This window comes from Cynocephalus volans, chromosome 12 (genome assembly GCF_027409185.1).
Source record: "Cynocephalus volans isolate mCynVol1 chromosome 12, mCynVol1.pri, whole genome shotgun sequence".
Taxonomy (NCBI): Eukaryota; Metazoa; Chordata; class Mammalia; order Dermoptera; family Cynocephalidae; genus Cynocephalus; species Cynocephalus volans.
Genome location: NC_084471.1, coordinates 19,104,872 through 19,176,960, shown reverse-complemented (window position 1 = coordinate 19,176,960; position 72,089 = coordinate 19,104,872). Strand labels below are relative to the sequence as shown.

General features: G+C 40.0%; 1 protein-coding gene across 1 annotated transcript; it reads left to right on the top strand.

Annotated features, from left to right (window-relative positions):
- The first annotated feature begins 33,433 nt into the window (after positions 1–33,433).
- Positions 33,434–65,005, top strand: C12H12orf75 (chromosome 12 C12orf75 homolog). The gene is made up of 6 exons (XM_063115634.1): positions 33,434–33,521; positions 33,812–33,836; positions 55,003–55,038; positions 55,807–55,886; positions 56,688–56,725; positions 64,659–65,005. The coding sequence occupies exons 1-5, from the start codon at positions 33,434–33,436 to the stop codon at positions 56,690–56,692; spliced, it is 234 nt and encodes a 77-aa protein (XP_062971704.1). The 3' UTR covers positions 56,693–56,725; positions 64,659–65,005.
- Positions 65,006–72,089: the final 7,084 nt, after the last annotated feature.

Genomic DNA, 72,089 nt, shown 5'->3' with positions numbered 1-72,089 from the left:
TTTAATTTATCAGTGTACAGTAGAGTTGATTTTTCTGTCGCTTTACCAATTCCTCCTTTTCCTCTCTCCCTCTCCCCCTTCTGCCCATCAACATCATATCTGTTTACTTGCTTTTTTAAGAAGTTCCCGCATTATTTCTGATGTAACCTAGTCCATGAACTAGAATTTAGATACTATTGACTTTGTTCATGTGGCAAAACATGTTTTGCATATGTCATTTCCATGTTCAGCTGAAACTTTTCCTCACTGAGAATTAGAAACTATGTTTTCCTTCCTTTTGTCTAATAAGAATGAGAATTTCAATATACGATTGTCTCCAAAGAGATTTTTTTTTTAGAGATATGAAAAAATTCTAGTACATACATGCCCTTGTACACACAAGGAAGAAAAGTTTCCTTGGCAACTGGTGGCAGGTATGGAAGATAATAGATGGAATTTATCATAAGAATAAGGCAACACTGTAATGAAAGAATGTCAGAAGGAAGCATTCTAAACATGATTCTTCCAGGTCTCCATGCAGAGCCCAGAATAAACACTTAATGTTCATAGAGAAATAGAGAAATAATGGCAAAGTAGTTAAAATTAAATACCACCTGCCCCCTTTTAAAGCTAACAGTATGCTTTTCTATCAAAATTATCTGTACTTTGAACTTGGGTCCTGGTGAATTGCCTTGACTCTTTTTTCCTGTTAAGGGATAAAGACTTCATTTTTGAAAAGATCTATGTAAAGCTGTGGGTGGAGGTTTTCAATAGTCTTCTAGAAAATAATTACAAATCAATAAGCCTGCCAAGGAGCTTCTCTGGACCTCCCCTACTTTAGCAGCTTGTCATCCACCAGCAGCGAAATGTGTTTTTCTACAGCATGAATATTGGCCAGTCAAAAGAAGACTTGCCAAAAATGCTAATTAAAGTAATATAAGTTAGAGTCTATTTTCTCCCTTAGGAAGATTATGAATAGTATGGGGGAGGGGGCTTGAGGATATTAAATTCATTAAATTCCTTAGTTTAGAGGAAAGGATCTGCCTGTCCAACCTGAACATCTCCCTAGCATGTGACAAGTAGCAGAAATGATGAGTTCCTGAGGCATGAAGACCAAGCTCTATTTTAACCGCAATATATTTTCAAAATTTAAATAAATAAATGAATAAATAAATAAATAAAACTGGACCTCCTTTTATATGTAATTTTTTTTGTTTTGTTTTTGCCATCTATATGCAGGAAAATCTAGAATAGAAGCTGAGTTCAGTCCTCCCTTGGTATCCAGGGAGCATTGGTTTCAGAACCCCTGTGGATACCAAAATCTGTGGATGCTCAAGTCTCTGATATAAAATGGCTTAGTATTTGTGTATAATCCATGCATATCCTCCTATATACTTTAAATCATTGCTAGATTATTTATAATACATAATACAATGCAAATGATATGTAAATAATTACTATACTATATTGTTTTTTATTTGTATTATTTTTTCCCATCGTTACACTTTATTTTTTCCCAAATATTTTTGATCTACAGTTGGTTGAATCTGTGGATGTGGAACCCATGGATACAAAGGGCCAACTGCAAATTCAAAGAACATTCTCAGAAATTCCAGTTTGGTTTTTATCAGCCAAAGAACTATCCCATTTTGGAAACTACTACTTTAAGAAGGCAAACTGCACGAGAATGCATATTATGATTATGATAACTATGGAAGAACTGGATATTTTAGTTTGTACGTCTACGTTGGTTTCTGAAAAAGCATTAATTAACATATTTATTAGTCACTACCTAGATCAGTTACATTTTTCAGGTTAAAGTTAGAAACCAACTTAGGTTAACTTAAGAAAGATAGGATATAACATTTTGAAAGGACACTGCATGGCTTTACAGAATCAAATGAGGTCTCTGGAAAGAAGTAACCAGGAAAGTTCTGGAGGTTCTGTGAACAAGCCTTTTTGGGCACTGCCATCAGGATGACTCAGCCTCACCACTTCTCACCATTTTGTCACTCTGCTCAAGATTCAGATTCTTGGGAGAGAGTTGGATTGGCCTTGCTTGGACCAGAGCACACCCCTCGACTAGTCCTTCTGCTTGGTGAACTCGTGTCTCAAAGTCCCACTAGAACCAGAATGGGAGATGGCAGTTACCCGAAGGAGAGTTGGGTTCCTATGACAAGAAGAGGGAGAAGAAATACTGGGCAGACAAAAACCAGAGCAGTCCACTACCGCTACTTAGTGTATCAGTTAGGATGATTTCAGCTCTAAGTAGCAATACTGTGAACAGTAGAGATTTTGCTTGTTTCACCACCTTACAAGAAGTCCAACTGTTGGTGGTCGCAGAAGATGCTCAACAAATACTCATGATGAGTAGACTGAGAAAGATCATGGACAGACAGGAGGTGGTCCATAAACCGGGGAAGTGAGAACAGCCAGAGAGAGCAGTTGGGATAGGAATCAAGCAGAATTTATTTCTGTAATTGGGGGCAAACTCACTTTCTTAAAGCAAGAGAAGAGGTAAAAACTTTTGCTCCATGTGGGAGAGGAAAGTGGTAAAATTGCAATGTCTATTTTGGTATCTGGGAACAGACTCTATGGCATGGATAGATGGTTATGTACTTGCAGAAATGTGGTATGGGGTTGATAATGCCCATCTCAGTTTTTTATGATCATAGCCACATTATGTGACTACCCCAGCAGCCCAACCCTAGTGACATGGCAAATAAGACAGAAGAAAGTTTTCTGATTTTAAGTGCATAGCAATTTAAAGTTAGACTGGGAAGGGAGAGGAGGAAATATTAGGAAATATCATATAGTTGTCATAGCAATGTACTTGGTAGGTCATTGCTGATCAGCAGATGGGCTTGAGGAGAATATCTGTATCACCTGGTGGGGAGCAGGGGTGTGTGCTAATTTAAGATGCAGATTCCTAGGTCCATGTCACTCTTGCTGAACCTGAATCTCTGAGGCTGAGGCCCAGGAATCTGCACTTTTAATAAAAACCTCATCTAATTCTGATGTTTGTTAAAAGCTGAGATCTACTGACTGATGTCCACCAGACCAGTGTTGCTGTGTTGCACAACATTCTCGTCATACCCCATATGCTTCGGGGGTGACATTTGTATAGAATGCGATATGACTGATGCCCCCTGGAGCTGTGTAATATGGAGGTATTGCCCGGCCTTATTCTGCTTTTGCTGCCTTAGGCCTTCTGCTAGTAGGTGGTGTTTGTTCCCAGTGACGGTGATGAAACACTTAGCACCATTCACTGTGAGAAGCTGAGGGCTGAGTCCCTACTTCTAATAGCAGAGCCCAAATTGATCTCTTGGCAAGCTATGGAGGATAAAAATTTAGTTCTGTGCTAATAGGTAGGAATTACTTCCAATTTACTGTGCCGGGAAATCTAGGTCATGGCTTCTAACAGCCAGTGAGTGTTCACTGGGTGGCACCAGAAGCCTAAGTACCAGGACTGTGTGTTTCATGTGGATGTGGGACTTTGAAGGTGCAATTTGTTCCAACTATGTTTTTCTTTTTGGCCATACATTTCAAAAGCAAATGCTTGGGAGACTAAGAAGAGAGGAAATCAAAAAATGCTGCACAAAATTGCTCTGAACAATCTCTGATCTTGTTTCTTGAGCTCATATAAGCTCTACTAATCCTGACTCCATGACTCAGCATCCATCAGAGAAATAATAGCTCAGGTTGATGACAGCATACCATGCATTTGGCTAAGATCCGGGAATGCAAAGTCAAATAAAACCCCGATCTTGTAGAGTTTATATTTCAGTGGGGGTGGGGAAAGAGGAGATAAACAAGACATAATGATATGGTGTGGTAATGAACGGGCATAAGGTATGGAGGGAAGAGGAATGACTTCTTCACAGGCACTTTGGGGAGGACTTGCCAAGGAGGTGACATTTGATGAGCTTTGAAGGTTGAGATGAAGGTGCTGGAAGGAGTGGGGAGAAGGGGAGGAAGGTGTGCCCCAGGAGCACCTGTCTGAGTAAAGGTGTGGTGGTGGAAACCCATTTGTGATGCTTTGAGCATGGTGCTCATGGTGGGGTGGCTGGAGATGGGGTCAAGGGAGGTAGGGTCAGATTGTGAAAAGGCTTTAAATGACAGCTAGAGAGCTCAGCCTTTTTTGTCTTGGCAGTGGTGAGCCAAGATCCGATGTAAAATAGAATGACGTGATCAGTTATGTTAAGACAGAGGCACTTGGCCTCAGGGTGAGGCTGCCTGCTCCCTCTCCTGGAATTCCACCTTGTCTTCTCTGTCTAGCTAGCACCATTCATATCTAAAGATTCAGCTCAAGTGTCACCTCCTTTAGAGAGCCCTCCCTGATCTTCCCCATGTCCTTGCCACCAACCCTTCCTATAGGCCTCCGCTGAGTCCTGTGTAAATGTGTATCATAGTACCTAAAACACCTTATCTCATACTTGTTTCCTTGCCAGCCTGCCAGTTGAGGACTGGTCTCCTGTCTACATCTCTCTGTGGTCAGCACCTGGCACAGTATCCAGCATTTTATAATGGCTCACTAAAAATATTTATTGTCAAATGAGTGAGAATAAGTCTCCTCTGCCTTTATATTTTCTGAAGTCGTACTGATATAATAACTACTATGAACTGAATTCTTATTGTTTATGAGGCACTTTATGATCTTATTTAATTCCCACATAAAACTGTTAGATAATAACGACAGTAACACTAGTACTACTACTATTACCGCTGGTACTGAAATTGAACTCTCATATGGTGCTTACCATGTGCTAGACACTGAAGTGATTTGCATATATTAACCCCTTTAATTCTCATCGCAACTTTATGATGTAGATACTATTATTTTCCCTTTTTTACAAAGAAGGAAACTGAGACACGGTGATCATGTAACATGCTAGTGTAAGTGGTGAAGTTAGGATGAGGACCCAGGCAGTCTGGCTGTAGAGTCTGTGTTTTATGTGTTGTATAGATTATGTCCATACCATAGGCTTAAAGAGATTAGGGTGCTTTAGATTATTCAGCTATAAATGGCAGGGCAGGAAAATGATTTCATGTCTGTGTAGCTCCAGAGTCCTAAGCCTTCAATTTCCTGTCTTGTTCTATCTTAAACATAATGTGAGTGTTCACCAGGGTTATCACAAAGACATTTAGAAAACATAATTTCTACTGAATTAAAGAAAGCATCAGGGGGAGAAGACTGATTCATGACAGGTTGCAGGAGCCTGTTGTAGGGGAAGCTGGAGAAATTCGAGGTGGGTGGACTGAGAGTTTGTAAGAAATACAGATTCAGAATGCAGCCTCAATCAAGGAACTTTCCATCCTGAGACATTATCTGAAATCAGATTTTAAGATCTTCAAACTAGCAAACACTGTAGTAGTTTAATACACTTAAAAAAATCTGTTGTAGCTTTTAAAATCAGAAAATGATGTCCTCATTATCTCTCTGAATCCCGGCAGATTTTTCTCCACTAAAAGGCCCTGAGTTTGGAAATCACCTCCTTCAGAAATCCTTTTGAGTCCAGGTTCCAGACACAGGAGTCCTAATTCTTGCTTCAGCTAATGATTAAGCGTCTCTTTTTCACCTGCCAGTTCCCTCCCTCTTTTCCAAGCTATTTAATCTTAACCATTCCTATATATTGTTTAGTTAGTCATGGCAACGAGGCCATTTGATAGGCCAATTAGCAACTAAATTTAGACAGGATATTGACATTCTGGCTGAGTTAGCCAAATTTTTGAGATTCTAACATAAAGGTTTGACTGATCTCCATGAATTGCCAATACACTGGGACAATAAGAAAAAGTTTCCCCAGCAGGTTAGAATGTATTGATTTGGTTTTCAAATACATTTATAAAGCAATTGGGAAAGGTGAGAGTACAGCTCATTTGGTTTTATTTAAGTTAGTCTATGAAATAATAACCTAGAGGGAGAAGAATTCCTTTGGAACAGAAGGACTTTTCAGGAGAAATGTGGATTTCAGAATTTCTATATCAATCTTTTATTATCCTGTTTAGTGAAATATGTAGTTGTTAAAATCCTATTTTAAAAAATTGAACTTATAAAGTGACAGTCTGTTGCAATGAAGACTTCATATATATGTATCGAAATTGTCGCTCCCAATTTTCCCAAAGATTTGATAGTATTTATTATTTAAAATATGTGCTGTTAAAATGAAAATCAGGTGAAAGGTCTGTACTCAGTAATGGTTGTAGCTGAATGCTAAATTTGTAAATGTATATACAACATTGAAAGAGTCTTTCTGTTTTTTAAAGTCTTTCTGTATTTTAAAATCATCAAAGATTATTCAATCATGTTTCAAACCTTCAGAAATAATGCATTAAAACATATGTGAACAAAAAATTTTCAGGCAAATTACTTCCTGCTCATGGCTTGAATTTTAGCTGGATCTCTCTTCAATTCAAGGTAAGCTTATCCACTCTGCGTAGGCTAATCGATTTCTTTCATACCCTGAATATTCAGACATACAAGGAAAATGTTTTCAGTTCCCTAAAGGAAACGAGGATATTTTTGAATAGTTTGCTTCGGAAAAAAGGACATGGCATTATTTATTTTACATATGCATTAACCTTTTATCCTTGCACTGATTAGGTGCCGGGCAACAGGTCTGTCAACTTGCCTGCTGTAAATCTTTCTTCCCTAGTTGTTCCTCATTCTCTTTATATTGTGAATAACCAGTGATTCTAAATAAAACATTTTATTCCAGATCTCAGTTGGACATATTAAGTCAATATGTTCATGGGAGCACAAAACAATTTATAAGCTTTGATAATATAAAAATACTATGTAATAACCCCAAATTTAATATGTAATAACATCTCTATTCATATGAAATATCCAGAATAGGTAAATCCATAGAGATGGAAAGCAGATTAGTCGTTGCTGGTTGAGGAAGGGGCATGACTGCTTAATGGGCGCAAGGCTTCTTTTGGGGTGAGCCAAATGTTTTGGTACTAGATAGCAGTGATGGCTGCATGACATTGTGAATGTGCTAAATGCCACTAAATCGTACATGTTAAAATGGTGAATTTATGTTATGTGAATTTTGTTTCAACTAAAAAAAAAATGTAGTAACATCAGATTGTGAAGGCTGGTGATATTGACTGGGAAGGGAAGAGGATGTTTTACAAGGGGATTGAGTTCACATGTCTATTTTTGGCCTCTGCCCCACTCTCTCCCTTTTAAAATGGCAAACTGTGTACAAAAACCAGTTGGACATCAGCCCAGAGAAAACAAAGTAGATACACTGCATGAGCTCTAAAATGGGGTCTCACTGTATGTCTGATGGCAGGACACTGGACCACATATCCTGATACCCTTTCTTGCTCTGAAATCCTAGGACATTTGCTCAGCACACTCTTCTCTCCATTCTTGGGGCTCCACCTGTACCTTGGCTCCAATCTCTGGCACCCTGAGTTGGCCATATCTGACTGAAATGCAAAGCTAAGAAGCACTGATCTAGCTTCTTGCCATCCTCAGGTCTCACCTTAAATGTCACCTTCACTATCTAAGGGCTTTTCTACTTGAGTATTTAATCTCAGTCTTATGTATGACTGAATATCTTCATTGCACTTACCCTGACTGGTGATTTTTTTGTGTCTGTTAGATTTTTTTTGTGTGTGTGTCCAATATTTTTTTTATGTGTTCAAATCCTGTTTTTAAAAATTGAATTTATAAAGTAACAGTCTTTTGCAATAAAGACTTCATGTATGTATCAAAATTGTCATTCCCAGTTTTCCCAAAGATTTGATAGTATTTTATTATTTAAAATATGTGCTGTTAAAATGAAATTCAAGCGAAAGCTCTGTAATAGTTATGGCTGAATGCTAATTTGTAAACGGATATACAATATTGAAAGAGTCTTTCTGTGTCTTTTAAAATCATCAAAGATTATTTGACCATATTTCAAACCTTTAAAAATAATGCATTAAAAAAATATGTGAACAAAAATTTTTCAGGCAAATTACTTCCTGCTCATGGTTTGAATTCTAGCTGGATGTCTCTTCAGTTCAGTGTAAGCTTACCCATTCTTACTTCCTCTAGAAGCTCAGCTTCATGGTGGCATGAATGGATGCTTGCAAATATTCCTGAGTCCATGCTTTGATCCAAATACCAAGCAGTGCTGGAGAAACAACAGTGAAGCAAAAGCAGGCCTGGTCTCTGCCCGAATGAATAGATCGTCAAGTGGAGATATAGATGTTCATCTAAGAATCACATCCAAACATAAAAGTGCACCTGTGACAACAGCTTTGAGGGCCAAGAGGCTCTGTAATAGAAAAATTTAACCTCATCAGGGAGATGACACAAGGCTTCTCTCAAGCAATAACACTTTAGCAAAGCCCGAAGGCTAAGCAGGAATTAATTAGGCAAAGAGCAGAGAAAAGGGCATTCTGGGCCAAAGGAACAGCTTGTGCCCAGGCCCAGTGGTGGAAGGGCACAAAGAGTATCAGGAGCTGAAAAAAGGTGATGAAAGGATGGTAGAAGTAGGAGAGGCGGCTAGAGGTCAGACCAACCAGGGCCTTGTAGATCCAGCTAAGGATCTGTGTCTTTCTCATAAGAGCAATGGGAAGTTATAAGGAAAGTAGAAAAAGTTTAGTCAGGATCTCTTGCCTCGCATCTGTTACAAACGGGCAAGATTCAGCACATTCACTAGAAACAAGTTATAAAGGTGGTGCAACTGCGCATGTGTGCCCACTTACTGATTCAGCATGATTGTTGTAATTATGTAATGCTTGGCTTGTGGCCACTATTGTGTAATAAGAGCATAAAGATAACTGCTCTGAACCACTGGTTGGCAGAGTTCATGTCTGAGGATAAAGCATGTCTGTGAAGCTCACTTCTGAAGAATAAAGTGTGTCTACCTTGCATAAAGCTGCGAGAATCTTCTTTCAATTACCTGACTCACGGCCTGCACGGGAAGGGGTAGAAGGATCTGAGATCCAGCCCGACAGAAGCTATTGTAGAGTTTAAGGAAAATGAGAGGGGGTGATATGATCAGATTTACATTCTGAAAAGCCACTCTTTAGTGCAAGGAATGGAAAGGGAAAAGGTGCTTGCCTGATGCCTGCCTAAGGTCTGCTCCCCGCTTCTCGGGTAGAGGGTGAGGGGTGGAGAAAGCCTGGCCAAATTGCCACGTTCTCTTGTCCTCAGTGATTTGTTCAAGGATGGGCATGTACGGAAAGCAGGCCCAGTCAGAAGGGCCATCAGATATTTAGCAGAAGCCACCAGAAAAGATGCTTGGTCATTCCTGTTGGCCTTGAACTTGAGAACACATGAGGAGCAGCTGTAGCTGTCTTGCCATCATGGAGTGAAGAGCCTGATGCATCCATAAGGTACCAAATGGGCCTGAAAGTGAGGCAGAGCCTAGAAATGGGGTGAATCCAAGTTCTGGTGGCTCTGAGTGTCTGGCCCAAGCACAGGTGAAGTCGTCCTTGCTGATGTGCTTTTCGGTTACATAAACCTATGCATTTCTGTTCTGTTTGTGCCATGTCTCAACAAAAGTGTGTGGGCTCGTGGGCAGGAGGGCATCACGAAGCTGTCTCCATCTGGGCTGGCCCGTCTCCTGGGTTAAGACTGTGGAGGGGGCTGGGACTTCTATTTCAGCTACTCCCAGCAAACAGAGGGGCTCCAGAAGAGAAGCAGGAGGGAAATGGTCCTGGCCTTGGAACAAGTATTTTTTGGTGCCTGATAATCTAATGGAGTTAGCTAGTAGTGATACAGGATGTGCTCAGTTTTCCCGGGCTCGGGTTTCAGGACATGCCTCTTGGTTTCCAGCCACTCCCTGAGGTCTCAGGCCTGGAGGAAAGTAACTGTTGCCAGTTAGACCTATTCTTAGCACCTACTCGGGGAAAATGAGACCACAGGGGACTGGCTTATGTAATCCAGTGGCTGGGCATGCTCAATAGAAAGCACAGAACATGCTGGCACATACAACTGGGAACCACCCCCTTAATTGAATAGTCACTAAATAGAAAAACTATAAAAGCGAATCCCAGTTGAAGGCAGGGTTGCTGCTCACTTTCCTGGTGGTGACTTGTGCTTTACTGGCTGAGGTGTATATACTTTACTTCAAATCTAATTTACTTTCAGCAAGCAGCTGCTTGCTCTTGAGCCAGCCTGCACTCTGCTGAACTTTAAGTATGTTTTTCTGGCTTTTGTGTTAGACTTGATGCCTGTACTGAACTTACTTTTGTGTTAAACTTGGTGTGGGCCCTGCTTAGTCTCTGCAGCGTGCCGCACTCTCTCTATGGAACCTGTATTTCTTATCTATTTTATTAAACTTGTTCTCACTTTCTACTGTGACTCTGCCCTTGAATTCTTTCCTGTGGCGGAGTCAAGAACATGGTACGAGGGCTGGGTGAGTTGAAGCTGACTGTTGAGGCCCCCAGACCCTACCTTTGACATCAATATCTCTGTAAACTTATCCTTGTCTATGCTGAAGGCATACCACTGTCGGCTGTCATCTCCTGGTTTCCTAGTAAAGTTCCTTTTGGAAGCTCTGGTCAGCTATTGGCTGACCTGAGGGGAAAAGGAAGGGAACCAGGGAACCAGAGAGGTCAGGATGCCCTGGAAACCGGGGTTGGGGGGAGTGGGGTGGTGGTGGAGTGGGATGGGGTAGAGAATGTGGCAGCCACTGAGGCCAAGCTTCAGCTCCAGGGAGATGTATGCCTGTGGTGTAGTCATATGAACATGCCCACCTTCAAAAGGGTAGGGCAGTCTAATCCAGAAGAGAACTGGATATTGGGGTAATTTGTAACTTCTATTACAAGTAATGATTAAACATCTATTAATTATCCTCCTTTTCTTGCCAGCAGAGCCCCAATTTTGTTCAGGTATCTCTCCTGCACCCCCTGTCCTGACTCAGGGGTAAATGTAACTTATCAGAGCCAATTACAGCCATCCTGTCTGCCTTCCCAGTGTTTGAATTGGAAAGGGGCATGTGATTCAATCTTGGCCAAGGAAATGGGACAGGAAGTATGTTCTGGGAGCCTCCCGACTTTAAAATGGGACACAAAGTAGAGAAGGAAAAGCCCCTTTTTTTGTTGCCGGGTATTGCTGTGTATGGAGGATGTGCTACCCAGAGCTGAGGCAGCTGTTCTGCAGCATGTCAACGGGGAAGAAGAGAAAAATAAAAATGAAATCCAGGCTGCCAAATTCTTGGTGAAGAGCCCTTTATGGGAAGAAAAATCATGAAAACATACACTCAGCTCACGCTCTCCTGCCTCTCGCTTTCTTCTTCTTGTCTGATCAGTTTCAGTCAAACACCTCTTCTCTCTCCTTCACACCACATCAGTTCTGATTTGAGGAATAGAAACAACAGCTGAGCAGTGTGATTTAGCTGGTGCAGAGAGAGAAGCTGAAATTGACCAGTCAGGAAACGAGGTGTGAATTAGTGATTTTCTTTTGACTCATTGTTTTTAAAAACATCCAAATTCAGTGAATCTTTGTCTGTAAAATAAATTCCTAAAAAGGAAAAAGGAGACACTAAGATTTGCTTTTCACTCTGCTTTAGGGAGGGGACTAACATTTATTGGGTACTATAAGACTGACATTTTACTAGGAACTTTTCATATACTGTTTTATTAAACGACCTTGCACTGTCCTTTGAATACAATTTTAACTGTTTACTAAGGACCCTCATAGCCAGTGTGATCAGACCGACCTCTCTGACCACTCCCCTCTTCTCTGCTCTAGCCTAGCCATCCTGGACTCTTTTGTTTATGAAACATTTCTAGCAGGCTTCTCTCAGGGCTGTTGCTCTTGCCATTTTCTTTCTTTCTTTTTTTTTTTTTTTTTTTGCCTGGAATGCTTGTCCTTGGATCTACACATGTCTGATTTCTTCTCATTGATGAGACATCAGCTAAAATATCCTTTCCTTGGAGAGGACTTCCTTGACCATCCTATCGAAAATAGCACCTTTCCCTCTACCCCTGCTCTCCTGTTCCAATGTCCTGCTTTATTTATTTATTTATTTATTTTTGTCATTTTTCCGTGACCGGCACTCAGCCAGTGAGTGCACCGGTCATCCCCATATAGGATCCGAACCCGCGGTGGGAGCGTTGCCGTGCTCCCAGTGCAGCACTCTACCGAGTGCGCCACGGCTCGGCCCCTGCTTTATTTTTTCCATTGCACTTATAGTATCTGAAATTATCTCATTTATTTAATTTTGATCTGTCTCCTCCCACTCGATTTTCTTCTCTGTCTTGTTCACTGCGATATCTCAAGTATTTAGAGGAGTGGCTGGCACAAAGGAGATGCTCAATAATGTTTGCTGAAAGAATTGATTGATAACGTACTTTATAAGTTTATAAGGCAGAGTACATAATATTTACAAGGGCCAATGCCCTATAGCCAAAGGCCAGCAGGAACACACCTGTACTCGAACAAATTGGGTTTATTGTTTATTGTAGTGAAGGATAATGCATACCACTGGGAATCACGAGGTATCTCAGTAAAAGAGTGTTAGGAAAGAACTTATAGGATTTAGGTTCATATTTGGTGACTTTGGTTGGGATTTAAGGAAGCAGAACTTTTTTCTGTATTGGATATTGTCAGGAAGCAAGGACAATTCTATGACTGGACATTCTTAATAAATGTCATTTAGGTGATCTCATAGAAGTGGAGAGTAGAGTAGTGGTTACTAAAGAGTGGTAAGGGGAAGGGGAGGGAACAGGGAGAACAGAGGGAGGGGAACAGATATAAGATTGTAGAGAGATAGGAAGAATAAGATCTAGTGTTCTATAGCAATTCAGGGGGACTACAGTCAACAACAAATTACTGTATAACTTCAAGAAGCTAGTTGAGAGGATTTTTAATGTTTCCAGTACAAAGAGGTGACAAATGTTTGAGGTGATGCATATGCTAATTATTCTGATATAATCATTACACACTGTATAAATGTACCCAAATATCACATTGTACCCCATAAATATGTGTAATTATCATGGGTCAACTAAGAAAAAAAGAAAAATGAAAAAATTCAGAGACAGTAGATTAAAGGTTAGGAATAATGGGGGAAGGAATAATGAGCAGTTATTGCTTAAAGGGTACAGAGTTGATGCTTAGGGTGATGAAAATGTTTTGGAAGTAGACAGAGGTGGTGGTCACACAATTGTATGTTTAAAAATGTTTAAAATGGCAAAACATTTATATTTTACCACAATAAAAAAAAGTAAATAAATAAAAGCAAGACAAAAACATCTCATCTATAAGGCAGGAAGACTAGAACTGGTTAAAAAAAAAACCCAGAAAAAACAACAACAAAAACCCCCTGTAACTGGTAAAGCAGCAGCGGTTATTCATATTAGCCAGGGTAGGGAGATGTTTGTTATGTTGGGGGTTTTCACAGTGACCTTGTTTTTGTCAGTACTTACACAAGACTACTGAGTAGGCTTGTTTTTGGTCTCACTTTATTGGTTATAGAGTGGACTTGTGTGATATTGGTGTTCTGTGCACCCACATTTAATAGGAATGAATACAAAGGCCTATTTGTGAGTGTCAGGCCAGTTTCTGGATGTTAGGGTCTGTTGTTCTGTCTCTTACATGTGTCTTAGGACTGGAATCTAGTGTAAGCAGAGAAATAAGCAACAATATTTCTGTTGGCTGTTTGATAGTCCCTCCCTCCACATCCCTTCAAATTCTGGATTTGAAATGGGTGGCCACTGCACCAAGGTAGTGGAGGCCAAGGTAGAAAAGCAGTACTTCTAGAAGTCAACTCAAAAGTGCTTTCATTTGTCCAATAATTATTGTCAGCACATGGTAAGATGTACCTAATTTTCAGATTAACATGGTGTATCTTTTGCATCCTGAATAATAGAATAACCCAGCCCTCACCATTGCCTCAAAGCCATGTTCAAAAGTCTGCCAGGTCCTTGGTTCTGGTTCAAGTGTAAGGTTGTAGGACAGACTGTTAGTCAGTGTCCCAGCATCCTCAGGGCTCCCACAGCTCGCTGTATTCCTTTGTTAGCATCTCTGCTATATTGTAATTAATTTCTTTATAATCTGTCTGCCTGGTTAGACTGTCTCCCACATGTTTGAAAACCAGAACTTAACAAAGGACTTGGCACAGCCTAGGCTGTCTATAAATATTAAGTGAATTTAAAATGGAGATTCAATTCCTGGCTTGAATTCACCACACAGAACATTTGAGTCTGTATTATGAGACAGGAGGACACTGTAAAACATCACATAGTCCTTCCCTTCAGGGAATTTGTATTCTTTTTAATTTTTTTATTACTATTATTATTTTTTTACATTCTAAGATGTTGCAGAGCAGTTGAGGGTAGGGGAAACAGGAAGCGGGAAGGAAATAGGGTGGGAGGAGTAGTAAGGAGGGAGGGCTTGGTCAAGGCCCATGGCACCCCCCTCATTCCGGCAGGGGAGAGCAGGGTGTTTCCGGTGGCAGCTTGGTGGTCATTGCTGGGCTGGTTGCGGATGTCAGGGGTGTGGCTGAGGCCCCTGGCCCTCCACTGCCCCAGCTTTGGAGCCCAGGGTGCTTCCTGGCTTTGTGGTTGTCACTGCGCTGGGTGTGGTCATTGGGGGAGTGTGGCTGAGGCCCACGGTCCTCACCCCCCTGGCTTAGGAACCCAGGGGGCTTCTGGTCCTTCTAGGTTTTATAGGTGTTCTTTGGTGGTGTTAAACCTTTGCTAGTTAATGACAGACTTTGTCTCTGATCTGTGGGTAATTTGTTTTTTCTTTCAGTTCTGTGTTGAATTATTCACTGTTCTCACCACTTAAAGTCTGCATTGGAACTAATTTGTTGTCCTTTGCTTACTTCTAAAATGGGGGAACTTCCTGTGGGAACCAGCACTTGAACCCTGTAGTTAAGGGGTTCTAAGCTAAATTGCTTCATTGCTGCTGATTCCCTGGGGAATGCTTTTTGTACAGCTCAGGCTTTAATGGTTGACCTCGTATGTACTTCTGAGCCTCGTGAGGTCCGGTACACCTGGGTTGTGTGGAAACTCTGGTCTGAACCTGAGACTTTTCAGCAAACTGCACCCCCTGCAGTTCTATATTCCTTACCGGTCTCCACTGAGTGGTCCTGCACTGATTAGGGGGTAGATCAGCTGTCCATGCTGTACCCCAATGATCCCCTGGTGGGCCTGTCTTCCCCACTGCCTGTACTCCAAACACTTCCCATGGGAAGGGCCCTGTGCTGGTCCCTTGTGATGACTCACTAGCCTCTGACTGGCTCCTGTTTTCAGCTGACTGTGGCTCCTTGCTCCTATGTGGGTCCACGGGAACTCTGTTAGTGGTCTTGCTGGCCTGGGTGCCACCAAGGCCGTCTTCTCCCTTGCTGCCTCCAAGCAACTTCATACAAAGGGCACAGCTGCGGCTTTTGCCAGCTCTTGCCCCATGAAGTCTTGAAGCAGCTGGGGCTTGAAATGGTGGGAGTGATCTTTTCTTTCTCTCATGGTGGCTTCTCCTGCCTTCATGCACCCTGTAGGTCTATCCTCTTCTTCCCCTGAGCTCTAGTGGCCCCAGCTTGGCTGTTGTTGCTTTTTAATAGTTGTAAATTGGTTGATTTGTGGGAGAGGGTGACGCTGGGGACCGTCTATTCCCCCATCTTGACCAGAAGCCCTTGTATTCACCTCTAATCAACTTGGTAATAATGATGATGATGACTATGAGAGCAGGCATTTATTGACATTAGGCACTGTGTTAGGCGTTTCACATGTACCTAAGTTCTTCTTGCCATTTTACAGGTGAAACACCATATACATTAACGGTTATGAAACTTTCCTGAGGCCACACAACTCTCGAGGCAGAGCAGGGATTGTAACCCAGACAGTTTGAATCTAGTAACACTTGCCCAACTGTTAGGTTGAAAGGTACTGTGTAGGTCACAGTTCTGTCATTAAGTCAGAGCGGAGGTTCTGGATTCGGGTCATAGAACTTGTGGCAGGCGTTTATTTTAAAGTTGGTATGTTAACTTCGGTGAGCATGTGCACGGGAGGGGATTTCGGTTTTGGCTTCAGACCTGAACATCCTTCAGTCAATAACACTTACTGGGCGTCCACTGTGCGCAAAGCAGGTGCTCCGGGCCACTTCGTCTCCTCCCCGCATCCTGGGGCAGGGAGGGGAAGAGAGGGGAAAAAAAGCAAAGCCGGCGGGAGGGGGGACGTCCCCACACGTCCTACCTCCCGCCCGCGCCGGCCACTCGCTCAGCCTCGCCCAGGCCCCCAAACTCACTTTAAACTCCCGCCCCCCGCTTCACAGCGACCAATGCCCGGCCGAGGAGCGCGCAGGAGGCCGCGGATTGGCCGGCGCCGCCGTTGCCACGGTGACGGGTGGGTCCCGCTGGGTCCGCGAGCCGGGCGGGGGCGAGGGGTGCCAGGCGTTTCCGCCCCGCGCGCCGCGCCCGGCACTTGTCCCTGGGCGGGGTGAGGGGACAGCCCCCGCGCATCTCCCGGCCCCGCGCGTACCCCGCTGGCCTCCGGCTCCGGCCCGCCGCCCTCGGTCTCGGTCTCCGCCCCCAGGACCCGCGGCCGCGAGCTCCGGAGCGCGGCTTCCCGGGCCGGCGGCGCGATGGGCTGCGGGAACTCCACCGCCACCAGCGCGGGCGCGGGCCGAGGTGAGCGCGCGGGTGGCTGGCCAGGGGCGGGGGCCGCCTGCTGGAGAGGCCAGCGACACGCGGCGGCAAGGAGGGGTGTCGGGACCGGGGCCAGGGGGCGCGCGGCTCTCTCTCCAGGTCCTCATATTCGGGACAGGAGCAGCCCGCCGGTTTGGCGGAAGACCAAAAGCATGGCAGGTCCTCCGCGCGGGGGCGGGCACGTCTGGAGCCGGTGAGCCTGCGGGGCGAGCACCGGGGGGACTTCGGCGGGGCTCCCCTGCAGTCGGGAGGGCTCTGCACCCTCCTGGGGAAGAGGATTCCTAGACGTGGCTCCCTCCCCTTCCACACTCACTTCCAGGCCTCGCCCCCAGCCCCTCGGAACCGAGAAGCTGCACCTGGAAAAGTGCAGCAGAGCAAGTCAGGACTTTTCTGGGGGCGGTGGTGGGGTGGGGTGCGATTGGGGTTGAGGAGAACTGCAAACACGGCTCCAAAAATGCATCCGTGTCTGTCTTGATGCTGAAGATCCGCTGGGCTGCTCTTAAGATTTCTCTGAGAGGCTGCAGTAGTAAGGAGGTTTTAGCTATATGTGACAGAGCTTTATTATTAAGTCTATTAAGATATTTTTCACTTAAGACCCGTACCGAAACTTCTTTTTATACCACTTCATTTTGTTGATTGAAGTCTTCTAGATTGTCCCGGGTCAGCCAGGCTTTGTGTCAAGTGGCTTCTCCTAAAATTCACCCCTTCCGTTTAACCCAGCCAGTGTCTCCCCATTTAAGATAGTCTGGATGTGTTTTGAGTAGTATCTGCTGACCTATTTCAGTGTGCTTTTGGATGAAGAGCTCCTTTCTCCTCTAGGTGTGATCAATTAGATGCCACATCCTATCCCAACCAGCAAATGCAAACAGCAGTCCCATGCTGCAGTATTTGCTAGGCGGTGGCAGTGCCCTGTCAATGACTTTGTGACCTTGGGGGCCTGTCACTTCCCTTATCCCAGACCTGAGTAGAAGATGTAGTGTAAAACTGAAGTCTTGTTTATTTATATTAAAGTTTATTTTGACATTCACATGATGGGATCAAATGTAGAAATCTGCTCAGTTAATTGGCCAAGTTTGCTTTTCCTCTTTGGCTGTCAGTGACCACACGTGGGATATTCCTTTCAAGAAAAGGGGCTAAAATATATGGAATTCTAGTCCTCGAGATGTGAATAAACCCAGGTAGAGATTCATTGAAGAGCTGATCTCCTACAGGTAGTCTTTACCATCTCGAATTAAATTATGTCCTTGTGATATGCAGAGAGCCACGGGGGAGTGAATCTTTTACATTCATGTGACATTGATGCAGGTTAGTTAGCTTAGTTTATTTAGTGCCTTGTGCTAAGGAGGGCAAGAACATGATTGAAACCTGAGAGTGGCGGAAAAGCTCTGCGGGGAAACAGTGTCAAGGCCACACCCTTCACCAAAAACTGGTGAGGCACTGTGGCCCCATGCAATCCACTACATGGGCGCCCTACTTTAAAAAAGGTTAAGAACAATTATCCACATTTTAAAAAATTTGTAGGAAGAATTCCTGACAGATTTCCTGTGCACTGCAGCTAGTTTAGTGCATTTACATTTTTATTTATTAATGAACTGCTTGTCAGGTTTAGAGATAGAGTGAGAAGTATAATCCTAAATGAAAATCCGGTTGATGGTAAGGCATGCTAGGTAGCTCTGAAATGTTAAGGTTAGAAATCGTATTTCTTAGGAAGATATGATTCTCCTTACAAGTATTTAATTGCCTTTTTTTTTCCTTCCAGGAGCACATTCCTTATTACATAAAGAGAGGTGTAGTTATATTGAAAAAAAACCACTCAAAGAGCATGCTCTCTTGATGCGTAATCTCTCTTTTGTTTACAAAGGACAGCTCGTGTAAGAGCATGTTCTTCTCTCCTCTAGCTTACTGTTTGCTAAAAAATTACATTCAGAGAAGAGAAAGATACAAGTGCAGACTGCAGAACGTGAAGGAGAAAACATTCTGAGTGGGGAGTTACTGTATCTGCTTTTTAATGGATCTGCCCTTCTCTTTATTCCCAAACATTTCCTTGCTCGTGAGTCCAGCTCGCTGGCTTTGGGATTTGGTAATTTTTGTTTTGATATCTTCTGTCTGGGAACTTAGTTTCAGAAAAAAAAAAAAAAAATGCCTCAGGATGAGAGATGTAAGGTTAAGAAAAATAAACCACAGTGCAGAGGTACTTAAATCTCTTCCATTTGTGAGCTTTGGCATCAGTGTCAACTGCACTGTTGATCAAGCTGCAAACTCGTGGTACTGAACCCGAGCAGTATTAAATGTGTTAAATAGATGTTATCTTTGTCCTCTAGGTACTTAAGACAGCGCACAACTTCTGAGATGTCCCAGGGGTTGTACGATTCAATAGCCACACTTAAACTTTTCAGAAAAGAAAAAAATATACAAAGAGGTGGTGAAAAGATGCTGAGCTTGGAGTCCAGAGAGTGAGCATAAGCTTGGCTTTGGCAGTGCTGATTGTCTTACTGTGGGCATTTCATTTGACTCTTGAATTTCTATTCCTTCATCTATACAATGGGGATAATTGGATATACCCTGTTTCATAGGGCTTAGATGAAACTCAAAATTAGATAATGTTGGAAAGCACTCTACTGTAATTGTCACATAGAAGCAGAATATTATTACCATGTTGAAGACGAAGTGGCCTTCCTTGAATGTTTTTCTACAAGAATCTGGTAAATCTGCTTTCATGGGTTTACAAATGGTTGCAATGCCCCCTAACCTGAAATCTCCATCATAAGACCTGTCTTCCTCCTTAAATTATTCATATAGAACAAGACAGTTGTTTCCCCTTTCCCTAAGCTATCTGGACAACTGCCTTTCTTGGCTTTTATCTGGTGAACTTGGTTAACACGGCAGATGGATGTGCAGTAGTGTACCTGAGTAAATTTGATTCTGTGTGCCCAATACGTGGAGAAACTGATACACAGTAAAATGGTCAAACAGCCATAAGGAATAGCCAGATGGATCAGCCCCTTGATAATTCAGGGTAGATGTGCCCCCTTAGGAGATTTCTAACTATAAGCTTACACACTGTCCACACTTATGTGCAGAGCATTCTACTAGAAACTTTAAGGGCAAAGGTGGGGCAGCAAGCAATGGATGATCGTAGAATGAGATCAAGCTTTCTTGCTCTTGAGAAGCTGATAACCTAGGTGAAAAGACTGAGCCTCTGAGAATGATCACAGATCAGTGTATAATAGAATACAGTTTAAATATCCAAGTGCCCAGGAGATGCTGAATGATAGAGTTTAAGCAGAGAAGGCTTCCTGGAGTGGCTGAGCTGTCATCCTAGATGGGATTATAAGAATTATTTTGAGTACGCACACGAGTTTTCCGTTTTAATATTTTGATATGATCACTCTCTCAAGGTATGGATTTGATTTTTTTCTCAAGCTAGAACTATAGGAGGAGGGCTTTTTGTATTTTTTATTTTTTGAGGATTCAGTACATTTTTTCTGCATAGTCTAGAGTCTAGGCCCTATAGAGAAACATCTAGAATAAATAGTCCATTTTAAAGTTTCACATTTACTATAGAACAGGGAGCTTTTGTGTGCTCTCTGTCTCTGTGTCGCTCTGTGCAATCAAATTTCTATCCCCTTGTTTTTTCTTTGAACATATCCCTAATTAGGCAGAGAAATGAGCAACCCTGCATTTTGAACTAATTCATTTTGAGCTAATGATGTACAACAGGTCAGTCAATTCCTTTTATACAGTCACATAAATATAGACTGTTAAGGTAGTCTTCGTAATATAAACCAGAAAATCCCTTAAAAGTTTGGATGGTTCCGTATATCTACAGTAGCCTATTTCAACGCAGGCTAAAGCTGTAGGGATTATTTGCAGTTATTTTAGAAGTAGTCAGCTCATGATGTATGGTTTGATACCTTAGTTGTAGTTTTTCTGCTAGAGATATGCAACTGGCAAGTGTCTGACCATAACTTTGTGGGCTGTTTGTCAAAATGTTTCTATAATGGTTCTCCTGCCATTTAGGTAACAATAGTAAGAGGAGGAGGAGCTTAATAATTATTTAGCCTATTTTACTTAGTGTATCCAGGGAGTTAGTATAATCCTTTTGGGTCCAGTTATTTAAATTAGTTATTTCCTTGTCCTCAGCTAGAGAATTGCATTCTCTTTTGATGTAGTTATATTGGTCCAGTTTTAATTTACATCTGTAAGTGGTTTGGTAGTATTGAAGTGATGCAACTGTGCTTAGCATTAGTCCAGACATTGTGGGGGAAGTTATATAAAATTTTGTTGATATCGTCAAAGTCATTTATATTTTGCAGGACTTCCCACCACCCCCACCGTCCTTCTTTCTATTATTTGACCATGCTGAACTCACTCTGGTTTTCTCTTTGTTTGAAACACTTTTTGCTGGAGAGCTGATATTTTTTGCATTTCTTGTCTCCTTTGTTCCCCTCTCCTAAATGTTGGCCTCAGGAGAGCCCATACATTTTGTTCACAGCTGTACCCTAAGCCTCTAGACCAGTCTCCAAACTTTTAATGGAATTTTTTGGCTTTCAAAAAATATTTGTTGAATGAATGAGTATATTTGGGAAACAAAGAAGGTACAAAATTAAGTCCTAAATTGTGTGGGCATGCTGTGACTGATGTAACAGTTGAGAGAATGAAATAAAACCTTAAGCAGTCAGGGAAGCCTGCTTGGGGAAATGGGACTTGATATGGCCTTGAAGAATAGGTAAGATTTGGATAAGCAGAAAATGGAAGAGAGGACATTTTTAGTGCTGTATGAAGTCCTGGAGACAGAAATGGACCTGGTGCATTTCAGGGCAGTAAGAAGTCTGGCCTGACTGGCTTTAGAAGTTCATATTGGTGCAGGGTGGCGGGAAGGAAGTGAGAATGGCTAGGTTTAGGGGTGAGGAGAACAGAGAGGCAGTAATGCCTTACAGTTCAGAGTGGGCTCTGGAGCCAAAAGGCCAAAGTTCTGAATACTGCTTTTTCCATTCATCTGCTGCGTGACCTCTGGCAACTTGCTTAAGCTGTCTGTACCTTAGTTTCCTCAACTGTAAAATGGGAGAGTAATAATGGAACCTACTCAAGACTAAATGAGTTAAGTATGTAAAGTGCTCAAAACCATGCCTTGTATATTGTAAGTACTTGATATACTACTTACTATTAATATAGGGAAAGGCATGTATACCTGGTGTAGAATGAAAGAGTGACCACTGAGTGTGTGTGCATATGGAAGTGGCATAATTTAAAGGTGCTTTCTGGTGTCGGTGAGGTACTGAGGCCTGGACCATGGCCATGGGACCTGAGTGGTGGAGGCGTTGAGGTCAGACATGTGCAGGACAGTCAGGCTGAGAGAGACTGCAGGTGTGGGATGAAGGAGGAGGGAGAAAAAAAAAAGAATAACTGTTAAAGCCTGGGTAACTGAAAGGAGGTTGCTGCTCACTCTAAAGGTAAGGAAGGAAGGGGCAGGTGATCAACGTACTCTTGGATGTACCACATTTGAGGTGATGATGAATGAAGAGAGATGTGGAGATACCTCTGCTCAGGCAGTTATCACTGGCGTGACAGAATCAGGAAGTCTGTGCATCGTTCACTTGCTTCAGCCCCCCAGAAGTGACATTGCAGCCATGTGAACGGTTCATAAAGGTGTCCTAAGTGAATTATTCCATTCTGCCGGGAGCCACTTACAGCTTGATATAGACATGGCTTACATCTTATACAGCTAAATGTCAGTGCATTACCTTAAGCTGTTGGTCAGATGTGTCCCCCAAAAGTTCATGTATTGGAAACCTGATCCTTATTTTAACAGTGTTAAGAAAGTAGGAAAAGTGATTATGATATTTGAAAGATAAAGCCTTTAAGAGGTGATTGGATTATGAGGACTTTGCCCTTACAGATGGATTGATCCATTCATGGAGTAATGGGCATGGTTCTGATGGCTCTATAAGGAGAGCAAGTGACAAGGTTAACTCTCTTGCTCAGCCCATTCTTGCCATGTGAGACCCTGGTCACCCCATGACCCTGTAAATAGTTCCCACCAAGAAAAAGGCCCTCACCAAACACGCCCCCTGGACTGTAGACTTCCTAGCTCCCAAAATTGTAAGAAATAAATTTGATTTCATGTAAATTACCCAGTTTCAGTATTCTGTTGTAAACAGCAAAAGTGACTGATACACCTTATGTCTGTATTTCTTATAGGTATGCCTTTATTTATTCATTTTTACTTACTTAAAGTATAGCTACTCAACAAGGACAACCTGTCAATAGAGATTTTCTGTAAGAGCTCCATATTCATTGACATAATTTTATATTTCTAGAGAATATTGACCTGAAATTTTTTCTCCATTATTTTGAAGAAATGACTTATGACTCTGCAGTTTTTATTGGCTTCTTGAAAATAAACATTGCTTTGGTTGAACTAATGAGCTGTTGTTCCACTTCTTTTGGCCAAGCTGAGACTGTGACATAGTTTTAGAACTATTATGGGTCAGAAAAGGCATATCAAGCTGTCAAAATTAAAGAGAATCTTGTTTATTTTTCTGTAGTTATATTTATGTAGTTCTCAGAGGGACTTTTTCTTTTATAAAATAAAGAGTAAAACATTCCTGGATTTTTTTTTCCACAAGAACCATAGTCCCTTATGTTTTTGATCATTTATGCTGAAAGAAGTTATTTGTAAATCTTTAGTGATTTTTACACAATCTTCATGTACATAATTTTAATTTTGGTGTGTTTGCATATGTGTGTTTGTGTGTGTGTGAATTATCACCACTCAGTTTGAAGAATGAAATATGACTTAATATGTAAGTTAGCAATTCATTTACCTGTGACGAATATTTCCAGTCTATTTCATAAATTCTATGAAGTGCATGTAATATAGTGATCAAAAAGGCATTAATGGACTATTTTTTAATTGTAAAAGTTTATGTGACTTTTTCTTTCCTTTAAAAGAGATAAGTATTTTCTTCCTGTTAGAATTTGGCATGTGCTGGCCAGTTAGCTCAGTTGGTTAGAACATGGTGCTGTTGATATCAAGGTCCAGGTTCAATCCCTGTACTGGCCAGCTCCAAAAAAATAACATACATAAAATAAAAAGACAGAATTTGGAATGTATGAGGAAATACTCACATTAATAAATGTATGAATCTAAACAGTATTGAAGACATACTGGGCAGTATGACTCACTCTTCTTGTAAGACAGACTGATTAGCTCTCAAAGGAACATCTGTCAAAAATGTATGTATCTTCTTAAAATTACTCAACTGATGCACTATCTTGCAGCTGGCTTGCTTTATCATTCAGTAAGAATAAAGTTTTACTTGTATTTGTGGAATGTATGATATGAATATTAAATTTAGTTTCCCACCAAATGTTAATTTTTCTATGTATTTCCTTTCAAAAGAGAATTTTTTTTGAGAAGGGAGAGGACAAAGGTAAGAAGGTATAGTGGGTTGAATGGTGGCCCCTAAAAAGATATGCCTATGTCTTAATTGCTGGAATGTGTGAATTGACCTTATTTGAATAAAAGGTCTTTGCAAATGTAACTGAGTTGAGGATCCAGTAAGTGGCCTTATGAGACACTGAAGAGGAAAAGATGGGCACAGACACAGAGAGAAGGTGATGGGAGGACGGGGGAGCAGAGAGTGATGTGGCTGCAAGCCAAGGGGTGCCAAGGAATGCTCAGTGCCACCAGAAACTGGGAGAGGCTGGTGTGGATTCCTCCTAGGGCCTCTGGAAGGAAAATGGACCTGCTGACACCTTGATTTCATACTTCTGGCCTCCAGAACTGTGAGAGCATATATTTCTGTTATTTTAAGCCTCCCAGTTTACGGCAACTTGTTACACCAGCTGCAGGAAATGAATACAGAAGGTTTTTCTGCAGTTGGACAGGAGTGGTACAAAATTAGAATTTAAGAAAATATTGTCAAACTCTATGCCTGGAATGTAAGTAATTATTTGCTGAAAGAAATACAGCAACATTCAATCTTGGTGTGATTCATAAAGCATTTCAAGGCTGTTCAGAGTTTCAGTTACTATTACGACACCAAATTTTTGTATAACACATGAAGAATGTCAGGGTTTTTTCCTCCTCATACCAGCCAATTTTCTAATTCTCCGACACGAACTAGGTGTCCTACAATTCAGTTCTGACACAAACTACCCAGAGTTACTGTCAGAGTCTACAGGTTTAAGGGCTCAGTCCCACAGGATTGCCCTCACTTCAGATAGCAGTCACAAGTATTGTGCCCCCAGGGCAACCACACTTCTGTCTTGGCTACAAATTCAGTAGTTCCCACAACCCTCCTTTCAGGATCAATAGTTTGCTGGAATGGCTCACAGAACTCAGGAGGACACTTTGCTTATGTTTACCATTTGATCCTACAGGATGCAAAGATCAGCCAGTTGAAAAGGTTAGGTCTGGAAGGGTCCCAAGTGCTGGAGCCTCTGTCCCCTGTGGAGTTAGGGTCTGCCACCCTCCTGGCACATGGATGTGTTCACCAACTCAAGCTCACTGAAGCCAGTCATTTAGAGGTTTTTATGTAGGTTTCATTGCATTGATGCTATGGTTTGAATGTGTCCCTGAAAATTTATATATTGGAAACAATCCCCAATGCAACAGTGTTGGGAGGTGGGGCCTAATAAGAGGTGATTAGGTCATGAGGATTCATATTGTTAGCTCAGGAATGGGTTAATTATCTCGAGAGTGGGCTTGTTATAAAATCAAGTTCAGCCCCGTCTTCTCTCTTGCTCTCGTGTTTTCATGCCCTTCTTCCTTCCCCCATGGAATGATGTAGCATGAAGGCCCTTGCCAGATGTGGGCCCCTTGATCTTGGACTTCCCAGCCTCCAGAACTGTAAGAAATAAATTTCTTTTCTTTAAAGTTATGCAATCTGTGGTATTCTGTTATAGCAATACAAAATGAGCTAAGACAGTAGACATGATTGATTAAATCATTGGCCGCTGGTGATTAACTCTTTATCTGTCCCTCAACTTTCCCCGCAAGTTGTGGGGTGGGGCTGAAAGTTCCAAGCTCCTAATCAAGGCTTGGTCTTTCTGACAACCAGCCACCATCCTGCAGCTATCTAGAAGCTCAGCCAAGAGTCACCTCATTAGAAAAAGAGGCTCCTATCACCCTTATCACTGAGGAAATTCTGAGGGTTTTAGGAACTCTATGCCAGGATACAGGGACAAAGACCACATATTTTTCTATGATACCACAATATCAGTTTTTTTAATGTTTGAATAAATTCGGGTGTCTGCATTTTTAAATAACTGAGATTTTTGATTTTGAGATTCATGGATAAAATATTAAAATCTTTTGAAGTGTGTAAATTAAAAGGTAAACACAATCATGGTGAAATGAAGTGGTAATTGTGAACAACCAGCAGTGTTTAAATGTTAAACAGTGACTTTCAGAAGAAACGTTCTTCCTTACATCCTAATCACAATTACTTTTTGTCACTGGAACTGTGTCAAAACTGACAAAGTGTATACTACTTTTCTGAGAGCAAATCTTCCCCCTCTCCATTTTTTAGGAAGATTCAAAAATTATGATTATCATTTATATAGTTTTGAAAAAGTTATTAAATTTTTTTGACCCAGAAAAATTCTAATGGTCTACGTATTTTTCGATGTATATTTTCCCACCATAAGAAACACGGTAACATTTCTCCATCCCTGTTTTTTCCTACGGCCCGTTATATTACCCACCAAGGCTGTGTTCAAACAACAAAGAGCCAGTTTTGGCAGGAAATGAAGTGGTATTAACAGAGATAAGCATCCCTGGGGCCTAGCAAGAAGTAGATGCACCACTGTAAATATTTGTTTAATAAGTGATCAATCACATGAGCCACAATACAATTTAAAGCAAATGTGGTTCTACCACTATCTGAATAGTTCTGATCAAAGTACTTTTTGCATAAATTACCTAGATTAGAGATCTCCATCTGGTTAATTATAAAACATATATATGCGAAGTGTCATTACAGTGTTGCAATGAGGGTAATAATTTTTCTTTTATTTCTGCTCATATTGTGATTTTATACTTTAGCAGAACAAATAAACTTATACTTTGCATTTCATATACCCAGGTACTCTGAAAGTTTTGCTGTGGCTTTCCAACAATCATATATATATATATTAGTTTTACTATGGGAAAGTGTGTGTTGGAAGTCATGTTCTCCTTGGTTTTAAGCTTATCATTAACCACAACGTTACCTTACTCCCAAGATGCACATTTTCTTCCCTTTTTAAAAATGGAGCATATTTTATAGTCCTATGTGTGCACTTGATGTAGAATTCCTGACATCTTTGCCCACCCTCACATTGCAGTCGTTAAATAGATGGTGCCCTTTCAAATGAGGGACATTTTGGAACAGAAGCAATGATCGGTGACTTCCTTTTGGAAAGTAACACCACTTGTCTCTCTTTGGCCTGCTGGGATGTTAAACGGAGAGCCCAGCAGGGAAGAGGCCCTGGTGGTGCCCGTGGCTTGGTGCAGTCAAGGTGAAGTGGACAGAGAGTTCCTGACGGCTCATTAAAATAAGTGCTGATTGTACATCACACTGCCGTTTACTGTGCTTTGCCTTCTTAGTGGCATTTGTTGGTCTGGTGTGTCCTCATTTATTAGGCATCGAAGCAAAGTGATTTTGTGACTGTTAGACAGATATTGGGACAGGGACCTGACCTGGATCTTCTGCCTCTCAGTTCCACACTGATCTTACCCACCACCCTGCTGCCAGCGTGAGATGTAGTGGGGTTGCTTTTGTCCACTTTTCTCTCTGTGGATTGTATTAGATGGCCCCTTGTCTTTAAATGTGGAGGACTTGTAGTCCACATTATAATCTCTGTTTTCTTCTCAGTGTAAGACTTTGCAGAATCAAGGTTTCTCACACCTCTGGCCCTCCCTTTCCCTGACCACAAGAGAACCCCAAAACATTCCCTATCCCCTTTCCATGAAAATAAAAATAAAATAAAATTAAGAAAAAGATATTATTTTCTTTCTAGGCTTTATTCCAGATTCTCATGCTTGTTTTGACTCTGAAATATAATGAACATTTTTATAGGTTTATGGTGGCACTAATCTTTTATTTTCTATCAAAACGCTGTTTACTGTAGGTAGTTTTTCTTGTTTTTTTAATTTTAGGATTTTTTGGTTTAATGATCTCAGATTCCAATTTTTATAAAAGTTGTGGCACAGAAATGTTGCTCCTTCCTGAAGAAAGGAACTAAGTTTATTTACAAAGGTCAAGCTTAGTCAAAGCCTTAAAATAATTTGTTTGGGACATAGTCTCAATTATCTTTATGATCAGCTTTTAATTTACAGTATTACAGATTCTAAGTAACACTGGGGTATAGTTCTTGCAATTTTGGCAATAACTTCCTGCAGACTGACTTGACTTATTTTGTAGCGCCTCTTGCTTTATTTTCACATCTCTGTGAATTGTACAGAAGTTATATTAATTTCCATTTCATATATATGGAAATTGAGATATTAAGTTAAATATGACTGCTACTATTAACAATTTAGAGTGCTATTTTAATGTGCCAGACTGTGGTAAGCATTTACACACATCGTCTTTTTAAATCTTCACAAGAACATTTGTGAAGGGTACTTTTTTTACCCTCACCTGACACCAGAGGAAAGTGAAGTGGTAAGATGTTAAAAGACATAATTCCACATAGAGAGTAAGAGTAGGAACTAAGTTCTCTGTCTTCTAGATGAAGACATTGGGAGGAGAAAGTGTGGAGATGGGGCCTTGTTGTGGGCAGAGAACCTGTGTTAAGAGATGAGAATGGGGTCCAAAAGAGAAGGGCTTTTTTTGTCTTGTGGGTGGGAAGGAGAGATGAAAGGGTTCAGCAGCAAAAAGGAGCAGAGTCAGAAATGCATGCCGCTCCTTTTGGAGCTAGGCTGGTGCCTTGAGACTTGACTTCCTCATTCATTTCGTCTGTCACCTTTGTTTTGTCCTGTGACTTTGCTTTCATGTTGCAGTCAGTGTACAGTGTGGCTCACAACAGTGCCATGTAGACACCAACGTAGAAGATGTGTGGCTTAGAAAATAAAGTGTTTCTCAAAATCTGTCAATTTTCTTATCTGTAAAATGGGAGATTGTAGTCCGTGATCTGCAAAATCCCTTTCTGAGCCAATACCTTGTAATTTATAGGAATTGTTAAAAATGGACAGAATAAATTCTAAACCCACGATTTGAAACTTAAACTAAATTTAAAACTTTTTTTTCCTTTGGTTGCCTGTGCTTTTGGGGTTGTATTCATGAAGTCTGTGCCCAGTCCTACTTCCTGAAGCATTTCTTCTATGTTTTCTTTAAGAAGTTTTATTGTTTCAGGGTGTATATTTAATTCTTTAATCCATTTTGAGTTGATTTTAGTATATGGTGAGAGGTATGGGTCTAGTTTTATTCTCCTGCATATGGATATCCAGTTATCCCAGAACCATTTGCTGAAGAGGCAGTCTCTTCCCCAGTGTATAGGCTTGGTGCCTTTGTCAAAGAGCAGATGGCTGTAGGTGTGTGGGTTGATTTCTGGATTCTCTGTTCTATTCCATTGATCAGTGTATCTTTTTTTATGCCAGTACCATGCTGTTTTGGTTATTATAGCTTTGTAGTATAGTTTAAAGTCAGGTAGTGTTATGCCTCCAGCTTTATTTTTTTTGCTCAGAATTGCTTTGGCTGTGTGTGGTCTTTTGTTATTCCATATGAATGTCTGAATAGTTTTTTCCATTTCTGAGAAAAATGTCATTGGAATTCTGATGGGGATTGCATTGAATTTGTATATCACTTTGGGTAGTATGGACATTTTCACAATGTTGATTCTTCCAATCCAAGAGCAGGGGATATTTTTCCATCTTCTTGTGTCCTCTTTAATTTCTCTCAGCAGTGGTTTGTAGTTCTCGTTATACAGATTTTTCACCTCCTTGGTTAACTCAATTCCTAAGTATTTTATTTTTTTGGTGGCTATTGTAAATGGGCTAGCTTTCTTGATTTCTCTTTCTGCATGTTCACTATTGGAGAATAGAAATGCTACTGATTTTCATGTGTTGATTTTGTATCCTGCAACTTTGCTGAGATCATTTATCAATTCCAAGAGTTTTTTTGTAGAGGCTTCAGGCTGTTCGATATATAGGATCATGTCATCTGCAGACAGGGACAGTTTGACTTCATCTTTTCCAATCTGGATGTCCTTTATTTCCTTCTCTTCTCTGATTGCTCTGGCTAGTACTTCCAACACTATGTTGAATAGAAGTGGTGAGAGTGGGCATCCTTGTCTAGTTCCTGTTCTTAAAGGAAAAGCTTTCAGCTTTTTCCCATTCGGGACGATATTGGCAGTGGGCTTATCATATATGGCTTTACTTATGTTGAGATACTTTCCATCTATACCTAACTTGTAGAGAGTCTTCATCATAAATGAGTGTTGAATTTTATCAAATGCTTTTTCAGCATCTATAGAGATGATCATATGGTCCTTGTATTTGATTTTATTGATATGGTGTATCACATTTATTGATTTGTGTATGTTGAACCAACCTTGCATCCCTGGGATGAATCCCACTTGATCGTGGTGTATAATTTTGCATAATTGTTGCTGTACTCTGTTAGCTAGTATTTTATTGAGGATTTTTGCATCTATATTCATCAAAGATATCAGCCTGTAGTTTTCTTTTTTAGTTGTATCTTTACCTGGTTTTGGTAAAAGGGTGATGTTTGCTTCATTGAATGAATTTGGGAGAATTGCCTCTGTCTCAGTCTTTTGGAATAGTTTGTAGAGAATTGATGTCAATTCGTCTTTGAAGGTTTGGTAGAATTCTGCTCTGAATCCATCTGGTCCTGGGCTTTTCATTGTTGGGAGTCTTCCAATAACAGCTTCAATCTCTTTTACTGTTATTGGTCTGTTCAGATTTTCAGCATCTTCTTGGCTCAGTTTTGGTAGTTTGTGTGTGTCCAGAAATTTATCCATTTCCTCCAGATTTTCAAATTTGTTGGCATATAGTTGTGTATAGTAGTCTCTAATGATTCTTTGTATTTCAGAGGTATCAGTTGTAATGTCACCTTTTTCATTTCTAATTTTTGTTATTTGGGGCTTCTCTCTTCTTTTTTTAGTTAGCCATGCTAATGGTTTGTCAGTTTTATTTATCTTTTCAATAAACCAATTTTTAAATTCATTGATCTTTTGTATTGTGTTTTGGGTTTCAATTTCATTAAGTTCTGCTCTGATCTTAATGATTTCTTTCTGTCTGCTACCTTTGGGTTTGGATTGTTCTTGTTTTTCTAGTTCTTTAAGGTGAAGTATTAGGTGGTTCACTTGCTATCTTTCCATTCTTCTGAAGTAAGCATATAATGTGATAAATTTCCCTCTTAGTAGTGCTTTTGCAGTATCCCACAGGTTTTGGTATGATGTATCATCATTTTCATTAGTTTCAAGAAATTTTTTGATTTCCTGTTTGATTTCTTCTTGGACCCATATGTCGTTAAGTAGAATGCTGTTTGATTTCCATGTGTTTGTATAGTTTCCAGAATTTAGTTTGTTATTGATTTCTAATTTTAATCCATTATGGTCAGAAAAAATACATGGGATTATTCCAATTTTTTTGAATTTGTTGTGACTTGATTTGTGACCTAACATGTGATCTATCCTGGAGAATGATCCATGTGCTGATGAGAAGAATGAATATTCTCAGGTTGTTGGATGGAATGTTCTGTAGATATCTGCCAAGTCCAATTGGTCTAGAGTGTTGTTTAGATATTGTGTTTCTCTGATGATTCTTTGCGTAGATGATCTGTCCAATATTGAGAGTGGGGTGTTCAGGTCCCCTGCTATTACAGTATCAGTTTCTATTTCTTTCCTTAGGTCTAATAGAGTTTGCTTTATAAATCTGGCTGCTCTGACATTAGGTGCATATATATTTATGATTGTTATGTCTTCTTGATGGATCAATCCTTTTATCATTATGTAGTGGCCCTCATTATCTCTTTTTATGGTTTTTAGTTTAAAGTCTATTTTATCAGATATAAGAATAGCTACTTCAGTTCGTTTTTCATTTCTCTTTACATGGTAAATCTTTTTCCATCCTTTCACTCTTAGTGTATGTGAATGTTTATAGGTGAGGTGGGTCTCTTTAAGGCAGCATATAGTTGGGTCCTCCTTTTTAATCCAGTCAGCCACTCTGTGTCTTTTGATTGGGGAATTTAATCCTTTTACATTAAGAATTGTTATTGAGAAGTGTTGATTGACTCCTAGCATTTTATTGATTTTTGTTTGGATATCTTAAGTGTCTTTTGTTCCTTTCATTCTGATTTACTGTTTGTTTTCTGTATGTGTTGATAACTTGGGTTGTACATAAACTTTTTTTCTCTTCATTGTTGGCATTTTTATTTTACTAGTGGGTTTTGATTTTTCTTGAGTTTTTATGGCAGTGGTAGTTATTTTTCAGGTACCAAACCCAGTACTCCCTTGAGAATTTCTTATAAGGGTGGTTGTGTGGTAGTGAACTTCCACAGTTTTTGTTTGTCTGAGGAATATACTATTTGCCCTTCATTTCAGAAGGATAGCCTTGCGGGGTAGAGTATTCTTGGCTGGCAATCTCTGTCTTTTAGTATTTTGCTTATAACATCCCATTCCTTTCTGGCTTTTAGCGTTTTTGATGAAAAGTCTGATGTTAGTCTGCTTGGGGCTCCCTTATAGGTAATTTGATGCTTCTCTCTTGCAGCTTTTAAGATTCTCTCTTTGTCTTCGAGGTTTGCCAATTTGACTATAACCTGTCTTGGAGAAGACCTTTTTGGGTTGAATACAGTTGAGGAACTTTGAGCTTCCTGAATCTGAAGATCTGTGTCTTTTCCTATACCTGGGAAGTTTTCTGCCACTGCTTTGTTGAATATGTTTTCAATGCAATCTCCTTTTTCCTCCCCTTCTGGAATACCCATGACTCGGATATTTGAGTGTTTAAGGTTGTCTGATATCTGTCTTAGATTTTCTCCAGTGTTTTTAATTCTTTCTTTTTGTCTGCCTGTGTTATTTCAAACAGCCCATCTTCAAGGTCAGAAGTTGTCTCTTCTGCTTCTGCAAGCCTGCTGTTTAAACTCTCTGTTGCGTTTTGTATTTTGTTGAATGAATTCTTCAGCTTGGCAAGCTCTGCTACATTCTTTTTCAGGGCATTTATTTCCTTGTACATTTCTTCTTTCAGGGCCTGTATACTTTTCCTTGTTTCATTGTGTTGTCTAGCTGAGTTTTCTTGTATCTCATTTAGTTTCCTTAGGCTTATCACTCGAAATTCCTTGTCAGTCATTTCAAGGGCTTCTTGTTCTATAGGATCTAGGACTTGAGAGTTATTAGCTTTTGGTGATATACTTTCTTGATTTTTCATATTCTGGTATCTTTCCTTTGATGTTTGGTCATTGTGGGAAGGGATTTTACGGTCTACTGGTTTGACACTGTTGTCTGATTAGGATGCTGATGGGGCTGCCAATTTGGCATGGCTGCCTCAGTGTCTGCTCTTTTGCCCACTGGCGCCTCAGGTCTTAGGCCTCTCCGGGGAGGCGCCTTTCTGGTCGTCACACACTCAGCTGGGCTGGGAATGGAGTCCAGCAGCGGAGAGGCTTGTGTGCTCAGTCTTGTGCTGGCACCGTGGGGCGTGTGGTCTCTGCAGATCTCAGGCCTCTCCAGCGGGGTGCCTCTCTGGTCAGTGTGCACTTGGTCAGGCTGGGGATGGAGTCTGGCTGCCGTGAGGACTACCTGCTCGGTTGTGCCCTGGCACTGCAGGGTGCATGGTCTCTGTGGATCTCGGGCCTCTCTGGCGGGGTGCCTCTCTGGTCGGCGTGCATTCGGTCGGGCTGGGGATGGAGTCCAGTGGCCGTCAGGCCTACCTGCTTGGTCGCCCGCTGGCACTGCATGGTGCATGGTCTCTGCAGATCTTGGGCCTCTCCGGTGAGGCCCCTCTCTGGTCGATGTGCACTCGGCCGGGCTGTGGATGTAGTCTGGCAGCGGCGAGGACTATGTGCTTGGTTGTGCGCTGGCACCATGGGGTGTGTTGTCTCTGTGGATCAAGATTTGAATTTTATCTCAAGTTTTCTTGCCCTCATTTTTCCTTTTTGAAATGACTTTTTAAACAAAAAACATATTCTTGTCTCTTCTAGAATATTATTTTAGTTATGTTTGGGCTTAACGTTTCTGTAGCAATACTGTCACACTAATACCAACCTTTCTTTTCATTCTAGGCCCTGGAGGAGCAGCTAAAGATGTGTAAGTACTTAATATTATCATTTTATAGGCTTTCTGAGGAAGATGCTGTTTTTCATGATGAACTTTAGATATCTGTGGGTATGGCTGAAAAGACATGAAAATGCTTTCTGTACTATGTGCATATCATGATTATCATTTGGTTTATCACCAAAGTGCTATTTGAAGAATGCTGTTTATGATAATTTATTTTTTCTTTTCAGTTCCCCTGACATTTTAACTCAGAATCTTAAGAAAGAGAAATGTTTGTGTTTTCATCCCAACTTGTGTAGAGATTTCCTCTAGTAAAAAGCAAGTGATTACGGAAGAATTAAGCACATTGCTCCTATGACTATGGAATGTCTTAGAGTCAGCTGAAGAGGAAATGCTTTAGCCAAACATTTACCAAATGCACATTGAACTGTTTTAAAGTGGATAACTAGATATTCAAGTTAATATATATGACCATTGAACGTAATCGACATTGAGCTGATCTTCAGACCATAGGACATTTAATACAGGAGCAGCTTCTCCCTATGCGAGGTTTCTGGAGCTCAGGAACTCTCTCAGTGATTCTGTCATATCCCTTCTCTGCATCCTCCCACTTCTAACCTAGATATAGTAAGGACATTACAGTAGTTCACTGTTTAAGAGTGTTTGAGGTTACCCCATGGAGGGTGGGATCAACCCTTCTACCCAAAACTGAGTTGGATGTTAAGACTGATGGCACCACACAACATCAAGAGAATATGAAATGACTTATTACATACTGAGGCTCTCTGGGGAGAGCAGGGCAGGCTCCCAAACTGGTTCATTCAGCTGGAGTGAAAAAAGGGTTGAGCGACTTTGGTTTTTATTGTGGTTGGAGAGTGGGCCCGGGTGAGGGCCCTTTAAGTGTAGGCAGAGGTTTGGTCTTCCTGCTGGCATAGGGAAGAAGTGCTCAGGCTTTTTGGCTTGCACAGATGTGAGGTGTAACAGGGAGGGCTGGAACTTGAAAGGTGTCAGTGGTCAAACATCAAAAATAGAGTCATACTTTTTTATCGCAAAGAAGAATTCAGAAAAAATTAAAATGGGGTTGTAAAGTTTGCTGGGAACCAGATGTGCATTTTGTATGGGACTTTGGGTAAAAAGGAAGCAGTTAATAGATTGCTGCAAACTGCTGGTTATAATGTTTTGAGTTTATTACCAGAATATTTAGCGACAGTGAATTCTGCATCCTTACCTTATTCCTATTATTGCGGTATTTTGGTATTTCCTTTAGTCTTTCTCTTCCATTTCTATATATTGCCAGATTAATGTCCTTCAAGCGCTGTCCTCCCCTGGTAGGGCATCTGCTCAAAACTTCTCATTTATTCTCCACTGCCCACTGGATTAAGCCCAGAATCCCTTGGGAATAGGAAGGCTGTTTGTGCTTTACCTTTAGCTGACTGGCACTGCCTGATGTGGGGGGAGATGCTGCAGTCAGGAGTAGCAAAGCCAAGGACTGAGAGGGAGTTGGAGACCTGCCCAGCCAGTGTCAGGGCCCCACGCTGACTCCTTGTTTTCTGTTTCCTTTCCTTGCTTTTGCTGTTCTCTGTGCCTGAAATGGCCTTTTTCCCAATCTTACTTGTAGAATTCATTCCCCAATTCTCTTCAGAGCTTATATCTTACTCTTTGCAAGAAGTATTTCCTGGATCTCTCAACTGGATACAGTGTCTTTCCCTTCTGAACTTTTACAGCATTTTGAACTTCTCTTATGATACACCATATTGGATTGATATTATAGTTATTCATGTTCTTGTCTTTTGTCCCTTGGAAATTGAAGGAGGTGAAATGTCTTACTCATTTTAATGCGCTCTACAGTTATTAGTATCATGCTTTCAACGTAGTGTTTAATAGTCGTTGAATGAATTCCATCATTTGTCTTCAAGGAGAGAGTGATTTCATGACTTCCTCTTTCTTCTAGAGGCATGGAAATTTCTAATGAAATTTAGTAACGAGTTTGTCAACAGAATTAACTTCCAGGATGTGAGATGCCATTTAACTACTTTTTAAAGTCCTGACTTGTTCAGATTTATGTTTTCTCAGACTAAACCTCATTATATGTCCTATAACTTAAAAAAAAAAAAGAAAAAAAAAGTAATGGCATTAAATAGATGACCCTCTAAGAAGTAAATGAAATAAGTGTAATTAGAAAAGGTTAAAGAATATTATAGTGTTACTTTTTCTTGCACAAAAGATATATTCAAACATTTTATTTTTTAAAAAGGAAGCTATAGATTTAGAAATCTTGACTATGACATTAGGTGATGCCACGAATGAATGAGAAAGTAAGAATTAAGATGATATACATTTTTTTAATCATGTAGATTCAAAAATTTTTTAAAAATCTGAACAGATTAATCCCAAACCAAAAGAAATGGCCAAAATAACATGAGTACTGAGAGTAGAAAACTTCAAATAAGGCAACCATCATATAACACAAACCACATAAAAGTCTTTTGGGAGAATTAGAGTTATATTTGGAAGCCAGAAATATGAGAACACTTCAAAAACTCCGTGGAAAGATCTGTATTGTCTTTTCATTCTACCTTTCCACGAACTTTCTGAAGTATCCTTGTATATTAAAAAACCAGTTCCCTAGGGAAGGTTTGCAAATTTTACTATCTCTCCCTTTTCCTATTTATTTGATGTTTTCTGTTGGCAAGAAGATGGTATATAATAACAAAAAAAAAAAAGGTATTTTTGCCCTTATCTAGATCACTGTCTACTGGGATCAAAATACAGTGTGATAAATGTAAATTATTAAAATAGTCACAACTTAATGCTGGTCCGGGTCTTGATGGACTAGCACGAGTTCATGCAGAGCAGGGGAAGCATGGTGGCCCAGGGCAGAGGGAAAAGAGTGAAAAGGCAGGTCGGCGCGGGCGAGTGGCAGGTCTTCTGGGATCAGCCAGCCTGTTTTCCTGAGCCTCTGGTGCAGCTGGGCAGAAGTGACAGAGGATGGGCTACGGCTGTGCGTGAAGGGCTTTTGGAGCCGGGCTGGCAGTTGTACTTGATTTTGTATGCAGCCGAGAGCCATTTGAGATTTCGAGGTGGAGGAATTAAATGATTACGTTTGCCTTTTAGGGCAATAACTCCCAAAGCAGTGTGCTAGATGAGATGGGGGAGGGGGCAGGCATAGGGATGTACTGGAGGTGAGGTCATGGGAGCATCAGAGAGCAGACAGCTGCCACGGGAAAGGAGAAGAAGTCCTGCCTTCAAGTATGTTTGGAAATATAATTGATAACATCTGTCCAATGACTGAATGGGGAAGGAAAGGACAGGAAAAGCTGAGGATAACACTACTGTTTCAAACTTGAGCCAAGGGAAGGGATGGCTAATAATCCAGAGAAGTCAGTGGACTGAAGGAGGCAGAGGAGCCATTGTGTCGGCCACATTGGTCACCTTGGCGACTGTAGTTTCAGATGAGCAGTGTGAGAAAGCACCGGGTCAGAGTGGAAGTGAGTGGGAAGCAAGGAGGTGGAGAGAGCCATGTGTGCTCCTTCATTTTGCCATGTTTAACCAGACGATGGAATGATGTTGGTAACTTTTAGAGGGAGCATATTTTAAAAATGTGTATTTCTATTGTAAAAGGAACACCAAGAGGGAAAGTACAGAAAAGTATTTTTTTTAGAAAAAAGGAAAAGCTGTTATTCTACCATCAGAGACAATCATCATTAACATTTTACACTGTTTTCTTTATTTTTTTTATTATTTCTGACTAATTGTGTGTATGGATGATTTTGTATATTGAAGTTTTTTTTTTCTTCTGTTTATTTTTTTGTGTGTAGAGGAGACATAGGTGTACCTTGAGGGTAAGGGGTAGGAACTGGTAGAATAGGAAAAGCTGAGGGTGGTTTTCTGTGGTGAGGGAGAGAATAATTGATGGCAGTAGGTTCTAGAACAGGCTAGACAGATTAAATACATAGAAGGTTAACTTTAGATACTTCAGATCATGGATGAAGATATATAGAAAGTTAATCACCATGAAACAGACCCACATGCATATCAGGGAGTGATCCTTTTTCTTCCTCTCTGCCTCTGTAAATCACAGTGCAGTTACATACTGAGCAAAAAAATAGAAGTGAATTCAACGTGATGACATGTGGCTACTTTCATAAACCTGCAAAAATCAACCATGCTTTTATTCTATTTCAGTGAATTCTTAGCTATTTGGCACAAATAATGTTGTGTTGGGATATTTTTGGTTGGAAATGGCAGAAGCCCAGCTTAAACTGGTCTAAACAAACAAAAAGGAATCTATTGGCATGTGTAGTGGGAAAGCTACAGGGGTTTTGCTTTAGTCACAGCTAGATCCAGGTGATTAAATGACAGGAAGAAACTCCTCATCTCTGCTTTCATGTTTTTGGCTTCATTCTTAGGCAGCTTTCCCCAAGTGGTGACAGCGATGAACAGTTTATATCTTACCAGCTTAGTAACGATGGAAAAACAACTTCTCTTTCCCAGTAGTTTGATCAAAAGTCCTAGGGCTAGACTCACTGGCCAGGGGGGTCATGTGCCTGTCTCTGCATCAGTCAGTAAGCCAGCAGAATGTGGGATTCTCATTGGCCAGGCCTGGGTCCCCATATGACCAAAGAGTGGGAGAGTGGTGGTTCTACAAAGAAAATTAGGGTGCCTTTATCAGAAAAAGCAGGGCAACTGTAGCCGGGCAGATGGGAACAAAGCATGTTTTCTATGTCGGTTAATTTTCATGTTGTTAAAAAAAAAACTCGACTTAAAGTTTAAGCTATATTTACAAGAATATATTACGGACATGTTTCAAGTTAGAAACAGTATTAATTGAATTTAATTAATTCAAATACTTCTTTCACTTAAAACTTGTAAAGTGGCATTTCATTAAGATTCTTTTCTTGACAAAGCTATTTTATTGTTATAGAAGGTAGCAGCTATAGAGAAAAATATCTTGGAATGAATTAACATAAAACACATTGACAGTCTGTCTTTTTTAAAAAATGAATTTATGAATCTCTTACTATGAGTTTCCTTGGAATCCTTTATAAATTTCCCATGTGTCAGCTGAGCCCTCTGTATTCCTCATAGCTAGAAACCTGAGGGTATCTGATGGGTTCCTTTCTCATCCGTGTTGTAGGAGGCAAGGCTGCCTTCGAAGATTGAGGAGGACGGGGTTTAAGTAGCGTTGAAAAAGCCTGCATTTTGGAAGCACAGAGACCTGTGTTTAAAATTCTCCTTACTACTTACCAGCTATGTGGTATCGTGTCCTTAGTGTAGTTGTGTGTAAAATTAAGATAATAACTGTGCAGGGCAATCATCTTCATCATTATCATCATCATTCTTGCTTTTTAGCAGCTAATCTTTTTTGATGACTGTGTGATCTATACTGATTTTCAGCACTTTATGTACATTATCTCATTCCATACCCATGACAATCTGATGGAGAAGATAACGCTGTTTCATTTTACAAATTAGGACTTGGAAGCCACAGGGAGGTTAAGTAACTGCTCAAAGGTTTTAGAGTTATAGATACAATGTATTCAGTATCCCTGGATAATACCTGGCACTATGCTTTTTGCCCCTGGTAAATGGTAGCTATAATTATTAGGTGGTTTAAGGGTTGTTGAAAAGACTTGGCAGAACCTCTGTCATGACTACCTGATGGCAGAAGACGCAGAGCATTGAAGGCCTTGCTGTGGTTAGAAATCGTACATTCCCGCTGGTAGCCATGGTTAGGTTTTCCTTAAGGAGGACCCAGTGAAATAGGAGCAGGTAGAGAGAGCAGATAGATGGATTCATCCAGAGATGGAGAGAGATAGGTGGTGACCAGTGAGTGCTGCTGAAATGCTCGACTGCAAGGCACATGCTGGGGAGAGAGGGAAGGGAAGCCCTGACAGATGGGGAGAGTGGGGAGGGGTGGACTAAGCAGAGGTGACAATGTAGTAAGAAAGCAGGCTTCTTAAGGATGGTGGGAAGATCGGAGGGAGGATTGTTCTTTTCCCCCCAACGGAGTGAGGTTTCCCTACCCTAAAATGCCTGTGGTAAAGTAGTTCCAGGAGCTAAGCTCTGTGGCACAGCCGTGGGAAAACATCATTAGAGTGGCAATAATAGTTGCTGGGACAGAGGAAGAGAGTAACATGTGAGGTACGAGGTTGGATGGGTGGTTTTCATGGATTTTTAACTTGAACAAGATAATGATGGTTAGAAAGGTCAGGGCCAAAGTCTTCAGTGCATTTGGAGCTGTTGTGGCGGAGTGGAGACTCCAAAGAGGAGAGTTTTTGAGTGAAGATGAAATCAGCCCCATCTGAAGGCGCTCCATGGGGAACTTGGGAGCATGCTGACTCCAAATGCTGTTTGGAGATACTGGGATATGTGAAAACAAGCTGCATGTTCTTGAGGTTTCAGAAAAGTGGTATCATCAGGGAAAAGCAAGGTTTCTTAAGGTAAGGGGATGAGAACATTCTTGTCTTATGGCAAGAATGATACTTGAAGAAGTATAGCAAATGATACTTCTGCACCCAATGCTGAAATAATCCCTAACACTGTGTGCTCGGCAGGAAGGGAACAGTTAGGAGGAGAGCAGGGGAGGAGTAGGGAAATTGCAATTTAGCTCTTGATCCATTGCCTCCATGCAAAGGGAAGTTGAAAGCATTCCTTTGAAGTGAATGTTACTCATATTCTCCAGTAACATTCTGTAAGAGAGAGAGAGGAACCAATATGGGGTTCATTCAAGGACAGAGATTGAAAGATAACCGTGCAAAGAAGTTTTGAAATTGTGAAGAAATGAATGAGATTAAACATAAGCCAAAACAATCAATGGTAAAACATAGTTCAGTCAGAAATCATATGTAATTAAGTGTTTGTTAGAATTGATTGGAACCACCCTAAGAAGTAGGAGCCACCATAAAAACATATTATAAAGAAAATTAAATGATTACACATTGATCTGGGGAGTTGTAGTATAGATGGAACAGACCTATTCCGGAAGATGATCACAAATGATAATAAAAAATAGATTATTACAGCTACATGCATGGTCTCCAGAGGTTTCTGTATTAAATTTATACTGTTCATAAATCAAAATAAGTTTAGACTCTTTAGTGGCACTGCAAATATGGAAAAAGAAAAGACTACAGGCTGTTTTTCTGTTCTTAGATCATCTCTAATGAGAATAGTCCTATATTTAGAACATTTTTCTTGATGAGTAAGTAAAAAATAAATCATTTCTTTGTCACATAACTATGTTAGTTTTGGAAGGCTAAGGAAAGTGAGAACTTTCTGAATTTTCAGACAAGTTGTAGTTAGAATGAGTTAGGAGGTACGTGTTGGTGCATCTGACTGTTGTCTAATAAATATTGGTCATCTATGTTTGCCCTTGACCATGACATGGTTCCATTGTTTTTCCTTTGAAACTTTTAGCTCACTTGGGATATGTTTTATACAGCCCAGAGGCTAAGCAAATATAGGGATGAAAATATTTTGACTACCATATATTACTGAGTAAGGAAAAAGTAGTGGTTTCAATTTGATACATTAGCCCTGAATAAGGTTTCTCTTAATGAAAGTGATAGTTATTTTTAAGATAAAAATCATAGTGGTGTAAAATGATTGAAAGGTTTTGGTGTACCATACAGATATGTGGTTTCAAATAGGCATGCACGAGATACATTAATGAAAAAAAGGACAGGTAGAAGAAAGCCAACATGCTCTAAAGAGCAACCACAGACCCAGAATGGGTTTGGACGTAGCCCAATTTCTGGAACCCTGACTTGAAAGAACTCAGAGCTTATTTATGGTTAAAGAGAAATTCAGTCTCTCCGGTTCATATAGGAAAGGTCTGTAAAGCTAGTATGCAGCTGAAGGGGGTGCATAATTACCTGGGGATTCTGGAACAATACAGATATTCAATCTGAGAAGAGTACCATGCTGGTTTTAGCAAGTTCACAGGAAGTAGGCTAGAGTGGAATTAATGGAAACCCTGAGGTAAAGGAAACTTAAAGCTATGTATCTGTAATCTTAGGTGCAGTGGTTGTTTTTGGTCAGTTGCATTTTTCTTTTCTTTCTCTGGCATGCCAAGTGTCAGGCTAACTTTGATCAGATAGGTATCACTAAAGAGTGTCTTACTCTGTAAGAATGACTCATGTTTAAACTATCAACTGAGAATTTATCTTTTCAGCAATCCCAAAAGATGTTGAAGGTGGGAGGAATATGTGTTTCGGTGGTCCACCCTCAATAACACTTGTTTCGACAGTTTTATTGATGCTGTGACTGAAAGTCTGAGTCAGAGCCCTGTAAGCTTGTGACCTTTGTCTAGGAGATTATTATGATACCCAATGGGCAGCTTTAACCTTGACACCGTCTTTCTCCTTGAATACCTGTTCTTTGATTAAAGAAGCTAAATCTTTATTAACAAAAAAAGGAGCTAATTCTAATTAAATACCCAATGTATTTTAAAAATCTGGTCCAAAATGGTTAATACGTGTTCCACGGTTCTTAGGAAATGTTCTTGTAGTTTAAAAGGTTTTCTTCATAAGATGGTATGTGAGGTTATGATTAAATAATCACTTTCCAATTTTTCAAATGATGAGTATGGTAAGAAGTAAAACATTGTCTTGATAGCAAGAAATCAATTTATCAATAGGTTTTCAGTTATGCTCCCTCTGGAAAGAACAAGTTTATCAAACAAGTTTACTCTTTACAGTAGTAACTAGAAAATGGAATCACTAGTCATTCAAATTAATGTAAGTCCCTGGTACTACTTTTCTTCCCCACTCTGTGGACTACAGAAGTAAGTCTTCCTTCTAAGATTGGTTCTGAGCACAACTGTAAATTGGACAATGTTTGTATTCAAATCCCTGCTCTGAGTTCTAGTCCCTTCCTTTGGGTGCTCCTTGTTCTCTCTCTATTGTGCCTCTCTCTTCATTGACACTGGGGCATTTAGGACTGATGATAGAGAACTTGAATTTGTAACTTTAGCCAACAACTAAGATTAAACTATATTTAAATCTCAGCCTTTCCAGCCCTTGAACGTTGTTGCTTATCCCACTGAATAAAAGAGCCTACCTGCCTCTTTACACCTTTCCTTCTCTTCTTTTCTCTTTACTTAGCTGGGGAAGACAGAAATCAAGGTGGGCTATGACATTTTTTGTCTTTTTTGCATGTGGTCCTGATATTAGGGCATTAAAACCGTGTTAAGTGGAAGGGCTTTCTCTATTAACTGTTTTGGATTCGGTTCCACATTACAGGGAGTACTTTGTAGCCTTTTAGTCCCTGGTTAGATTAGAGACAGCTGTCGTAGCCTCTTCTATTTCCTATTTCCTCTCTCAAGAGCATTACACTCGCCTAAGTTAGAATTGAGGTCAAACTAATGACAGAGAACTGACTTTCTTTCCTCATTTTTGCCAGCCAGAAACTTTGTGTTTTCTTGGCGGGGCCTTTGAGAAAGGGTTAGGTCAGCTGGGGGGCGGGGTGGGGGGAGGGAGGAGAGGTATGCAATTGGGTTCCCCCCCCCCGGGATGGTTGCATTGATCAGGGGTGCTTATCCCCCTCAAGACCACTCCAGTCATCTCCTTTGCCCATTTTTTAATTGGATTATTTGGTTTTTTACTGTGTAGTTGTTTGAGTTCCTTGTATATTCTGGATACCAATCCGTTGTTGGATGTATAGTTTTCAGATGTTTGCTCCCATTCTGTAGGTTGTCTTTCCACTTTGTTGATTGTTTCCTTTGCTATGCAGAAGCTTTTTAGTTTGATATAATCCCATTTACTTATTTTTTCTTTTGTTGCTTGTGCTTTTGAAGTCTTGTTCATGAACTCTTTGCCCAGTCCTACTTTCTGGAGTGTTTCTTGTATGTTTTCTTTTAGTAATTTTATGGTTTTGCATCTTATATTTAAGTCTTTAATCCATTTTGAATTGCTTTTGGTATATGGTGAGAGGTACAGATTCAGTTTCATTCTTCTGCATATGGATGTCCCAGCACCATTTATTGAAGAGGCAGTCTTTTCCCTAATGTATGTTCTTGTTGCCTTTGTCAAAGATTAGTTGGCTGTAAGTATTTGGGTTGATTTCTGGGTTTTCTGTTCTGTTCCATTGGTCTGAGTGTCTTTTTTATGCTAGTACCATACTGTTTTGTTTACAATAGTTTTGTAATATAATTTGAAGTTGCATAGTGTTATGCCTCTAGCTTTATTTTTTTTTGCTCAGTATTACTTTGGCTGTTCAGGGAATAGATATTTTTCAAAGGAAGACATACAAATGGCCAACAGGTACATGAAAAAATGCTCAGCATCACTAATCATCAGGGAAATGCAAATCAAAACCACACTGAGATATCATCTCACCCCAATTAGACTGACAGTTATTAAAAAGACCAAGAATAATGAATGCTGGCGAGGATGTAGGGAAGGGGGAACTCTTCTACACTGCTGGTGGGACTGTAAATTAGTACAGCTATTATGGAAAACAGTATGGAGTTTTCTCAAACAACTACTGGTAGAACTACCATATAATCTAGCAGTTCCACTATGGGGTATATATCCAAAGGAATGGAAATCATGTTAAAAGATCACCTGCACCCCCGTGTTCATTGCAGCTCTATTTACAATAGCCAGAATATGGAACCAACCTAAATATCCACTGATGGACGATTGGATAAGGAAAACGTGGTATATATACACAATGGAATACTACTCAGCCATAAAAAAGAATGAAATATTCTGCCATTTGCAGCAACATGGATGAGCTTAGAGAATATTATGCTAAGTGAAATAAGCCAGACACAGAAAGAGAAATACCATGTCTTCACTCATAACTGGGTGCTAAGAAAGGAAGAAAGAAAGATGGTAAGAAATGAAGAAAGAGAGAAAAAAAACACAATAATACATTGAACTTTCAAAAGGAGAGGTCAATCCTAAGGATACTAGCTATTGGGGAGACAGAGGGAGGGTGGTTGGTTAGGGATTGGTTGCATAAGGGGCATAAAGAATAATTACGATTTGTGATAATGAATATGCTAATAAATTGTACAGTACAAAAAAAAGAAAAAGACTACTCATCACCCCTTATGGCCTCCGGACCCTCAGGTAGAGTCAGATCTCACTGTGCTTCAAAGGAATGAGCACAAAGTCTGACCTGGGAGGAAAGAACTATGCTGCAGAATAATTGCAGGGTTTTGTAGTTGATAGTACCAGAACCCTGGAGAATAGTGTGGGAACAGATTCTAAGGGTCTAAGACCTGATAGGAAGGAGTATATATTGAATTGGGCTGAATTTGTTAATGTCATTGTGTTTAACAGAGACTCTAGATTTAATAATTTAGGTACATGGCTGGAACTCTAACAGTTTAGTTTGCTTGTTTGATGAAACTTAGACTCCATGAGCTTCCACTCTAACCGGGGGAGAAGTATGCCAGAACTTAACTGGTATAATGTAGAGGAAGGAACCTCAAGCCTTAAAGAGATAGGAGTGTTGGTGTGAATTTCTCAAGTAGGACTTGCTTCCCACACAGAGGATACTAAGGAATTGAGCAAATTCAGAAGTACATTGAAGGGAGTATCTCCAAAAAGCTCTAAAGTGGTGGCCCTCTGTAAGATGGCTAATGATGGTGAAAGATGCTGCCCCTGCGATAGGGTCTTTATTTCACTGGGCATGACAGGATCCAGAGGAGCAGAGGCCAAATGGTGGTAGAACTTAACCACCTGAGACAGGGGAGACTTACCTTAACAGACAGCTGGGATGAGGAGGAAATTCAAATGTTTTATTCTGGAGGGATTTTTGATGACAGCTAGTCTAGACCACAGTCTCCTTAGGGATAAATTAGAATAGCCTTCCAAATGTTAATTTCTCCCTTTCTCTCTGTATATTTTCCTTCGTTTTTTTTTTCTTTCCATTTTTATTGTGGTAAAATATACCTAACATAAAATTTATGTATATTTCTGTAAGAGGAAAACTCCAGGTCTGTGGGGTAGAAACCTGATTTGAGTCACCACAGTTGAAAGGCACAGCCTCTTAACCCAGTTTCCAGACCGAAGTCAGACTCTGAGCCCCTTAATTGAGGAGGCCAGCTTGCCTTGAGGGAACCTTAATCACTGCCACAGTTATGTACTGTAGATATTCCTGTGAGTCTTCCCTAAAGGGGCTTGTGTCCATTTACTGGAGTGGCTGTCCAGAGCAAAAGGAAGTGCTTTGACCTCTTAGAGATTTCTAGACACTGACTCTGAATTGATGTTAATACTTGAAGACCCTAAATGCTACTATGTTCCAGTCTATGTGTGGGCTTGCGGTAGTCAGGTAGAAAATGGAATTTTGGCTACAATTCGAATTATTGTGGGTCCAGTAGTGTGCAGATTCATGCTGTTATTTTCTTAGTTCTTCTATTTGTAATTAGAATAGACATATTTGATAACTGGCAGAATCCCCTCATTGGCCCCCTGACCTGTGAAGTGAGGGCTGTCATGGTAGGAAGCACCACCTGGAAGCCCATGGAATTTCCCCTCCCTACCAGGATAATAAACATAAAGGAATATTGAATGCCTGGGGGAACTGCAGAGATTAGTGCTCTCACCAAAGACTTGTTAAAAATGAAGGCATAGAGATACTTCTCACACTGATTTAACTTGCGTGTTAGGTCTGTGCAGAAGGGAGATTTATCTTAGAGGGTGACTTTGAATTATTATAAACTTAATCAGGTGGCGACTCAAATTTCAGCTGTGTTGTTCAAGATATGGTATCTTTATTGAAACAAATCAACACAGCCTTCTGTTATGTCATCTTCGATCTGGCAAATACTTTATTTCTGTACCAGCTTGCAAGGATTACTAGAAGCAGTTTGCTTTTACCTGGCATGGCCAACAGTATACCATGACAGTCTTGCCTCTGTGTTATGTAGACCCCCCTGCTTTCTCTCAGACTCTATTTTGCAATGTCTCAGTCTTATTGATATCCCACAGCACATCATACTGGTCCAATACATCGATGACATTATAGTTATTGGACCTGATGAATAGGAAGTAAGTCACGTTCAATTCAGAGGGTGGGAGATAAATCTCATCTTTCTACCAAGTAATGTATCAGTTAGTGTCCAGTCAGAGAAAAGGAAACCATATTAACTATTTTAACAGAGGGAACTTACTAAAAGGTGTTGGTTAAGCAGGTCTTGGAGGATGGAGAATGTAAGAAAAGACTGAGATAACAGAGATAGTAATGGCAGGTAGTAGCTATCACCCCTAGGGCTTGAGTAACAAAATCAAGAGGTTGGGGTTACCAAATCAAGGAGCTTGGAGGAGGAGGAGGGGTACTGTGGAGCTGGGACCCAGACTTCTGAGAAAAAGTTGCTTGGCTTGGCTATTGGTATTTCAGGGACTTGGAGGAAGGGTCCCATAGAGCTGGGACCCAGACTTCTGAGGCAAGGGCACCTCCAGGCTGAGACTGTGAGATCTGACTTTTGTAACCTGTCAGTAATTACAGCTACAAGCAACACAATAGCCACTGTCCACCCACTTGAGCTGTAGTGACCAGAAAGGAATATAATGGGGACTATTCCGAGAATGCTGAAAGAAAGCCAGAAACAGGGACCAGTTGCTGGGGTGATGCTGACAGGAACAGCAAGCAAAGCTGGAATGAGCAGCCCGTTTCCCATCTTTGGCATTTTATTCTTCCTCTTGTATCCCCTGTTGGTAGAATCTAATGGGGAGCCTGGTGGCAGAGGGAGTGTGGTTTTCAGACTCCTAGTCTCGGCATCACCGAGGATGGGTGGGGAAGGTGGATTTGGAGGTGAGGAACAACAGCTTCATGGCCAGCACTGGTCCTCTAGCAAGAGCAGATTTTGTCTCGATATGCCACATAGTTGTTTCCAGATCACGCTTGACCCTTGGTAATTTGTGCTAGTTTCTCTTTCCCCTCATTGGCTCCAGCCTCTGGCTTCATGATAGTGAAATTGGAGAAGTCCAGATAAGTCCTAGTTCTTGGGGCCAGGGCAGAGGAGGTGGGAGGGAAACTGATAGAACTTACCTTTTACTTTTGTTTTTAGGTGATTTGGTTTATAGTACTGATTCTTTATCTCCTGTAACTCTGCATTTTGTTTCTCTTGGTATAAGCCTTATTCTCAAGGTTTCTTCCTTATTTATAATAGATTAAGGGGTGCTCTTGTCCCCAAATCTCTTCTCTCACATTTTCCTTCTCATTTCTTCTCTCACATTTCAGTGCCTTAGTTTGTAGGTGTCTGGGTATTGACTCCTGAATTATGCCTCTCTCCCAAGGAAGCTATTATTTATTTATTGGCACATATTAATTGTACATTTTTATATTTCATTTTTCTCCCAATTTCCATGTATCTAATTTATTTATTTTTTCTTTTTTTTAATTGAAGCATAATTGATTATATGTATCTGTGGGGTGCTGTGTTGAATATTAATACTGTGTGCAATATGTGATGCTCTAATCAGGATAATTAGTATAGTCAGCATTACACAATGTAATCATTTTTTGTGGCCCTTTACCAATTTCTTGCTAACTCCCTCCACGCCCCCCACCTCAGGTAACCTTAATTCTGTCCACTCCTTTTGACAGAGTTAGATTTCAATACGTGTATACAATGCGTGATGATCAAATCAAGGTAATTAGCATATTCATCATCACAAAAATTTATCATTTCTTTGTGATGAGAGCATTTGAGCTTCTCTCTTCTAGCCAATTGTGAACATACAATAAATTATTGTTAATTATAGATACGTGGCACTACTATAGCCCACTAGAACTTATTTTTCCTATCTAGCTGTGATTTTGTGTCTGTTAATCAGCCTCTTCCTTCTGCCCCACCCTTCCCAGCCTCTAGTAACTACAATTCTGCTCTCTACTTCTATAAGCTCAACTTTTTTTTTTTTTTTTTAGCTTCTACATGTAAGTGAGAACATGCAGCATCTTTCTGTGCCTGAATTATTTCACTTAATATCTTCCAGGCTTATCCATGTTGCTGCAAATGACAGGATTTAATTCTTTTTATGGCTGAGTAATATTCCATTGTGTATGTATACCACATTTTCTTTATCCAATCATCTGTTGATGGACACCTAAGTTGATTCCATATCTTGGTTGTTGTGAATAGTGCTGCAGGAAACATGGGGGTGTAGATATCTCTTCAGTATGCTGATTTTCTTTTTGGGTTGAATCTGTTTGGATTAACTCTGTTTGGTTAAATCCATTTGGGGATCTTTGAGCCTCTTGGATCTGGAAGTCCATAGTCCATATCTCTTCCCAAATGGGAAATATTCAGCTATTATTTCGTTAAATAGTTTTTTGATGCCTTTTCCCTGCAGTTCCCTATCTATTATAGGCTTTATTCCTTTTTTATTGTTTCTGTCCACCTGGGTTATTTCAAAAGAACTGTCTTCAAGTTTAGAAATTCTTTCTTTTGCTTGATCTAGCCTGTTGTTTAAGCTCTCAGTTTGGGTTTTTTTTTTTTTTTTTTTCCATTTAATGAATATTTCCATTCCAAGATTTCTGCTTGGTTCTTTTTTTATGATATCTATCTATTGAATTTTTTTCAGACCATTAAGTGTTTTTCTGATTTTGTTGGATTGTCTATCTGTATTCTCTTGTATCTCATTGAGTTTTCTTAAGATTATATGTTAAATACCTTTTCAGGCATTTCATAGATTTCCTTTTCTTTGGGTTAGGTTCTGGAGCATTATTGTTTTGAACTGTTGATGTCATGTTTCCTTGATGTCTGGGAAGCTGGGAGATCAGTCACTTCTTCTAATTTTTTGGAGTAGCTTTTGAATGGGAGAGACTCTTTCCTGTAGATGTGTTCTATAATGTTAGTTGGTTAGGGTAGTTTAGGTTTGGTTCTGGGTGAGTGCAGTAGTGTAGTCTCCATGTGATTTCTTTGACTGTATTCAGTGTCGAAGTTGTCTGCAAGTGCCTCAGTGGCCTAGGTGCTTGGGTGCTCAGCAGCTACTTGCTGTAGTGCTGATACTGAGCAAGATTTCTGGGACTGCAGGTGGGGCTTTGAGCCTTTGGGAGATAAGCTGGTGTGCTCAGTGACTCCTCAGCTGAAGTGGGCCACTCTTAAGAAGGTCAGTGGGGTTGCAGTTAGGACTTTGGTGTTCCAGGAGAGGTACTGTGGCAATAGGCTGTTCCTCTGCTAAAGTGAGTATGGTTGCTGGGGAAATGGGTGGAACCATGGAGCCATGCAGAAGTTCCTCAAGTGGAGTGGTCAACACTGGGATGAAGTTGCTGGGGCTGTGTTCAGGACCTTGGACTCCCAGGAGAGGCACTAGGGCATTGTACACCTCCTCAGCTGGCATTGGCAACTCTGGGTGGGGTTGCTAGGGTTGTAGGCAAGATCTCAGGTCCCTGGGAGAGACATTATGGTGCTCTGCAGCTCCTCAGCTGGATTGGGCCACTGTGGGTAAGGCTGCTAGTGCTGTGGGCAGAACCCTGAGCCCCCAGGAGAGGTGCTGGGGTGCCCTGCAGCTCCTTAACTGGAGTTTGTGACTCTGGGCAAAGACATTGGGGCTGTTGGCAGGACTCTGCACCCCCAAGGGGGATGCTGGGTTGCTCCACAGCTTCTCAGCTAGAGTAGGTGACTCTGGGTGAGGTTGCTTGGGTGGGGCTTTTGTTTAGAAGTGGAATTCTCCTATAGGATATTTATCCAGGTTGATATATGTCCACTTGCTCCTTTTCTAAGGAAGTGAGATTATAGTTAAGCTTAGTTTGTAGAGATATTTGGACCAATTAATTCCTGAAGAGTGTTATCAAGTACAGAATAGCAGTTTGGCCTCTTCTAGTTTATCTACCATGAATTGGCCTTATATCCACTTTATCTTTTCCTATATGGAATAATTCAATCTTTAGGCCCTTCTCTCTAAGGGAAGGTTCTAAGGGGTATAGTCATCTCATACATTTGCCCTTACAGAAAATAGGGTTGTGCTGCCTGTTTCTGAGGGCCTTCTGGACTATCAGTGACTACTATTCTCACAAAGCTGAGGAAGGTGTGCTCTGTGTTCTCACTCCCCACTTCCTTCACTGGTCTGGGGGACAAATTTTACAGTCCACCAGCAATCACAGCTGCAGGCCATGCAATAGACACTGCCCTCCCACTTGAGCTGTAGTGATGAGAAAAAGAATAATAATCATGCTCTCAGTGAGGCACAGAGTGGCTCATCCAAGAGCTTACATAATTGTGGATGTTCTGGCCTGAACATAGTTCACAGCTTGACATCTGGCTCATCAGGGGAAGAAGGACCATAAACTATTTTTCTTTCTTTTGAAACCTAACAAATCTGCATGTGCCTACTATGATGTGCAGAGGTGTGCAAAATGTAAACTTTACTTCTAATTACATTAAGCTCCATATAGGTAGCTTGGTTATCCCCTGCTCATCACAAGCTTTCTTTGGCTCTTATATGTCTAAGAAAATATTAGCAAATGAATTATTAAGGCAGCTTGATAACATAACCTTTCAAAATGTGGAGTTTTGTGAGGGTTAAAAAGTACAATGATTCCTTAAAATGGTGTGCAAATGGGGCACTCCAGATATACGGACAGCTATGGCATTTTCAAAACTTGAGAACTTGAGAACAAGGGTTAGAATTCCAAAGACTGAATGTTTCTTGGTAAGTTGTTGTATTCGTCCATTTCTATTGCTGCTTGTAACAGAATACCTGAAACTGGGTAATTTACAAAGAAAAAATATTTATTCCTTACAGTTTTGGAGGCTGGGAAGTCCAAAGTCCAGGGAACACATCTGGCGAGGGCCTTCTCTTGGTGGTAACTCTCCAGCAGCGCAGAGTATCACATGGCGAAGTGGCAGAAGCAGAGAGAAACTAATCTCCTCACTGACTCTCCTTTTAAAGCCACCAGAACCACTCCCATTATTCCAAGAAGGGATCAATCCATTCACGAGGGTCCAATCCTCACAATTCAGTCACCTCTTCAAGGCCTCACCTTTCAGCTACCACATTGAGATTTCCCACCCTTTTAACACTGTCACAATGGGGGTTAAGTTTCTAATACGTGGACTTTGGGGGATGCAACTCAACCCACTGCAGTTGCTGAGTGGTAAGAAAAATTTAATATCCCAGTTTTGAACTTTCTTTTGATATCGTCCACTTCTCTTTTCAAGAAATGACCTTTAGGGAAGTTAGTCCCCCATACCGGAAGATGTATTTTTTAGATTCCCATCTACAGCCTAGAAACCTACTAACCTTGAGGCAATTCTGTTGGCCTGTCAGGGCCTTTGGCTTAACATCTTTGAGCTTTCCTTCTACCAGGAATTTATTGCTGCTTGCCGAACCATTTCTTCTTTCTTCCTTTTTATCTTTCTATCTTTTTTTTTTCTTTTTGGCGGCTAGCTGGTGCAGGGATCTGAACCCTTGACCTTGGTGTTGCAATACCATGCTGTAACCAACTGGCCAGCCCCATTTCTTCTTTCTTATGCTATAGCCTGTGCATTTGGGGCAGGAACACACCATTCCAGCTGGTAGGATGCTGTCTTCTTGGATGTGGGTAGGACAGCATTTGGTTCTCCCTAGGCAACTAAACAATGGCTTGGACCTATCCTTCCGTAAGGAGAGTCGGTTTAGACCAACTCTCTGTGATTTAAGAATGGATTCTTATGTAACTGATGATTGTATTTGCATAAAAATGAGTTATGTAGCAATTTGACAAGTTGTACAAAAATTGATGGTCCGTAGAAGCTGTTAGTGGTTTCTTCTAATGCTAATGAAACATAGACCTAGGACTCTTTAACCATCTTGGTTCCCTCTTTCCTTGAGTGGGAAGATAAAAATTAGAGAGATCCAGCAGGGGGAATGTGCGTGTTTCTGTAATATAAATTAGAGGCCCACAGTTTATGAAGTAGGAGTTGGAATCACACAAACTTGGGTTTGAATTCTGGCTCTATTACCTAGCTTTGTAACCTCGGTCATGCTGCTTAATCTTCCAGAGTCTCAGTTTTTCATCTTTAAAATGTGGCTAATACTAGTCTTGCAGAAGTGTGATGCAGTTAAAGGAAATAATAGCACTAGCCAAATGCCTGGTATAATTACACAAGCAGATTGTGAGACAGGGGTGTTGTTTAAGGCTATTGCAAGAGAGGTGTGGAGGCAGCCCCCACTTTAGGAGAAGCCACCATGTTGGTCTGCCACTGGAAGTGTCTTTGACTTTCCCATCTTTCTACCTGAGAGGCAGAGTGGTGAATTAGAATGTGGAGCATGGCTTTGGTGTCCAGTGGATGGGGTTTGAATGTCTGTCTTGCTTGTTGTTCTTGTATGTTTATTAATTACATGGCTCTCTGCATCGATTTCCTCAGGACTACATTCTCAGAGCTGTTGGTGGGGAATAGCACTGATGCCTGACACAGAGCAGAGACTCATTAATGATGCTGTTTCCCCCCCGTGTAGTCCTAGTCTCCAGGCTTAGTATTGGAGAATTATTGTGTATGGAAGAAATGGTTGATGCAACAAACTCATACGTGGGAGCGCATATGTAAAGGCAGCTTGATAACTTATTTGAAGGTATAAAAGAATGGACATCTATAACTCTTTATAAATGGTATTTTAAAAGATTTTATATTATATCTGAAGCTTAATTTATTATCTAATAAATATGGCAGCTACATTATCGTTTTCTGCCAGTTAGATGTGTAAGGTTGTTGTTTAATTTTTATAATGGGGAACACAGATAGGGTTTTAAGCTATTGAATAATAAGAAATAATAGATTGAAATAATTTATTATTTTCTTATATTTTGGGAAGTAAAGTGTGAGAATATTTATTTTAAAACCTTAAATATATCCTTAAGCAGAATTAGGCAAAAGGGGAAAGAATTTAAACAGGTATGTAACTGGGTTGAAAAAATAGCTGTGGCAGAAAATATGAGACTTTGTATTTGTCCAAATCTGCTGGTTATATACAGCTGCAAAAACAATTTCATGTTAACATTAGTCACTCAGGACTGAGTAAGCATTTCTAATCATCTTGAATGACTTTGTCACAGTCATTTTCCCATTATCTACACTAAAGGGTTATAAATCCATTTTAATTAAAAGTAATAAACAACACTTGGCTATACCACAGCAATAAGCATAACACCATTTCTAATACAGTATGACTTTGACACTTTTGAATTAAAAACGACCCAACTTTAGCAAGAGGTAAATGAAGGTGATAATTATGTGGTCAATTTAGGTTATATGCTTAGTTTAGATAAATTAGATCTCAAGGTGTATTTTGTACTTTATTGGAGTGTTATAGCTGTTTATGGCCAGCGTTCATCAGATAACTTCAAATCCACACTTTCCTTCTTTAAAGACTTGGGACTTAATTGGCTGTTGCAGTGAAGCAAAATCTCATGTACGTTTACAGTTACCTTTGAAATATTCACAACTTTTAAGTGGGTGAAACCATTGTTAGACAATCTCTAAAATCAGAAGATTTAACAAAGATGTTTAGATGTTTTCAGTGTGCTTTCTCCTTGACTAAAGCCCCTTAGAATTAGCCCTTAATTAGCCCTTAACTAAAGCCCCTGAGTTCAGCCAGATACATTTGAATCTTACTGAGTTATTTTCTTTCAGAAAAGTAACTTATATGTGCTAATTAATGCTTTGAGGCTGGCATTTTAAAGTAGCAATTCCCTTTAAAAACTTCCTTCTAAACATTTCTTCCCTCTCTTTGCAGCAGATAAAAGGCTGGTGTTTTTAGATAAAAAGAAATCAAATTTGCATTAATTCTTTTTGCACTAAAGAAAAATTTTCAACACCTATAGTCGTGGCATTGAACTGGCACGAGAGACCCCAAATCATAGTGTGTTAGAAATAGACTAAGGGACCTTGGGAGTTATCTGGTCAACCTACTTATGTCACACAGGAGTGGGTGGCACGGCTGACATGAGAATTCAAGCTTCCTGACGACTAACTTATGTGCCCTTTCTGATCTCAGCTGCCCTCAGTTTTTCATTTTGTTTGGCAGTTGGGCTTTTTGGCATTTGCTGGATTTGCACATTTTGGTAGAAAATTACCGAGTCTTTAGTGTATGAATGATTGAGGTTGAGCCAAAATACTATTGTAGAAATACTGGTGGAAACACTTGAAATAAACAAAATCGACTTTAACTCAGTGGTCCTCTTTTTCTCATAACTAAAATTGGAGGCTCTGACTATGTAATCAAGCGGCTCATAGCAAATGTTTTTGACCTTTTAGGACAGAAGAATCGATAACAGAAGATGACAAGAGGAGGTATGTTTTTATTGCAGCTAGCTTTAATTTGAGTAATTTTGGCCATACCTCATGGATTTAAGACACTGTAGCACATTACCAATAACACAGAGATTCTACCAGAAAAACTTTTGGCAGGGAGAATACAGGTAGGAGCATGTGATCTGAAAAATAATTTGTCTAGAATCCATAATCTTTCCTTCCTTCAAGCTTGGTTTGGTCCTTTGCATATCATGGCCTGTGCTAATTTCCGTCCTGTGGACTTCGGGTGTGCCATTCTCCCTAGCTGGATGGCTTCCCTTCATTCTCTCAGCCTTTCTGTCCTTGCACGCCTCCTCTGATTAACTGCAGTCTACTCTCATGACTCCTTAGCTCTCTCCCCCCTCATTTTATATTTATATCTCCCTATAGGTAAAATGTTTTTGTGTGTCCATAACAACCAATACCATGTTGAGCACTCTGAATTCTTGATAAGCATTGATTGATTAACAGTAACATGTCATTCTGCTGATATTTATTACTGTACTAAGTTATAAAATCTCAACTTCTTATTGCAAGTAAAATATCTAAAATTCTACTAACTCAATACAGCTTTTTTTTTTTTAAATAGCTTCTTTTTAACATAGAAAAAACAATTATATTTCCAGGGGCGATAATATTCTGAATTCTACTTTTGAAAAATCATGAGTTATTTTAATAATTATATAATTGTTTGAAGTACTCCATGCTTCTATTGCTTCCTGTAAATATATTGTACCATTTAAATCGGTCTGATTTCTTTTCATTAAGAAACTATGGAGGAGTATATGTTGGTCTACCATCAGAGGCTGTCAGTATGGTGTCCAATCAAACAAAGACTGTACGAAAAAGTAGGTAAAATCATGTATTTGTTTTCTCTACATATTTATTTTTCTGTTTTATGAAAAAATACGGAATTTATATTTCAGCTTGTGTGACTCAACCTATGTAGTACTTAGTTGCAGTGAACCATGTGTAAGTAGTATCTGTTCATTGTAATCATTTGTTGAAATAGCTGCCCACATGTGAAGAGTAATTCCAGAACAAAATTTAGCTTTTATTGGTGGTTGTGCTGCATGGATATTTTAAATTTCTTGTTAATTTCAGTGACTATCAGTGTGAAAATGAAAGCTAATATTAAAGTAAATTTAATTTTGGAGTTTTTGGAGAATATAAAGGTGAATTTCTGTAATATAAGATGACTGACTGATAAGCAAATCTGGTGATTAAAGGAAAAATGCATATTGTATAAATTAATGCAGTGAGGTTCCTTTTTCTGAATTTTAATAGTTAGCAATTGTGGGGCTAATGAAATCCTTTTGAATAAATAGAGATGACTACAACATTGTAGATGGCTTCTTGCTTAAGTAAATTTTCAAGCGAGTCTCCTGGTAAAGAATGCTGATTTACTAACCACTGTACTGATGTCTGATATAGAATTTTAAATGACTGTTAATATGTTTACTTTGCACACAGGCTACATATTACATTATTTTTAACATACTATTGTTATTTGTTCCTCATTGCTATTTTTCTACTTTATGATTTAGACTAGCAACTATATATAAGTCACACTGTTTGTAATTTTGTAGGAAATTAGAATATGTTCTTTGCAATCTGAAAATTTAACTTTTCTTAATTTTCTTTTTAAGATTAGAAGAAAATAACATCACAACTCAATAATCAAGAGGTACTATATATTTTTCTAAATAATTTTACATACTTAGCCTTGATGAATGAACTACAGATATTATTGCTTTGCATTTCTAAGAAATCTTGAACTTCAGGATTAGAAGGGTTTCATCCTATCGAATCGAGTATGTTTATTGGTAAAGAAATTAATTATCAGATTGATTTTCTTTACAGCTACTTTTTTTTTCATTTCATTTTGTTTAAAATGCAACTTAATTTATTTAATAAGAGCAAGCTAACTGGCCCCCTAAAACATCAAGGTCTCAGTCTTCTTCATTGCTGAAAGCTTTGAGGGCCCAGGGCTTGAGAAGTGACAGATAGGGGGAGACCAGAGAGGATAGGACTGGGAATTAGATTAGGATCAGTATTAAGTGTCTGGAAATAGCCAGAGGTTAAATAATATACTGAGAGGAGATGTATCAGTGCCAAAATTCCAGTAGAGATGGGCAATCAACATTTTACAGAGGTGCATTACATAGGAAGGAATAGTAAGAATCATAAGCTATGTTTACAGGTTGGGTATTATAACACACGTTCAACATGGACAGAAAGAAACTGTTATCGAAAAGATGAAGCACTGTAGACCTGGGATCCTGGTGATGAGCTTGGAGTTAGAATTACAGTAAGAACAACAAGAACAAGACTTACAGAAAAATCACTTTTATTTTCACCCTCTGGGTGCCAGTCTCTAGAAGATATGGAGCAGCATTTCCATCGAGGTAAAGAGTCTTGGTTCACATGCTCCAACACCACATTGATGCTTGGATCAGAAATATCTTATCTCCTGAGATAGCCCATTCTCTCCTGGGAGTCAGAGAGCCTTGGATTTGAATTCAGGCTCTTTCACTTACTAGCTGGGCAAGTTACTTCCCCTTTATGGCCTCAATTTTGTAATCTGTTAAATGGAGCTAATGCTTAGATTGAAGGGTTGTTGTTAGAATTAAATATGAAATAAATGGTAGCTTCTGCTATCGTTGTTGTTATTCGTTATCATTACCACCATCATCCTATTATTTTTTAAAATTATTTTTTAATTGATACACAATAATTGTATATATTTATGGGATTATTATTTTTTATTGAAACATAATTGATTGTATATATCTGTGGGGTACAGCTTTGTATGTCAATACCTGTATGCAATATGTGATGCTTAAAGCAGGATAATTAGTATAATCAACATTATACAATGTAATCATTTTTTGTGGCCCTTCATGCTAACCCTCCCTCCCCCCTTTCCCACCTCTGTGGCCTCAGTTCTGTTCTCTCCTTTTGAAAGTTCAGCGAATTGTTGTGATTGTTGAATTTTTCTTTAGTCCTTTTTTTATTTATTTGTTTATTTTTTTAGATCCCACTTATGAGTAAGGACATGTAGTATTTCTCTTTCTATACCTGCGGTGAGATGATATCTCAGTGTGTTTTTGATTTGTATTTCCCTGATGCTTTAGTGATGTTGAGCATTTTTTCATGTGTCTGTTGGCCATTTGTATATCTTCCTTTGAGAAATGCCTGCTCAGCTCCTTTGCCCATTTTTTTTTTTTTAAGTTGGGTTACTTGTTTTTTTACTGTTAAGTTGTTTGAGTTCTTTGTAGATTATGGATATTTATCCTTGTCAGATACATAGTTTGCAAACATTTTCTCCCGTTATGTAGGTTGTCTTTTTGCTCTGTTGATTATTTCTTTTGCTGCACAGAAGCTTTTTAGTGTGATATAATACCATTTGTTTATTTTTTCTTTTGTTGCCTGTGCTTGTAGGATCTTATGCCTAGTTCTTTGCCCAGTTCTACCTCCTTAGGTGTCTTGTCTATGTTTTCTTTAGGAGTTTTGTAGTTTCAGGTCTTACATTTAAGTCTTTAATATATTCTGAACTGATTTTGATATATGGTGAAAGGTACAGGTCTAGTTTCATTCTTCTACATATGGATGTCCAATTTTCCCAGCACCATTTACTGAAGAGGTGGTTTTTCCCCAATGTATGTCCTTGGTGCCTTTGTCAAAGACGAGTTGTCTGTAAAAATGTGGGTTGATTTCTGGGTTCTCCATTCTGTTCCATTGGTCCCAGTGTCTGTTTTAATGCTGATACTATTCTGTTATGGTTACTAAAGCTTTGTAGTGTAATTAGAAGTCAGGTAGTGTTATGCCTCTGGCTTTATTTTATTTTATTTTTTGCTGAGGCTTGATTTGGCTATTCAGGGTCTTTTTTTGTTCCATATGAATGTTAGGATTTTTTTTTCTATTTCTGTGAAGAATGTCATTGGTATTTTGATGAGGATTGCATTGAACCTATAGATTGCTTTGGACATTTTCACAATGTGAATTCTTACAATCCAAGAGCGTGGAATATTTTTTCCATCTTTCTGTGGCCTTGTCAATTTCTTTCAGCAGTGATTTGTAATTCTTGTTGTAAAGATCTTTCACCTCCTTGGATAAATTTATTCCTGGGTGGGTTTTTTTTTGTTGGTGACTTATAAATGGGCTTCCTTTCTTGATTTCTTTTTCTGTTAGTTCGTTATTGGAGTATAAAAATGCTCCTGATATTTGAGTGTTGATTTTGTATCCTGCCACTTTACTGAAATCTTTTGTCAGCTCTAAGAGTTCTTTTGTAGTGTCTTTAGATTTTTCTATATATAGGATCATGTCATCTGCAAACAGGGACAGTTTAACTTCATCTCTTCCAGTCTGGATGCCCTTTATTTCTTTCTCTTGCCTGATTGCTCTGGCTAGTACTTCTAATGCTCTGTTAAATAGGGGTGGTAAGAGTGGGCATCCTTGTCTTGGTTCCTGTTCTTAAAGGAAAAGCTTTCAGCTTTTCCTCTTTCTATGCCTGGGGTGAGATGATATCTCAATGTGGTTTTGATTTGTATTTCCCTGATTCTTTCAGCTTTTCCTCATTCTGTATGGTATTGGCAGTGGGTTTGCTGTAAAAGGCTTTTATTGTGTTGAGATACTTTCATTCTATACCTAATTTGCTGAGAGTCTTTGTCATAAAGGGATGTTGAATTTTGTCAATTATTTTTCTGTGTCTGTTGAGATAATCATATGGTTTTTGTTCTTGATTTTGTTGATGTGACATATCACATTTATTGATTTGCATATGTTGAACCGTATGTGTCCAGAAATGTATCTGTTTCTTCCAGGTTTTCAAATATGTTGACATATAGTTGTTTATAGTAGTCTCTATGATTCTTTGTATTTCTGTGGTATTGGTTGTAATGTTTCCTTCTTCATTTCTGATTTTTGTTATTTGGGTCTTCTTCCCTTTTTTTCGATTAGCCTAGCTAATTGTTGTTCTATTTTGTTTATCTTCTCAGAAAAAACACCAATGCTTTTTCATTTCATTGATCTTTTATATAATTTTTGGGGTCTCTATTTCATTTAAATCTTCTTTGACCTTAGTTAATGCTTTCCATAGACAAAGTTTGGGATTGGATTGTTCTTGTTTTTATTTTTTTTAGTTCTTTGAGGGGTAGCATTAAGTTGTTTATTTGAAATCTTTCTATTCTTTTGATGTAAGCATTTATTGCAATAAAATTCCTTCTTAGTACTGCTTTTGTGGTATCCCAAAAGTTTTTGTATGATGTGTCATTATTTTCATTAGTTTCAAGAAATTTTTTGATTTTCTGTTTAATTTCTTCTTGGACCCATGCATGGGTCATTCAGGAGCATGTTGTTAAATTTCTGTGTATTTGTATAGTTTCCAGAGTTTCACTTGTTATTGATTTCTAGTTTTAATCTGTTGTGGTCTAAAAAGACACTTGAAATGATTTCAGTTTTTCAAAATTTGTTGAGACTTGATTTGTGACCTAACATGTGGTCTATCCTGGATATGTTCCATGTGCTGATGAGAAGAACGTATATTCTGTAGTTGTTGGATGAAATGTTCTGTAGATATATGCCAGGTCCAGTTACTCTAAAGTGTAATTTAAACTGTTTCTTTGATTTGTTGCCTAGATGATCTGTTCAGTGCTGAGAGAACGGTGTTCAGGTCCCCAACTATTGTCGTATTGGAATCTACCTCTTTCTTTAGGTCTAATACTGTTTCTTTTATATATCTGGGTGCTCCAGTGTTGGGTCCATATGTATTTATGGTTGTTATGTCTTCTTGCTTGATAGATCCCTTTATCATTTAAATGGCCTTTTTTGTGTCTTTATGGTTTTTGTTTTAAAGTCTATTTTATCTGATATAATAGCTACTTCTGCTAGTTTTTGGTTTCCATTTGTGTGGTTTATGTTTTTCCATTGCTTCACTAGTAGTCTTGTGTGTGTCTTTACAGGGGAGGTGAGTCTCTTATAGACAGCATATAGTTATATCTAGATTTTTAATTCAGTCATTCAGTCTGTGTCTGAGGGGGGAATTTAATCCATTTACATTTAGGGTTGTTATTGAAAGGCATTGTCTTACCCCAGGCATTTTATATTTCATTCAGATGTTTTCAATATCTTTTGTTCCTTTATCTACCTTTTATTGTTTATCTTCAGTGTTTGTTAGTTTTTTGAGGTGGTATGATAGTTTCTTTCTCTTTCTCCTTTGCATTTATGTTCTACCAATGGGGTTTGTTTTTCTTGTTTATTCATGGTAGTGATTTTTGTTTTTTCGACTCTAGATGCAGGACTCCCTTGAAGTTTCTTATAGTGTTGGTCATGTGGTGGTGAACTCCCACAGTTTTTGTTTGTCTGGGAAATACACTATTTCTCCTTCATTTCTGGAGGATAGTCTTGCTGGGTATAGTATTGTTGGCTGGCAGTTTTTTTCTTTTAGTATTTTGAATATATCCTATTCTCTTCTGGCCTGTAGAGTTTCTGTTGAGAAGTCTACTGTAAGTCTGATGGGGACTCCCTTATAGGTGACTTGATGCTTTTCTTTTGCTGTTTTTAGGATTCTCTCTTTGTCTTGAGTTTTGCCAGTTTGACTACAATGTGTCTCAGGGAGGACCTTTCTGAATTGAATCTGTTTGGGGATCTTTGAGAATCCTGGATCTGAAGGTTCATGTCTCTCCCTATCCCTGGGAAGTTTTCCATTATAATTTAATTGAATACGGTTTTTTTTTTTTTTTTTTTTTTTTTGTCTTTTTCGTGACTGGTAAGGGGATTGCAACCCTTGGCTTGGTGTCGCCCGCACCACGCTCAGCCAGTGAGCGCACCGGCCATCCCTATGTAGGATCTGAATCCACGGCGGGAGCATCACTGCGCCCCCAGCGCCGCACTCTCTGGAGTGCGCCATGGGGTCGGCCTTAATTGAATATGTTTTTAATGTCTTTTCCCTTCTCCTCCCCTTCTGGAACACCTATGATTTGGATGTTTGTGTGCTTATGGTTTTCTCTTAGCTATCTTAGATTTTCATTTATCTTTTGATTCTTTTTATTTTTGTCTGCCTGCGTTGTTTGGAAAAAGACTGTTTAAGATCAGAAATTTTTCTTTTGCTTGCTCTAGCCTGCAGCTTAAGCTCTCAATTGTGTTTTTTAATTTGTTGAATGAATCCTTCACTTCCAGGAGGTCTGTTACATTCGTTTTTAAGTTATTGATCTTTTTGTAAATTTCCTCCTTCATATCCTGGATAGTTTTTCTCACTTCGTTGTTTTGTCTAACTGAATCTTAGTATATCTCATTGAGTTTCCTTAGGATTGTTGCTCAGAATTCCTTTTCAATCATTTCAAGGGTTTCCTGCACTATGGGGTCTGGTACTTGAGAATTATTGTGGTGGTGTCATATTTTTTTCTTGTTTTTCATATTTCTAGTAAGTCTACATTAAGGTCTGGTCTTCTGGTAGAGCAGTTGCTTCTTCTCCCACTGTGGAGAGGGCTTTGAGGAGAGCGACTTCCTCTTGTAAATGTGTTTCATATTGACCATTGAATAGGGTATTTTGGTATTGTTTCTGAGCAGATGCAGTAGTGTAGTCTCCATGTGGGTACTTTGACTGTATTCATTGTTGGAGTTGCATGTGAATGCCTCTGCCACCTTGGCACAAGGGCACTTAGTGGTTCCTTGCTGAAGCTGGTGACTGTGTTTTTGATCATTGAGGAAGTGGGTGAACTCTCAAGTTCTTGGGATGAGCACCTGAGTTCCCTGTCACTCTTTGGCTGGTGTGAGTGACCCTGGATGGGCTTGTTGGCACCCGGGTAGTGCCCTGTTATCCTGATGGGTGCACTGGGGCATACTGGACTTCCTCAGTTTGAATGGGTGAGCCTGGGCAGGGTTTCACTTTCCTCTTTCCTGTAGGCAGAGGCTCCTTCTGGGTTCCCCGGAGGCTTCCTGTTGTTAAGGGATGGTTTGGTGTGGTTGGGAATTTTCTTCCTCACTGTGTTTGGGTATCTTGGGTTTCTGCACTCTGGGGCTTCCACGTGTGTCTCTTCCCAGATCAAAGCAGTTGTGTCGGCTGTGTATGTACCTCCCACACCCAGATGCACTACTGCGGGGGCAGCATAATTCCCCTTGTGGGTTGGGCCACTGGTGTGCACTTGCTCACTTCTTTCCCTAAGCTCTGTTAGTGACTCTTCTTGTGTCAATACAGTCAAGTGGTCAGTGGGCCACCCGCATGGTGGTTGTGGCTGCTATGGCTGTGGTGGCTGCTACTGTGGCAGTGCACCCCCCTTGTGGTGGAAGTGGCATCAGGCTGCCCTTGTGGCAGAGGTGGCTTGGGTGGTGGGTGTGGTGGACCATCCACGTGGCAGCAGTATCTGCAGCAGTGGTGAGCGCCTGCGTGATGGTGCACCACGCTGTTGCTGTCTGTCGGCAGGGGCTGCTCTTTGCTCCTGAGGACCCTGCGCTCCTGTTGGGTGCTGGTGGGGGCGGCACTTGGCTCCTGAGGTCCCTGTGCTCCTGCTAGCTGTTGGCAGGGTCTGACCTCAACTCTTGAGGTCCCCGTGCTTCTGCTGGCTCTCAGTGGGAGCTTCCCCCTATTATTATTTTTTTCTTTTTATAACCAGAATCCAGCCATTTGCAGACCAGTATCTAATACTTGAATTGATATTGAACCAGCTTCTTGCCCAGGGCCAGTACTGGAGTTGGTGTTTAGGATGGGATGGGGTTTTAGAATAAGTTCACTGGTAAAAACAAAGAAGCTTTTCTACTGGGGAAAAGGGACACAGAAATGTTGCCAGTTTCTTCCTGCAGAAACTATAACAATCTTTGGGTTGCCACTTCTTTGAAGACTTTCTCATCAAGGCACCATTGTGGAGGTTTATTCCTTAGTACCCATGACCACATTAGGGTGTTAGGTTTTCTCTTTGGTAATTCACTGGAGATTTCTATGTCTAGTATTTTTAATAGAGTTCTAAGCCTCCATATAGATTTCTGAATTCCCTGGCAGTTTTCCCCTATGTAGAAGTATTTGTATTATTTGCATCAAATAGGAAAAATAAGCTAGTTGAAAGCAAGCATACATTAATGTTTACCATCCTGGAAACAGGATGTATTTCAACAAGTATAGGAATAGAATGGAAAGCAGTTCCATGTGGATAGATACCAAGAGAGGGGGCAGCTCTGCGGCTAGCACAGGCCTTAGACGTGTCCCTTCATTTCTCTCTCAGCTTCCCTCAACCTCTGTTTTCTCATGGGAGAGTTAGACAAGATGATTGTTCGCCTTTGTGTGTGGATCTAAAATTCCCTGATAAAAATTTAGCAATATTGCTGGTAAGCCAGCCCACATAACTTTAGTCAGCTAGCTAAAATCTTTCTTTACATTCCTGGCTATAAATATATATTGTCATCACCCCTTTCTCTCCTCAGTTTTCCCCATTCTTTGATTCTAAATGCTTAGCTCTATGCTGGCCACATATTATTAAATAAATATTGAGTGAATGTTGAATATGTGCTTTACTTAAAAGAAAGTCAGTAAATAATTTTTAGGCTTAAGGCTGATGTATTTTTATCTACATTGTACCTTTTCAAGTTTGCTAACTCTTTTTCTCTTCTTCTGTTTGTTGTCTTCATAGCTTGCCTCATCCATTTGGAAGGAATTTGGCTCCGTGGGACACTGTAATGTTAACAGACATTTCCGAGCAAATTCTAAATAGTTGCCCTCTCTCTCGCTCCCCCAAATCTTAAGCATATAGTGAAAACCATGGGTACATGTTGAATGTTGTGGTAATAGAAGGGAATTGGTGAAACAATACACCCGTTCATGGACCTTTCTGTGGTCCACCCACGAAAGCCAAGTTAACAACTGTCATGAGGCCATTTCTGCACAGCCTGAGCTGCCATGCCCACAGCATGCACCCCGGTCATTCAACACAGTCCATGGAGGTCATGTCTTCACCAATACTATTTTGATAATTTTTATATAGCAGAATCCTTATTCTATTTATAACTTCAGTTAAGTTAATAAGGCACTAAATGAATTACCTAAAGTAATATATTTGTCTGTTATCTTTCACTATTTCTACTTCACATTTATTTTTAGCTGTAAAATTGATAAATTGATTCTTACTACTATCTCTTTCCCTTTTTTACTATTTGTTTTTCAAATCTTATTTAACTGTCAGAGAATTTCCTTTTTAGGAACAATATTACACTGTAATATTTAAAAACGAAGTACTTAAATTTGCATGCCCTATGCACATTTTGATTAAATTCCTGTTTTCTGGTGTCAATGGCTTATGTAACTACAAATACTGTATAGCCATTGAATCTTGCACTCTACCTTCATGTAATCATGGAAGCTCATCATGTTAATTCTATATTATTTTCCAGGACCTGTGATTGATGGTTAGTGGAATATCTGGAAAATTTTGATAATGACATGTGTATCTACTTAGTACTGTGATATAGATTACTCAATTTATTAATATATTTCAACAATTAAAACATTTCTATCCCTCTTTACTTGGATTTCTTAATTATTTTTTAAAAGAACACTTTCAAAGAAGTCACACGTGGCATTATGATATATAGACAAATATAATATACCAATATATAAAGATAATAATGTATAGGTAGATTACTATGAAAACCCAAAAGTTTTCATAAGGAGAAAGGCATTGTCTTGTATATGTGGTTCATATGATGACCAGAGGGATGTCAAACTGATAAAAGTTATCGAGGTAAGAATTACTAAGAACTTATCATGACACATGGACCATGTACGTGCCCGTACCTCAAGTTCATGATAGGGTTTAAGTGGAACATCAGCAGTTTGTTCCATTACGGATAAAAGGTAGACTGATATTTTTTTGAAAACTTTAAATTTTGAAGTCATTTTAGATGTAGAGAAGGTTGTAAAGATAGTAGAAAGAGTTCCTATATGTCCTTAACCGAGCTTCCCTTAGTGTTAATCTTGCATGACCATCGTATGTATGCCAAAAGTGAGAAATTAAACATAAGTGCAACACTATAAACTGCAGTCTTTAATTAGGTTCCATTAGTTTTTAACTAATGTCCTTTTTTTGTTACAGGATCAAATCTAAGATTCTATTATATTCTGTTGCTTTTGGTCATCTGTCTCCTTAGTCTCCTCTTCCTGGCATTTTCTCAGTCCATGTTTTTCATGACCTCGATACTTTTGAAGCCTATTGGTTAGATACATTGTAGTATGTCCCTTAATTTAAGGGTGTCTGTTTTCTTATGATTGAACTGGGGTTATAGATTTTGGGGAAGAGGACCACAGAGGTGAAGTGCCTCCTCTTATCACAGCATACTATCTCATGATACCAATATGACTTATTACTGGTGATATTGGCCTTGATCACTTGGTTAGGTGACCTCTGCCAGCTTTTCCTACTATAACGTTTCTAGTTTTCCTTTTCGATCCTCTGTTCCTCATAAGTGAGTCCCTAAGTTTAGACTACACTCAAGGACAGCGGAATTAAGCTCCACTGGAGAAAAGAGTATCAGGGAATTTTTGGGCATTTGTTAAATGCACCATGGTAATTAATAAGTATTTTGGAGATGATACTTTGAGACTCAGCAAATCCCCTGTTTCTCAAAGTTTTGCTTGCTAATTTTAGCATTCACCCTTGGATCTTGCCTGCAGCATTTATTGCATTGTGTTCCAATGGTGATTTTCTACTTCTCTCATTCCTTCTACAGGTATTATGGGACTTCTCTAAACTATTTTTCTCTTTTTCTCCAATTACTTATTTGTTCAATCATTTATTTATATCAGTATGAGTATGGACTTACAGGCATTTATTTTTCTCTTTAAGTTATAATTCTATACTGTTAACTACTTTGTTGCTCAAATTGTTCCAGCTTTGGCCATTGGGAGTTTTTTCAGGTTGGATCCTGACATGTCCTGTCCTTTTTTCCCCCTTAGTTTGATTTTTAATAGCAAGAAGTCCTATAAAATAAAAATTTAATTCAGAAGTTAGCTAAAACATTCCTAAAATGTCATCAAATTTCATTATAAATGAATACTATTTTCCACCTTGTGACAAGTCTTAACATTTTCTTTCAACTAGACATTATTTAAATTTAGAATACTGTCACTCTTACATGTTAATAACACTTGCCACCCACTCACCTATATCTTAAGGCTAATGATTATAATCTTTATTAAGCACTGCAGGAATGTTGAGTGAAAGACTTAGAGAAGAATAACTATTAACATTAAGAGCTTTCAAAAAGAAAAGAGAGATTGGTAAAGTCTTAAAAATTCCTGAAATTTAAGAGTTAATAGTTTTTGAAACAATATATTTTGTTTCTTTGAAAGATTATTATTAAAAATATAATGGAAAGATGAGTTTCAGAGAATTTCTGATTAATAAAATTGTCAGATTATAATGGGTTTTCTTAAGAAACCTTCAAAGGCAGGAGACACATATTCGTAGACTCAGTGAAGAAGACTGCTAGAATTTAGTTTTGGAGAAGCTGCTTGGAACTTTGCAATGTAGAAATCTGATTTTGGCAAGTACAACCAACTTCTGGGGTGTTATTGAAGAATGCTGGCCTGGTGAACGGAGTTTTCAAAAGTGATCTGGACTAGGCATTGGGGAGAGTGATGAAATAGAAGGGGCTAAATTAGTACAATGGGGGAGTTGCCTTTCTGGGTTTTTGAATTGGTAAAAGTTTGAAGAGGAAGAGAAAACAGGGTCAGCTGGGCAAAAGGGAGCTATGGACAGCAGTATTTATCCGCGCTCAGGGTTGGGAAGAATTTCAGAAGTGAAAGAGTTATTTAAAGAGCTCATTCTCAGGAAGATAATTTACATTTTATTTACTTATGTTTACTTAATGTACCTGATAAATTCAAGCAGTACAAAAAGATCTTGTGCTTTTCAATAGATTCTGTTCCAAAACCGAATTCTGATTTTCAGTCATTTGTCAACCATCATCACTTGGCTTTTTGCTGGGCGCCAGGTGGGTATTGGTTACCAGGGGTGCAGCTGAAAGATCCAGTCTGCACACTGAAGGCTCTTCAGAATAGTGGGTACACTGGATAGCCTGTAATGTACATACAGAGCAATGGCCAAGGTTGGCATGGATTACTTTGGGAGCACAGAGCAGGGACACCTAAGTTGGAACAGTAGGTGAGGAAAGACTTCCCAGAGAGCAGTCCCCTGTGCAGAGCTATAGAGAGAGTGTGAGTTTGCCAGCTACAGGTGGGAGAAGAAATTTTCAGAAAGAGAACTGTGGGTGGAAAGGCACGGACCCCCGCAGGTCCTTGGTGTATCCTGGGAACCGCTAGTAGTAGAGCCTGGCTGGACTGAAGGTGATGGTAATGGAGTGGGAGAGGTGGGCAAGGTGCGCCTGTGAGGAGCCTTGCAGGCCATGTTTGAACTTCTGAAGTCCGTGGGAAGCCTTTGGGGAGTGAAGGAGTCATGGAGCTCAGTGCTGGGTCCCTCCCTTCACCTGTCACCTGGAGGCCATCAGAAGGTTCGGTCTTACTGCTTCTGCAAATGCTTGGTTTGAGGGTCTCTGTTGGTAGGCGGTGTGGCTAATACAGTTCTGTTTTGTGAAGGTGGGGCTTTTCCGCTCAATCTATAATGCAGAACACGTGGAGTTTTCACGTGCAATGTGTGTGGATAGATGTAATCAGGCTATGAACGTGTCGGGAACATTCCATTAGGGCAGGGCCATCCCTAAATTATTGCCAGGTATAAACAGGTGCTTAGTAATTTGGTCTGTGACAATATTGGGGCCATCCTATTGCTTCACATATCTTTTCTACTTCCTTCTTCACAGAACCATCCCATTAAATGAAGACAAACTTCTTCATCAGTAGTGTCTATAACGCTTAGATAATTTAGCAATTATATACTTTTTTTCCCTCTAAATATTTAACATTAAAGTACTGCAGAGCCCTTAGAAGGCAAGGGTCTTGTGTATTTTTTTCCATTCTTCTTACAGTCAAGTCTCAGGGACCCACTATGAAGAAAGGGACTTGAATTTGTGTGAAAGTGAAATAATTTGTGACTCTCAGGGACAGACCTCTGGGGCACAATAGTGTCCACTCTCTTTAGAGTGGTGATATCTTTAGGACAATTTTTAGGACCTTGGTAAGTCATTTGATTTTTCTGTACCATGGAAATTTTCATTCAGTGGGATAGAACAAATTCTAATTCTTTTCTCAGATTGTTAGTGGAATTTATTCATTCATTGATTAGTTCATACAACAATTATTTCCTGAGTGTTTATTCTATGCCTGGCATTGTTTTAGGCATTAGAGATGCAGCAGTGAACAGATCAGACAAAAGTCCTTGGCTTGTGTTCTACAGAGGGAGACACACTAAATGAATAAATGTTATATATGAAGTTGTCAGAGTAGTGCCAGAGAAGAGGGAATAGAGAGCCAGTTGGGAAGGTGGGCATTGCGATTTTAATCTTAAACAGGATGAGAAGATGACATTTGAAAGCAAAGCCCAGAAGATGTAGCCACGCATGTGGGTAGCCAGCAGAAGAACATCCTTAGGAGAAGGGACTCCATGCAGGACTGTGTCTGGCATGTTTGAAGAAGAGCAAAGAATTTAGTTGTGGACGGGCAAAGGGTCTATTTTAGATCAGTGGCTTTCACTCTTTGAGGTAGGAAGCCTTTGGATGGTTTGGAGCAGAAGAGTCCTGTGGTTTAAGCTTAAACTGGATTAATGGCTGCTGTATAGGATGTGGTAGGGATGGAAGCAGGGAGATAAATTGGGAGACTGCTGGAATAATCTAGGAGAGAGAGGATGATAGTTTGGAACAGGGTGATGACATTGGAAGTGATCAGATTCTGAATATGTTTGATGGTCAAGTAGACAGAATTTGCTGATGGCTCAGATATTGGATGCAAGAGTAGAAGAATAATTAAGGAGTACTCCAAGGATTTTGGCTGAGCAACTGGGAGAATAAGGTTGTCATTTGCTGAGATGGGGAAGACTGTGGGAAGAGCAGGTTTGGGAGGTAATCAGGTGATTTGACGCAATAACTTTGAGATGCGTCTCTGACTTTACGGTGGAGGAATGCAGTAGGCAGCAGGATATCAGGACAGAGCTGAGGTATAAACTTGGTCTACGGATATTTGCCTATAAGGTGAACAGATGGTATTTACAGTCATAGGGCTGACGGGGTCTACAGCAGAGTGAGTAGATGGAGAAGAGATTGAAGGGCTAGTCCTGGCCACTCAGTGTTTGGGGTCTGGAAGATGAGGAGGTACCAGTGCAGGAGAGGAGAGAGATAAAACCAGGAGGGTTTGATGTCTGGTGTCCTGGAAAGCACACGAAGAGAGCACCGAATGGGGGACTGTGTTTGAAATGCCGTACAGTAGCAAATGGTTAGAGTAATCATACTCTCACGAGCAAATGTGTCCACAGAAACAAGGTCAATAGAAACAGAAGCTTGGGATATTGGTTTTGTTTTAGACAGGTGGTCTATTAAAAAAAAACAAAACTCTCCTCTTTAGGTCTGTTGTAATTTTTGGCTCAGGTATATTTTACAACTGATATAGATTCCATTTGGAGCAATGAATAAAATCTGTAACCCTGGATGTCCTAATTTCCTGTACAAAGGTGGCATTAGTTGAGAGGGAGAGGTCTAAGGAGTTTGTGTCCTTTAAGAACAAACTATTGTCTTTCTACGTTATAGCTTTAGAGCAGTTACAGTCAAAAAACATGTAAAATGGGAGAGTTGAAGCAATGAATGGAACATGCCTTACTGGAAATCGAAGCTTTAATAAAGCCAGTAGCAACAGTAGAGCTGGTACAGGAATAGACAGATTGATGGAACAGAAGAGAAAACACAAATATAGAATAAGTACTTACAATATGATAAATTTTGCATATGATGATGATAGAGTTTGGATGTGTTGTCCCCACCAAAACTCATGTGGAAATCTGATCCCCAGTGTGTCAGTGTTGGAAGCTGAGTCATCGGGGCAGATCCCTCATGAATGGATTAATGCTGTCCCTGGGGGGGTGGGAGTCCTGAGTGAGATTTCGCTCTATTAGTTCCTGCAAGAGCTGGTTGTTTAATAGACCCTGGCACCTGCTCACTCTCTCTCTCGCTTCCTCTCGCCATGTGATCTTCTTGTACCTGCCGGCTGCCTGCCACTTTCTTCCATGAGTAGAAGCAGCCTGAGGCCCGTGCCAGATGCAGCTGTCCCAGAATCGTAAGCCAAATAAGGGAATTATATTTTTAAAGTGGTGCTGGAAACAGTTAAATAATTGGGTAGGGAAATGTCAAGTATCACCTAATATCCTATGAATATATTTGAGTGGAATATAAATGATGAAACCGTAAAACTGAGGGAAATATTGGTGAGTTATCTGACCTAAGATTGAGAAAGTGATTTGTGTGAGTGACACACAAGGCTGAATCCATAAGGTGAAATATTGCTAGACCTGACTACCTAAAAAATGAAAACATCTATATATTCAACAAAATAGCCTGGAAACATTTAAAGACAAGAGGCTGCAAAACAATGCAACCTTCATTACAGAGAGTTGACGTGCTTTGTGAAAAGTTCTTTTGGGGGGCCTGAGAGAATTATGAACCAAGGAACCAAAAAGTTCATAAAAGGAATATAACTGGCCAGTGAGTTGCAGGGGGGATGTTTAGCCTCATTCAAGTCAAATGATTGGAAATAAAAATAACAAGACAATTTCTACCTGTCAGATCATCTACCCACCACCTCTCCTGGTGGACGTCAGCTGGACTGCAAGTTGCTGCTGCTCCGATAGGATTTCTGCTCTTGGTCACTATCAGTCACCAATTTGACCCTGCTGATTTCAACATCCATGTGCAGGAACCTACCCATACCCCGGCTTCACAGATCCTTGGCTTTCGCTCCTTCAATGACCTTGTTTTCCACCTACCCTCTGACATTTGCTCCCACATTATGCCCCAGCTCTTGGTACCCATAGCTGAGGCTCCTCACAAGGACGATTTCTAATGTCCCACACTCCAGCCGCCATCTGCTCTTTTTCTGTCTCTGGCAACGTCAGTAACAACTCCTTCTC

Bases quoted from the DNA above. Each gene is read 5' to 3' on its own strand.
- C12H12orf75 (XM_063115634.1), top strand. From the start codon at position 33,434: ATGGAGTCCAGTGGCCGTCAGGCCTACCTGCTTGGTCGCCCGCTGGCA. The intron at 33,522-33,811 runs GTGAGGCCCCTC...TTTTCATTCTAG, and splicing joins GCAGATCTTGGGCCTCTCCG to GCCCTGGAGGAGCAGCTAAA. The intron at 55,039-55,806 runs GTATGTTTTTAT...CTTTTCATTAAG, and splicing joins ACAGAAGATGACAAGAGGAG to AAACTATGGAGGAGTATATG.